The following is a 72,089-nucleotide window of genomic DNA, read 5'->3' as shown; positions in this document are numbered from 1 at the left end:
CCATATCTGAGTCTTCAAAAGGCCATTTCACTGCACTATCAACCTATAACTGTCTCTGGATGATGGGAAACATGGTAAGATCAGAGAATTTCATGAGCATATGCCCATTCCTGCACTTCATTGGGATGTTATCCTTGATCAGAAACAATGCTGTGTGGAATACCATAATGATGGCTACCACATTCCATAAGTCCATAGATGGTTTTGGCAGAAGCATTGAGCACAGGAAGGCAAATCCATATCTGGAGTATTTATCTATTCCAGTTAGAATAAATCACTGCACCTTCCATGATGAGAGTGGTTCAGTATAATAAACCTGCCACCAGATAGAATGATGCCATATCAAGAACTGAGTGTGGGTTTCTGCTGCTGGCAGACTGCACTCTGCTAACCAGCCAGGTCAGCCTTGGTGAGTGGAAGTCCTTGTTCTGAGCCCATGCATAACTTCCATTCCTACCACCATGCCCACTTTGTTCATGAGCCCTTTGGGCAATGACAGGACTGGCTGGGGAAAAATACTGACGGTGTCCACCAAATGGGTCATCTTATGCACTGGATTTTTAAAATCTTCCTCTGCTGAACTCGCCTTTTAGTGAGTATTCATATGAGATGCAACTATCTTCATGTTTATTGCCCATTTGGAATTGTCTATCCATATACCTCTTCATCAGACTTCTTTGTTGCCAAATTTCCAATCACATTCCTTCCAAATGAAGGAAAAAAAATGTAGAAGGGGATTGAGCGTAATAGAGGATTGCCATATTAGATTAGTGGTTAGGCAAGCCTTGCCTGAGGAGATGATAGCTGTGTTGATAAGTAATAATCTATTCTTGTGGGTGTGAACCCATTGTAAATAGGACCATTTAATGAGTATTAGGTTAAGTTATGAATCCTCCACAATGATTTTCATAATTCAAACTACACTCCTGTTACATTGGATATCTTGCTTCCTCTCACTTTCACACATCATCATCAACATTCAGTAAATAATCATTTTGAAAGACTTCTAAAAGAAACACCTGAAACTGTCTCCTCCCTTCCAACTTTTCTAACTGCAATCTTAATTATAATATAATGTTTTCATCCATGATTACAGCAAATCATCCTTACTTACCCGTAGTCTTCTATTTTCTTCCAATCCAGTGCCATTATTCCAAAATAATATTGTGTTGTGAAAAAATAACTTTGGGAAAGGTGTACAGAATTTCGGGGTGCAGTTTATGCAGTGTTTGTAAGGAGACCTCCAGTACCCATTCCACTGACCCAGAAGATGTGCAAGACTAGTGCCCAATAGTCCCACTTTTTTCCCGTCACCAGCTCCTGTCATCTCCCTCCCCCAGATGTAACCGCAATCCTGGATTTTATAGAAATCATTTTCTTGCTTGAGTTCATAGATTTACTGCCTGTTTCTGTATACCTTACAACACAAATTGATTTTCTTTATATATGAATGGATCATATGGTGTACATTTCTTAGGAGTAGGTTTTATTATTTGTCATTATAACATTTTTATAGTTTCTTCATGCTAAAAGTATCATGGGTTTATTCATTTTCTTTTCTGTGTAACATTTCATTGTCTGCTTATCCTATAACTTATTTATGCTCTCTATTGTTGGTTAATATATGTTTTGTCTTGCACTTTTTGTACATGTACCCTGATGGTATGATTTGCATATATTCTAGGATCAATAAATCTTTCCCAGATCATTGAAAAATAAAAGTAAGGTAAGACACATAATTCATATTAAAGTAATATTTTCTTGCTTAGTTTCAACCATAAGAAAAATGTAGAGCATTTTGGCTAATCAGTGTATCTTCACTGTTTTGAGTTTTTACTTTTAGCTCAGATAAAATAGCAGAAATAGTTTTCTGAGCCTTAAGCTATGTTCGTGTACAAATAAGCATTTTTTGTGCTTCTTACACTTCAAATTTAGTAGAGATTTTGCATTGATTTTTGAGAAATGGGCTATGGGGATTTGTATTTAAAAACCTAAGGCACATGTAATTGAAAATGTTGCAAAGCTTCTACTGTATTTCTCATTAGATCTTCCTTTGAACTAAAATTGAGTTTGTAGGATTAGGTCAATATCTCCCATAAGAGTAATTAGAATTATTTGAGGAACAGGTCAGAATTCTAGAGTCTAGCTGATATCATTCATAAAAATTAGGTTTCCAATTCATTTTTATCTTATAAGAAATACTAGAATCAAATTCTTTAATGGTGTTTGCATACATTAAAAATGAACAGAAAAATAACCTGCTCAGAGTTATATTCTCCTGAGACCACTTTCATTCACCATCTTGTCTGATGCTTTCTAAGTACAATATTCAGAAATGAGCAGAAGGAATAACATTCTCCTTAGAAACTAGAAGCCCAATCATATATCTATTGCTTTAACCCAATTACAGAGTGTAAGAGCCCTAACTAATTGGTAATGCTGTGAAGTGAAGACAGATGTGGGTTACAGAGATAACATTAGGAAAAAGGCTCAACAGGATTTGGTAGCTTATAGAGAGGCTGATGTGAGAGAAATGAAACTCTGAGTATCTGATCTTGGGTACCTGGGAGAATGATGGTATCCATTACTGATCTTAAGTGAAGGAAAATTAAATAAATGAAGAAAAATGTAGAAGATACTGAGTATAAATTTACAAAAACTGAAAGCAAATTTACCAATTAAGAATGCAATTTTAATGTTGTTTTGGGGAAGTGAAGGAAACACAAGCGTTAAGAGTGAAGCTAATGGTGTTATACTCTTTTTCTGAGTAGAAAATATAAAGGGACACATCTTGTATATAGTCATAATTTGATTTATATCTTAAACCAAGAATTGTTGAATGGAAGTAAAATTGTTTTCCAATGAAAATTTTGAAAAATGCTAATAGAATCAGGACAGTGTTTTTATTTCATTTTTCTAGTAAATGTCCTATTTATGGCAAACACATTATTTTATAGAATTTTACATCAGTGTGAGGTTATATACTAAAATTTTAGTATACTGATCAATGTCCCCAAATTAAAATTTGAGTAAAGATAAATTATCTCTAAATAAAACATGCAATTTTCTTGATTTAGCAATTTATTATGTGTCTGTTTTAATATATAATTGTTAAAAAAGGTCAGCCGCCAATATTGAGATGTTTGTGTGCCACTGGCTAAGCAGTGCATTTAAAGGAATATTAATCATTCTCCTGCATCTTTTATCAATGTCAATATATTCCATGATATGCTACTCTACAGAAAGTGTTACAATAGTTCTATAAGACACAACCTACAAATCCAGACAAGTGCACTGGATAGAAATACATCATCTTTCAAAAATTTTGAACAAAATCTGGGTTGATTGAAAAAATCTCTGATTTCTTTCTAACAACTGAACATTTTCTAAATTTTTAGACTGTATTGCATTTATAATATATTTTCAGCTAAATAAACAGATATAGTTTACCGATGATATCATAGCACTGAAAGCAATAACATAGGGAAAAATACATCAATTTTTTTTCACATTCCAAGATGCTTGAGGTATATGAATCATTTTGTTAACTTAATTTGAAAAGTTCCTAACATTAAAAAGATAAAAATAAATAGCATTACAATATAGTAAGCTCTCCTATCAAGTTTTCATTGCTTTTATCTGCTCAAATAAATAAGTATTTATTTATTATAATGTATAAATGGGTATGCACTTTATAAAAAGTATGAAGGAAAATCCTTCATGGCCCCTCAGGTCTGTTTTAGCAGATATTTCGATGTTTAAAGTTCCTAAAATATCTATTACTTATAACAGAAATCTGTGTTCTTTACAAAAACTATTAAATTCTAAAAATGAAATGGCCAAATATCTTTTCCTCTTTGTTGATCTTTCTCAACTGAATTGCCTATGAATTCATCAAAAGGATATTCACACCAAGAGGCTGTGATGGTTATATTGAGATTTTGCCTAAATTAACTAAGGTATTATAAGTGCACATGTCTCTCATTAACTCTTTAGTAAGCAACTTTATGTTTTTGATGATCAAAAACCAATAATAACCAGTAACCTGTAACATCATTATGTAGCTCTGTTCTGAGATATAGAACTAGACAACAATGTAACAGATCAAAAACAGTATCATTTCCTGTTTGTAATTGAAGTAGACATCAATTTATAGAAACACGTCATTATTTATTTTTTTAATATTTTAATTTTTCTCTCTTATCTTCCCAAGTTGAACTATTCCTTGCAACATCACATACAATCAGTAGCAACAGCTATTTAATTCATATTTAGAGTATATATATCATGCAAATATATTTAATGTCTTCTTTTGTAAGAGGCAATAACAATGTGTTCTTTGTAAGAGGCAATAGTATTATATTCTAAAATCCAAAAGGTATAAAGGGATTTACAGAAAAAAAATCTTTCTCTAGCTCTTTTCCACAGGCGCTCAGAACCATGTTTTACCAGAGGCAATAACTGTATTGTAGATATTAATAGATATATTCTATGCCTTTTTTTTCATTTACAATTTACAATTTACAAATTGTAGCCCTTTACGCATTGCTTTCTTAAGTGTCTTTAAGAAACATCTATATTAGCACAATGATAGCTACATCACTCATTTTCAGAACTGCATATGTTTCTTGTGTGGAAACATATAACATGATTAATTATCTCTCATGTTGGATTTTATAGGCCTCTCCATCTTTTTTAGAATTATCTTTCAAGTTAAAGCAATTGTTATTTTATTGTACATGATACATTTTCAGTATGTTGCTAAATGCTTCATATATTTTCTTTTTCCTTCTTCAAATATACATATTGGAAAACATTTGTGTTTGATCTTAACTTTTTAGTTATTCTTGATTTATTTTTCACTTGAGATAAATTGGGTCAAAGTATCCTCAAAATATTTCCAGAGTAAAATTTTGAATATTACCATCATTTAACTTTTATTTATTTAATTAACTAATAATTTTAACAGCAAACATAAAGCATTAGTCAATTAATACATGCCATTATTTGATGCAAAAAGCCAAAGATGGGAAATTAAATTTAAATATATATCTAGATGAAAGAAAACAGAGAAACTGAACTAAAGTCAGCTTCTAAATATATTTAATTTTCATGAACAGAAGAATGAGGGAAACACTGAGGGATACTATGTTAGTTGTTAGTTTGCTAAGGATGCTGTGACAAAGTATCACAAACCAGATGGATTAAAACAACAGAAGTGTATTGTCTCAAAGTTCTGGAAGCTAAAAGTCCAAGATCAAGAAGTTCAAAGGGCTAGGCTCCCTACGAAGTCTGTAGGGAAGAATCTGGTCCATACCTCTGTGCTGGTGGTGGCCAGCATTCCTTAGCATTCCTTGAGTTGTGGCGCAATTTAGTCTGCCTCCATCACCACATGGCCATCAACTCTCTGTGTGTCTCCTTTCCCCTTCTTATAAGGACAGGATTACATTTTGTTAAGGGTCTGCACTATTCCTCATTTCACCTCATTTTTACTTGCCTAATTCTATATGCAATGCTCCTATTTCCAAAAATGGTGACATTCTGAGGTACTAAGAATTAGGAATTCAACATATCTTTTGGGAGGAAACAATTCAATCCATAACAAATGACAAGGGTAAAGAAAGGAATAGGAAGGAAGAAAATAAATAAGGAAGGGAGAAGTGGAAGAAAGGAAAGAAGGAAAAAAAAACTATTGAAGAAGTAGAAAAGAGATTTATCTTCAAATAATGATGCAACTTATCAAGCTAGTCAGCTTGCATTATTTTATTTTGCTTTGAAAATTTCCTGAGAAATTGAAGACCTCACAACTAAAAACAAACTTATAGAACAAAGAGTAAACCACACTGTATATAAACTTTTAAAACACCATTTCAGAAGCTGGGAAAACTCAAATAAAATACATGAAACAGCCTCACTGAAGGAGGTGGAGAATGTAAGCTGATAATAACTTTGGGAATCAGTGTAGTCTGAAATATTAAAGGCAAAAGAAACTGTACATTGGCACTATACTCTAGTTGGTAAAGTACTTTCTCATGGGCCAATGGGTTAACAATTCTTATATTGTTATACATGTATACAGGTAAGGAACAATTAAGTAAATGAATGGCAAATGGTGAGAACCAGATTTCTTACTGTCAAAGTGGGAATTTATAGACAAGCAAAGATGGAAGGCTAGACTGATCCATGTGACAATGCATTAGAGTTGGAAATATCCAGATAAATTCTTATTAAGCTTAATATAGATTCAGCTAGATGAAAATAAAAATACAGATATGTGTGTGTGCATATGTGTGTGTGTGTGTGAATATAGATATGTATATATATATGTGCTGGTTTGAAAGAATGTGTGTCCCCTAGAAAAGCCACGTTTTAATCCTAATCCCATTTTGTAAAGGTGACCATTTCTTCTAATCCCTATTCAGCATTGTATGTTTGAAATTGTAATTAGATCATTTCCCTGGAGATGTGATATAATCGAGAGTGGTTGTTAAACTGGAATAGGTGATGACATGTCTCCACCCATTTGGGTGGGTCTTGATTAGTTTCTGAAGTTCTATGAAAGAAGAAGCACTTTGGAGAATGAGATTCAGAGAGAGCAGAGCAGAATGACATAGCCACAAGAAGCAGAGTCCACCAGCTGTGGACTTTGGAGATGAAGAAAGAAGATGCCCGCTGGAGAGATTCATGAAACTGGAAGCCAGGATAAGAAGCTAGTAGATGATGCCACGTTTGCCATGTGCCTTTCCACTTGGGAGAGAACAGATTTTGGTACCGGAGAGTGGGGTGCTGCTGCTGCAGTTTGCAAATACCAAACATGTTGAAACGGCTTTTTAAATGGATAAGGGGAAGAACCTGGAGGAGTTGTGAGAAGCTTGCTAGAGAAGGCCTAGAATGCTTAGAAGAGACTGTTGGTGGAAATGTGGACTCTAAAGATACCTCTGACCAGGCTTTAGATAGAGATGAGGCACATGTTATTGTAGACTGGAAGGAAAACAAGCCTTGTTTTTAAATGGCAGATAATCCGGCAAAATTGACTAGTAGCTTTGGCTGGAAAGCTGACTTTAAAAGCAATGAACTTGGATATTTAGCAAAAGAGATCTCTAAATTAAATGTGGAAAGTGTAGCCTGTTTTCAACTCACAGCGTATAGTGAAATGCGACAGGAGAGAGAGAGAAGCTGAAAACTGAACTCTTGAGTACAAAGAAACCAGAAATTGATGTCCTGGAAAATTCTGGACTTCCAGGAAGGGAGAACCCAGAGAATAGTGCTCCATGTGAAGATTTGGCCAGATGTGGAACCAGTCAGCCATTTCAGAGAAAGCCAGGAGTAGACATGGAGTTATCCAGGAAAGATTTGTGGAAACTCCTTATGTCTGATGGGCATGATCCAGGGCTACTGCATAGAAAGCCAACAAGAGTGTTGTGGGACCTGTATAAAGAGAAACACTGCCAGTTGTACTGAGAGGGATGGAGGAAGGACGTATTGGAGGAAAAATAACTTCAGATGCAAAACCATGGAGGCTGAGGTCTGAAGTCAAGAAGCCTTGGGCCAGGAGAGCGAATCCATCCAAGCCCGTGGAGAGGGTGAGTTTGCCCTGAAGGCAGAGGATGGGCCTTCTACCTCATTGCAGTGAAAGAGTCATGCCAAACATTACTTGGGGTTTGGGGAGAGCCTGGCTGCCACCACATGGAGGGGTTGAACATGTGCCCCAGAGAAGGCAGAGAGCCTGGTTGTGGCACCAATGCTTGGAGAGGGTGGAGCCGAGAAAAAGGTGGTCTCCCCAGTATCCCCCAAGGTTGCATTCAGAGACAGGCAGGCCTCTGCGTAGGCCTTTGGAAAGGATGGGACTGCCGCTTTCAAAAGCCCTGAAGATAAATGATTCTCAGATTTTGAAATCTAATGGACTTTGTCCTGCGGGTTTTCAAAACTGTATGGGTCTAGTGACCCCTGTGTTCTTTCCTCCCTATGGAAATGTGTATATGTATCCTATGAATGTTCATCCTTTGTATGTTGGCAGCAAATAACTTCTTATGAGTTTTCAGAGGTTCAGAGCAAATGGAGAAAATTTTACCTTAAGACTGTCCATGCCTTTAACTAACTTTGTTGAGACTTTGTACTGATTTTAATCTTGTGTTTGAAATGTTACTGAAATGGTTTAAGGTTCTCTGATATTGTTATGAAATTAATGTATTTTGTATATGGTGAAAACATGTCTTTTTTAGGGTCCAGAAGATGGAATGTGCTGGTTTGAAAGGATGTGTGTCCCCTAGAAAAGCCATGTTTTAATACTAATCCCATTTTGTAAAGGTGGCCATTTCTTCTAATCCCTATTCAGCATTGTATGTTAGAGACTGTAATTAGATCATCTCCCTGGAGATGTAATGTAATCAGAGTGATTGTTAAACTGGATTAGGTGATGACATGTTTCCACCCATTTGGGTGGGTCTTAGTTAGTTTCTGAAGTCCTATAAAAGAGGAAACATTTTGGAAAATGAGAGATTCTGAGAGATCAGAGCAGAACGACATAACCACAAGAAGCAGAGTCCACCAGCCAGTGAACTTTGGAGATGAAGAAAGAAAATGCCTCCTGGGGAGATTCATGAAACAGGAAGCCAGGAGAAGAAGCTAGCAGATGATGCCATGTTTGCCATGTGCCCTTCCAGATGAGAGAGGGGCCCTGACCCTGTTCACCATGTGCCCTTCCAGATGAGAGAGAAACTCTGATTGTGCTCGCCATGTGTCCATCCACTTGAGAGAGAAACCCTGAACTTCATCGGCCTTCTTGAACCAAGGTAGCTTTCCCTGGATGCCTTAGACTGTACACTTCTATAGACTTGTTTTGATCGGGACATTTTCTTGGCCTTAGAACTATAAACTAGAAACTTATTAAATTCCCCTTTTTAAAAGCCATTCTGTTTCTGGTATATTGCATTCCAGAAGCTAGCAGACTAGAACAATATACTGATCCATATTTATCTTTACTGTGCTGGTTGAGAGATTCAAGAAGCAATGATACCCAGGAACAACTAGTATATCTAGCACCCATATCTTGGTTTTAAATATCATTCTGCAATAAAAACAGCCAAGTCCCTTGGAGAAATGGTGAGTTCTAGGACTGAGACAGGATATATACAAATGAACCTGGAGGATTTTGTGGTTCCAGAAAGTAGAGTCCAAAACCAAAACAAACAAACAAAAATACAGTTATGGAAATATATCAAAGGGACACAGAGGCCAACTGAAAATGCTCCCCCCAGCTAAAGCTGGAGGAATTTAATAAAGGAATCCAATGTAGCATTGGATTATAATTCAAAGTATAAAAGTACATTGTTCCACACTGATATAAGTGAATGAATAAACAAATAAATGAGTTGAAAAGAAGAGTCTTGCATGCAAAAGAATCCAAAATAATTATAAACATATTCCTTAAGTGTAGGTTGTCCGTTCATAATTCTTTCTAATGAATACAGCCTCAAAGGGGGGAAGGAGTAATGTTTTAGTGGAAAAACCTGACAAACACTCTCTCAGCCAGATTGTGAAGGTCAGCATTGACAGTGATAAGTCTTGTTGATATTAGGTACCCTTGATATATGATTGATAACAGTAGCATTTACCTCTGTGGTTCTTCTCCCCAAAACCCATAATCCCAGTCTAATAACAATAAGAGTATATCAGGTAAATCCCAATTGAGGGACATTTTATAAACTACCTGACCAGAAGTCTTCAAAACTACAAGGTCATTAAAAACAAGGGAAATCTGAGAAACTGTCAAAGCCAAAAGGAACCTTAAGAAACATGACAAATTAATGCAATACCCTAGGACAGAAAAAGGACATTATGTAAAAATTAAGGAATCTGAATACAATATAGGCTTTAGTTAATAATAATGTATCAATACTGTTCATTAACTTTAACATATATACTATAATATAATGTAAGATGTTAATAATACAGTAACTGGGTGTGGAGTATACTGGAATTTGTGTAGTAAGTTCACAAATTTTCTGTAAATCCGTAACTGTTCTAAAATTAAAAGTTTACTTAAATAAGAATAAGTGACTCAGAAAATTTAATTGATTTGCCCCAAATCACAAAAAATCTAATAAAAGAGAGGCATGGCTGGGGATATAGCAATACAAAGGATAAGTATGCTGCATTTTTAAACAATAAGAACAGAAAGAGTTAATTTTTAATTCAAACTGCATGCAGAGCTTTTCCTAAGTGCATTAACTCCTCTCTGTTGAAATAGATTTGAATTAACCAGATTAACCATGAGGAGGTAAAAAAAAAATAAACAAATAAACACATGAACAAATCCGTACTAATGCTGAAAGTAGATACATCTTCTCTCAACAAAAAAGTTTTGGAAGAAATTCTGGAAAATAATTTAATGGAACCGCATCATAACAAACCTGGAGTCAAGAAATACTCCACAAACAGGTAGAGAAGAATGCTCCAAAATAAGGTGGTGGTAGTGGAGTCAATTTAGAGTTGCCATTAAAAAAAAAAATGGCTATCTATCTATTTATATATAGTTATAAATAACTAGACCAGGCACTCTGCCCCTTTCTTCTGTGCTTCATACAAAAAAACTAAGTGATCAATCTCTCACCATGAAGAAAATCTAGGACTGGTGTCAGCATACTGAGACCACTGGGCAAAATCCTATTCACCTCTTTTGTTTTTACTAATGTTTTATTGTAAAACAGCCATGACCATTTGCTTATAGTCTGTGGCTACTTTCCTCCTACATCAACAGCGAATATATGGCCCCCATAGTAAAATGTTTACTATCTAGCCATTATAAAACAAGTTTGGTAAAAGCAATGGCCTTCAAACCCAAGGAGATAATAGACGATGATTTGGGGAGAACGTAAAAGGAAATGCCTCAGGAAGAAAAATAACGATTTAATTAATAGTTACTTTCTCTCAATCTTTTTATTTTTCAAAACATGCTTGTATTTGCAAAATTATATAAGATCTTGAGACATTAGCAAGTATATTTAATTTTAAAACATCTATCTATGTACATTTTCTGTATTGAAACACATGATTAGAAGTGTTTTAGTAAACTATTGCAAACAAACCATATGGTATTTCTAGAAAAAGCTTAATGTCTGCTTTGGTGTCCAAAGAAGAAGCAGAACCAACACTTTAAGCATTCCATTTGTCACGTCCTATTCATTTTCTTGGCTCATTTTCTTACCCTGATAGAAATGATTCCGCAATCAAGTCCACCAGCATCTACAAATTGTTGATCCTGCCTCCGTTCATTCATCTCTATGTCTCTCCGTTCTTCATACTTACTCTTACTCAGATTAGCTACAACAATCCTTTCTACAATTTCTACCTTACATAAAGCCTCACATCCTTTATCCTCCTCTTGCTTCATATTTTTTTGGCAAACTAAATCTGATTAAATCATGGTTTTTTTGCCTAAACTGAATACTTCTGGACAAGGTTAGGAAAAAAAATCACTAACTTCAAGAGAGAGTTTGTTGCCTCTTACCTTAGTGGGAGTAATTATACTGTATCTTTCTAGTTCTCTATCTATTTCTCTCACCCATTTTTCCAAGCAATTTTCCTCCACTTTCTTCAAATCCCCAGTAGTTCATTTACTTTTCCTTACTTATCTGATGTCCTTGTATTTCATTAAGAAAATAGAATCAACATGAAAAATTCTTTCAGAGACTCCTGTGCCTATTTAAAAATTATGATAATCTTCAAACCAGTTACCCTGAATACACTATCCATGATCTTGAATAAAATCATTGCCTCCCTCTGTGTACAAGCTCTCATCACTACAGCTATTGCCTGCCTGTGTCTATGTCCATCTGCTTTCTCCTCGGTTACTATGAGTGTAATTATCACACAACCTCGCTGAATGCACTTCATCTCCTTTCACCTCAGCAATTTTCTCTCTCTACATGACGTATCCAGAAGCATAACAAAAATGCTATTATGTTTCTCATTCTGGCAAAATAAAAATTTACATAATCTAAAAACCTCTTGATTCCACATACCCAACAGGGACCATTACTGTTTGCTCCTTTCCAGTTTAGAAAATTCCTTGAATTCCTTGAAAGAGTTGTATATATTCATCATTTCCTATTTCTCTTATTCCAGTATATTCCAATGGGTCTTTCAAAAAAAAAAAAGAAGTCCTGTCAAAATTAAGAATCTTTTTCACCTTGACTTAATCTGATGGTTACTCCTAATTTCAATCTTGATTGACCAACAGCTGCCTGAGAGGACTTTAAACTTGCATTTCTGTCTTTTCTTTGAGCTCCACATAAGCAGGAGGTAAAAACTAAGGCATGGTTATAAGAGGTTGCTTGCTTAAAATACTTTTATAATTTGGCTTCTAAGGTACTCTTCTTATTTTCCTTTTACCACACTGACTTCATGTTTTGGGTTTTTGTTACTTTTTTCTCCCCATTTACCATAACTCTTTATTTTGTACTGTCTAAAGGCAACTTTTCTTTGGATGTCTTATCCTCATTAAACACATTCACTTCCTTGATGATCTCAACCAATACAACGAATTTCAAAACATTCTTTGTACTGAGGACACTCATATTTATATTTCCAACTAAAACTTTTCATTGAACTCCAAATATACATACACACCTTCCATACTGATACCTTTCCTCACTTTCAACATACCCAAAAATGAGCTCTTGGTCTCTTAGACTCTTCAGTCTTAACACATCTAAAACTGATCTCTTGATTTTCCCTCCAAACATGCTGCTTTCTAGTTTTCCCCATATCATTAATATATACTACATTCTTCCAGTTAAATAGACCAGAGAACTTGGAAACATTCTTGATCTCTATTTCTCCCACTCCACACATATAATCTGTTAGAAAATTCTGCTATGGATACCTTCAAAATTCACCAATATGCAACTACTTCTCACTACTGCATGTGCTGGGATAATGATGTCTTTATTATTCCAGTAAGATCCTAACTGATCACCTTGTTTCAGCAAGACTTTTGGGCACAAAAAAAAATCAGAGAACTACTGATCCATTTTACCTATGTTAGGAATGAGAAAGAGGTCAAAGAAATGTGACCACTGTACTTGTGTACAACCTTGTATTCTAAGAGTTTCTATGTTTACGGTTTAGTATTTTGTGGTTGCTACCTTGTAATTTTCAATTATTTTATCTTTTTATTTGTGTTTTATTGTCTTTATTTGTCATAAGTAAATTAAAAAATAAACAGTATATGAACACAGGGTCTCAGAGCTGCCCCCCACCTTGAGTGGATTCTTAGCCACACCCTTTCCACTTCTTGGGTGTCATTTGGCCTCACACTCCATGTCCCAAACATGTAAACCAAAGAGTGCCACCCTGTTCTTATTGTGAAGGTTAAGTGGCTCTTAGGTGGAAATTGTTCATGTTCTGTTCTAGCTCTCAAACCTGGGCACAGTGTTGTGCATGAATCACACACAGCATTTAAGGGCAGAGCATGCCAATGACTGACTTGCCCCAGCTGATTTCAACTTGGAGTGCTAGGATGGGTGGGATCAACAAATTACAAACTAAATTTGACTACCAGTAGGAAACAAATGAAGGAACCTATACCTTTGCTAACTTGAGTTTGTGGTTCTAGTTGGAGTATGATGTAGTCCAGCAAGCAATTTAGCAGGCATATCCTAGAAATTAAAGGGACATGGAGTATAAGGCAACTCTCCACAAAACACTGGATGAATACAAATCTACAATCAAGTGAAGGGGAGACCCAGGAGAGCCTACTGAAAAGTAAAATTCAACGGAGAATTGAGAGTGGGCTGAAATTTGAATGTGCTTCTCCCCACCTACACATGTACATGTAAATGGGCAGACTGTAGATCTTGACAAACAAATATACAAAGATGTACGTGGCCAGAGGAGGAATTTGCTAAAAGTACAAACTAAAACCACTGACTAGGCATTATGCAGATGTTGGAGTTATACCCAGAAACCCAGGATAAATTATTGTTTAATGTGAAAAAACTTAGCAGGAACATCAGAAGTTGCACATTGCTGAAGAGAAATATTCTGAAGTAAGTTCAGGCAAAATACAAAGAAATAATTTATAAAATAAACCAGAATTTAAAGTTATTACAATGAATTATTTAAAATTTCTCACCTAGAAATTTCAATATATATACTAGGGAACAGGGAGGTGAGAACCATACTCAGGAAATAAAAAACAGTCAATAGAAATTAGCTTTATATGACACTAAATGTTGAATTTAGCCATCAAAGAATTTGAAGCATCTATTATAAATATGTTCAAATAATTAATGGGAACTATTATCACAATGATTTTTAAAGTACATATCGACAGAGAATAACAACTATTAAAAAGTAAGTTCTAGTATTAAAAATGCTATTACTATTAAAATTCACTAGATTGGCTCAATGGAATTGAGATGGCAAAAGAAAGAATCATATACACCATTTTCATGTGATGATAGATGATGTTGTGCATGCATATACTTATGGATAGATGGGTCAGATAATATCCAGCTTATAATTGGAAGCTTAGGTCACATGATTCCCTGATGTACCATGTTTAGGTATTCAGTATGTGGAAGTAGCAAACCAGAAGCTGTTTTTCGAAAGAATAATAGTTATCTAAAGAAGAAGACATAGATTTGCTCCAAAACTGAAAAAGTCAGGGTTGTAATTCTTCTATTAGTGCTTGTCAGTGATTCCAGACAGAGAGTTACTATTTGCCATGGGCACTTCAATTATCATTAGATCTGCTGAATCATAAGTACCAAATGGAAGAGAAGATTTTACTGCAGCCTGAACATGTTGCAGCGCCTCCTCTTGCTCTAGTATACACTTGAAACTGTCAGCTTTATAGATAACACTGTATATGGGTCAGAGTAACACACTCAGAAGCAGTTTCTGCAAATTATTTATCACAGACCAATTCTTTATCAGTCAGGGTACAATTAGGATACAGAATAAATATTGTGTTTTGAACAAGAAGAATTTAATATAGTAATGATTAATTAGATTAGGGCAGTGAATGTAAAAGTAAAAAGAGACCTCTAAACAATAATTTGGGTAGAGGGAGGGAAGAAAAGGAAGAAATAAATCAGAAGGTGTCTCCCTCCCCAAAGCTGATATCTAGACCTTTTTGTAGAAGTACGGTTGTAGTCCACCGGATAGTGGAGTAGTATACTGGGCTGGTGTTTTGGTTTGTTAAAGCTGTCAGAATGCAACATATCAGAAACAGAATGGCTTTTACAAAGGGAATTTATTATGCTACAGTTTACAGTTCTATGGCCATAACTGTCTAAACTAAAGCATCCAGAGAAAGATACCTCAGGTCAAGGCATTCACCTGGGAAGGCATGTGGCTGGCATCTGCTGGTCCTTGTTCCTGGTTTGTTGCTCCCACTTCTGATGCCAGTGGTTTCCTTTCTAAGCATCAGTGGCCTTCACTTAGTTCTTTGAGAACTTTGGGTTCTGGCTTTCTCCAGGGCTGGGTTTCACTTCTTAGCTTCCCTTGGTCCTCTCCAGGTTGTGGCTTGCTTAGCATCTCACGGGAAGTCACTTGGTGACATCTGCTGGGCTGTGCCCATGTCTAGGCATCTGCTTTCTCTCTCGGCACTCCAAGCATCTACAAACTTTTGTGACTCTGTCATCTGGGAAACAACTGTCCTCCAAGCATCTGCAACTGAGTTTTCTCTAAATTGTTTCCCCTTTTAAAGGACTTTAGTAGACTAAACAAGACCACCCTTGAATGGGTGGAGTTACATCTCCATCTAATCAAAAGGCCACATCCACATTGGGGAGTCACATCTCGATGGAAGTAATCAAACCAAAAGATCACACCCACAAATGGGTGTGTCACATCTCTATGGAGATAATCTAATCAAAGGGGTTTCCACCCTAAGATACAGAATGAGGATTAAAGAACATGGCTTTTCTGGGCTATACAACAGTTTCAAACTGAGTAGGTGGTCGGGCAGGAAGTGGTTTTTCCTAAAGGAGGAAAAACTCCTCCAAGAGACAAGTAGTCCAAGGCTTGTGGATGGACACATAGAGTGAGTCAGGGCATTGGCATCTGTCTAGGTTCCTTGACTGCTTAAGCAAATACCATGCAGGGGTTTGGGTAAAAGGGTAAGAGTTTATTAGCTCATTGTTTTGAGGCTTAGGGAAAGTTCAATTCATCAAGGTGATGCTTTCTCCCCAAAGTCAGGCATTCTGGGGCTAGCCAATAGTGATCCTTGGTCCTTGGCTCCTCTGTCACATGGTAATGCACATAGTGGCCTCTCATGGCCTCTCTGTTTCCTTCCAGTTTCCAATGAATTTCAGCTTCTTTCTTCCTGTGGCTTTCGTTTTTTCTGTCTGAATTTCATTCTGCTTATAAAGGACTCCAGTTAACAGTATTAAAGTACATCCTGATTGAAGTGGGCCACACCGTAATTTAAGTAACCTAATCAAAAAGTCCTACTTACAATGGGTTCACACCCACAGGAATTAAGTTTAAGAATCTGGTTTTCTGGGGTACAGACAGCTCCAAACCACCACATAATTCTACTCACTAACAGGACACCATAAGGCTGGGGGATCACTGTATCTGTTAGGAAGGCTGTAAGAAACAAGACTCCAAGACGCAGATGAGCCAAGTTTGAGGGCTACAAAGAGGACGTCAGTACACTGAAAGCCCTCACAGGTAGGATGGCATGCGGCCTGGAATGTACAGTGTCCACATTTTAATGGATCTTTTAAGGACCACTCTGAGGTTGCCAATTAAACTAAATGAGTAAATTTTCTGCACAATGGAACGAGAAGACTCACATACCTTCAACAGAGAATTTTATCAACCCAAGCATTCAAGGTAAAAGTAGTGAGCAATTTACACAACCTTCTCTAAGAAAGTAAAGGGTGAAAACTTTTCAATTCAATTTATGAGTCCAATGTTACCCTGATAAAGCAAGAAGAAACAGTACAATAATAAAGAACAATGACCTTCTATACATCAATGCAAATTCTTAACAAATTATTCTGTAAACTTAATACACAGGAACATATAAAGTATTTAATACACCATGACCTAGGAACAATACCCCAAGAAGGTATGGTTTGTTGAATATCTAAAATTAATTAATAAAATTAATATATTAATTATATAAATTAATTAATATATTAATTAATTATAGTACTATTAATAGAATAATATGGCAAAAAGCACATGATAGTCTCAATGCAGAACTAACACTTGATAAAATAAGCACCCAGTCATGATAACAATATTCAAAAATCATTTGAGAAATAGAAAAATAAATGAATTTCCTGAATCTGTTAAATTCCGAGTTTTCTGGCCATACGCTTTATTTCTACTAAAATGTGTCCATTATACTGAGCCTTTGATCTGTTCCTCAACAATCTGTCCTGAATGTTCTGACATTTCTTCTTTAACTAGTGAGTCAGTATTTTTCCAAGATTTGAAAACCTATACTGGTTCAGTGTTAGTGTTATTACCCTAGGAGTCTTGCCAGAATATTAAATAGTGTATCATTGAAGAACGCTCTGATGTTACAAAATTTTCATTATTCAAATTTCCACCTACCCTCCTGGTGCAGCAACCTCTGGATCAATTCCCGTGCATATTCTCCCAGTTCTTCCTCGGGAATATCTCAATCAGATCCTTCAGTTCCATTAATGTTTTTTCTTTCTTCTCACTTAGCAAGTCCATCCACAGACTCAGAAAACTGGGCTTGACACATTCTACATTTCTGATTGCCAGGAAAGGAGGTGGGGGTAAATGCTGAAAAGCTACCATTATCTTTTTGCTTTGTTTTCTGTCTTTTTTTGAGATTTTATTGAGATATATCCACCTATCGTGTATTCCATCCAAAGTATACAGTCATTATCTCACAGTATCATCACCTAACTGTGCAATCATCACACTCAGTTTTAGACCATTTCCATTGCTCCAAAAATAAAATTATCAGATAAAAACAAAACATAAAAACAAAAACACTCCATATCCCTTATCTCTCCCTACTATTGACCCCTAGTATTGGTGTGGTAAACTAGTTATGTTAAGGAAAGAAATTCAAAGTATTGCTCTTACTTTATAGCCCATAGCTTACAATAGTGGTATTTTTCCCTCTGCTACTAACTCTTTGTACTTGTGTCATGCATTTGTATTAGTTCATTCAAGAACTTATTTAAATTTGTAGTTTAGTGATAGACATGCATGACTCTAAACAACCCCTTTCAACCAAACTCACCTACAATACAGCAGTATTCTTTATATTCACAATAAGGAGCTACCCTCACCTTACATTTATTTCCAAACATTTAAGTTTAAACTTGTTACACATTCTGAATATAATAGGTAAACCATTCCTACTTCTCTAGCATCTATCTATAGGTATCCCATATTCTACATTTTGACTTGAGTTTACATATTCTAGTTATTTCAAACTAGTGAAATCATAAAATATCTGTCCTTTTGTCCATGACTTATTTCACTCAGCATTTTGTTCTCAAGATTCATCCATGTTGTTGCATGTTTCAAGACCTCATTTCTTCTTACAGCTGCATAATATTCCATCACATGTATATAACACATTTTATCTCTTCATCTGTTGACAGACACTTGGATTGCTTCCATCTTTTAGTAATTGTGAATAATGCCACTATGAACAACTGTGTACAAATGTCTATGTGCCTGCTTTCAGATCTTTCGGGTATATACCAAGTAGGAGAATTGCCAGGTCATAGGGCAACTCAATATTTAGTTTTCTGAGGAAGCGCCAAACTGTCTTCCACAGCGGCTATCCCATTTAACACTCCCACCTACAGTGAATGTGTTCCTAGTTTTCCACATTCTCTATGACACTTGTAGTCTCCTGTTTGTTTACTAGCAGACATTCTTATAGATGTGAGATGGTAATTCACTGTGGTTTTGATTTGCATTTCCCTAATAGCTAATGAAAATGGACAACTTTCCATGTGCTTTTTAGCCATTTGTATTTTCACTTTGAGGAAAAGTCTATTCATATCTTTTACCCACTTTATAATGGGGATGTTTGTCCTTTTATTGTTGAGTTGTGGGAATTCTTTTTTTTTTTAAGTTGTAGAAATTCTTTATACATGTATTGGATAGCAAACATTTCTCAGATACAGGTTTACCAAATATTCTCTCTCATTGATTTGGTTCCCTTTTCATCCTTTTCACAAAGTCCTTTGAAGCACTAAAGTCTTGAATCTTGACAATTTCCCATTTATCTATTTTTTCTATCACTGCTTGTGCTTTGGGTGTAAGGTCTAAAAAGGTACCTCCTTTCACTAAGTCTTGAAGATGTTTTCCAATGTTTTCTTCTAGGAGTTTTATGGTACAGGCTTCTATTTTTAGGCCTTCGATCCACTTCGAGTTAATTTTTTTATACAGTGTGAGATAGGAAGTCCTTTTTCATTCTTTTGGATGTGGATATCCAATTCCACCAGCACCATTTATTGAAGAGATTATTCTGTCCCAGTACCCTGGGTTTGGGGGCCTTTTCAAAAATCAAATAGCCATAGATTCAAGGGTCTATTTCTGAACTTATAATTCTATTCCATTTATCATTATTTCTATCTTTGTTTCAGTTCCATGCTGCTTTGATCACTGTGGCTATATAATAAGCTTTAAAGTCAGGAAGTGTAAGTTTTCTCACCTAATTCTTCTTTTTCAGGATGTTTTTCGTTATTTGAGACTCCTTTTCCTTCAAAACAAATTTGGTAACTAACCTTTTCCAGTTCTGCAAAGAAGGTTGATAGAATTTTGATTGGTATTGTATTGAATATGTAGATCAATTTGGCTAGAATTGGCATCTTAAAGACATTTAGCTTTCCGATCTGGTTTAGTTTGCTAAGGCTGCTGGAATGCAATACACCAGAGGTGGACTGGCTTTTATAGAAGGGATTTATTCCATTGCAAATTTATAGTTCTCTAGAGAAAAGGTAGCCACCTTTCCTCCGGCTTTATCTGTCACATGAGAAGGCACACAGCAACGTCTGAAGGTCTTCCTCCTTGCTTCTGGGCTCAATAGGCTTTCCCCAGGATGATTCCTTTCCGTGTCTCCAAAAGTCTGGGTCTGGATTGCTCTGAGCTCTGAGACGAACTGTGCTGAGCTCTGCTGAGCCACCCTTAAACTCTCGTCTGACTTCTCCCTTTAAAGCCTCCAGCTAATTAAATTAAACATCACTCATTGTGGAAGGCATTCCCCTTAGCCAAATGCAGATGTAATCAGCCATAGATGAAATTCATATCTATGTGATTAAAGTCCACAGCAACAGAACAGCTAGGCACCACCACCTGGCCAAGTTGACATCTAGACCTATCTGTGCCAGTTTGAATATGTGGTGGACCCCAGAAAAGCCATGTCCTTTAATCCTCATTCAATACTGCTGGGTGGGAGCATTTTGATTCTCTCTATGCAGATGTGACCCACCCAGTTGTGGGTGGTAACTTTTGATTAGATGATTTCCATGGACATGTGTCTCCACCCATTGAAGGTGGAGTTGCTTACTGGAATCCTTTAAAAGAGGAAACATTTTAGAGTGAGTCTCTTTTTGTAGAGCCACAAGAAAGCCAGCAGATGCCACCATGTTTGCCATGTGCCCTTCCAAATGAGAGAGAAATGCTGAACGTCATCAACTTTCTTGAACCAAGGTATCGATCCCTGGATGCCTTAAATTGGTCATTTCTATAGACTTGTTTTAATTGTGACATTTTCTCAGCCCTAGAACTGTAAACTAGCAACTTATTAGATTCCCCTTTTTAAAAGCCTTTTCATTTCTGGCATATTGCATTTTGATAGCTAGCAAGCTAGAACACTATCCATGAACACAGAACATTTTTCTATCTATTTATGTCTTCTTTAATATCTTTGGGAAAAGTTTTGTAGTTTTCTAAGTATAGGTCCTTTACATCCTTGGTTAAGTTTATTCCTAGGCACTTGATTCTTTTAGTTGCTATTGTGAGTGTAACTTTTTTCTTAACTTCCTCCTTGTTAACTGATTACTCTATCCTATAGAAACACTACTGATTCTCATGTATTAATATTGTATCCTGCCACTTTGCTGAATTTGTATATCAATTCAAGTAGCTCTGTTGAAGTTTTTTCAGAAATTTCCAAATATAAGATCATGTTATTTGCAAATGATGAAATTTTACTTCTTGCTTTCCAATTTGGATTCCTTTTATTTCTTTTTCTTGCATAATTGCTCTTGCTAGAACCTGCAGCACAATGCTGAATAAAAGTGGTGACAGTGGGCATCCTTCCCTTATTCTCAATCTCAGAGGGAATGCGTTCAGTCTCTAAACATTGAATATTATGCTGGCTGTGAGTTTTTCAAATATGCCCTTTATCATACTGATGAAGTTTCTTTCAATTCCTATCATTTGAACTGTTTTTATCAAGAGAGAATGCTGAATTTGGCAAATGTCTCTTCAAGATGATCATGCGATATTTCATTTTTGATTCATGAATACTGTATTACATTAATTGATTTTATTGTGTTAAACCACCCTTGCATGCCTGAAATAAACCCCTTTGCCATAGTGTGTACGTCTTTTAATGTGTTATTGGATTTGATTTGCAAACATTTTGTTAGAATTTTTGCATCCATATTCATTAGAGAGATTGCCTTGTAGTTTTCCTTTCTTGTAGTATGTTTATCAGGTTTTGCTATTAGAGTTATATTAGCTTCATAGAATGATTTAATAGTGTTCCATTTCTTCAATGTTTTAGAAGAGTTTGAGCAGAAATGGTGTTAATTCTTTATGAATTGTTTGATAAAATTCTCCTGTGAACCCATCTGACCCTGGGCTTTTCTTTTTATGGTGGGGGTGAGGGGTGCACCTCTCTGTTAGGGAGGTTTTTGATGACTGAATCTCTATATTAGTGATTGTTTTGTTGAGGTATTCTGTTTCTTTCTGAGTCAGTATGGGAAGCTTGTATGTTTCTAGGAAATGTTCATTCATCTCTGTTGTCTAGTTTATTGACATACAGTTGTACATACTATTATGATCTTTTTTATATCTTCAGGATCCATGGTAATGTTCCCCCTTTCATTTCTGATTTTATTTGCATCTTCTATCTTTTTTACTTTGTCAGTCTAGCTAATGGTTTTTCAATCTTGTTGATCTTCTTAAGGAACCAACTTTTAGTTTTATTGATTCTATTTTTTTCAATTCATTTATTTCCACTTTAATCTTTGTTAATTCTTTCCTTCTACTTGCTTTAGGGTTAGTTTGTTGCTCTTTCCTTAGTTTTATTAATTGTTCAATTAGGCTTTTGGTTTTACCTCTTTCATGCTTTTTAATGTAGGCATTTAGAGCTATAAAATTTTCTCACAGCACTACCTTCACTGGATCCCATAAGTTTTGATATGTTGCATTCTCATTTTCATTCATCTCCACATACTACTGACTTCTTTTGCAATTTCTTCTATGACATACTGATTGATTAAGAGTGTATTGTTTAACCTCCATATGTTTGTCAAACTTCCAGTTCTTTGGGAGTTATTGATTTCCAACTTCATTCCATTATGATTGGAAAATATGCTTTGAATAATTTCAGTCTTTCTAAATTATTAAGACTTGTTTTGTACCTCAACATTTAATCTATCCTGGAGAATGTTCCATAAGCACTTGAGAAGAACGCATATCCTACTGTTTTGGGATGCAATGATCTATATATGTCTGTTAGGTTGAATTCATTTCTCATATTACTTAGGTTCACTATTTCCTCATTTATCCTCTGTCTAGTTGTTCTATCTATTGAAGAGTGTGGTGGGTTGAATTCTATGTAGAAATATCTATTTCTCCCTTCAGTTTTGCCAATATTTACCTCATGTTCTTTGGAGAGCCTTGATTGGATGCAAAAATATTCGTGATTATTGCATCTTCTTTGTGAATTACCCTTTTATTAATATATAGTATCCTTCCTTGTCTCTTATAACATCTACGCATTTAAAGTTTATTTCATCTGGTATTATTACTATAGCTACTCCTGTTTTTTCTTTTTTTTCTTTTTATTGCTTACACAGATTATCTTTTTGCATCCATTCACATTCAACCTATTTGTATGTTTGGATTTAAAATAAGTATCTATATGCTTATAAACATATAGATGGATCAAATTTGTTTTATCCATTTTTCCAATCTATGCCATTTTATTGGGGAGTTTAATTCATTAACATTCAATGCTGCTACTAAAAAAGCTGTCTTACTTCAATCATTTGATCCCTTGGCTTTTATTCATTAGATCGAGTAGTTTTCTCTCTTTTTAACCTCTTCTTTACCAATACTGATAATCGTTATTTCTATACTCTCTTCCAAGTCTTTCTCACCTATTTTTTTTTCTTCTGCTGCTAGAACTCCCTTTAGTATTTCTTGCAGGGAAGGTCTCTTGGTTAACAAGTTCTTTCAGCATTTCTTTATCTGTGAAAATTCTAAACTCTCCTTCAATTTTAAGTACAGCTTTGCTGGATAAAGAATATTTTGCTCTTTCAGAATCTTAAATATGTCATACCACTGCCTTCTTGCCTCCATGGTACATGATAAGTAGTCAGTACTTGGTCTGGTGCAGCTCCCCTTGTATGTGGTAGATTGCTTTTCTCTTGCTGCTTTGAGGATTCTTGCCTCTTTGACATTTGACTAATATTTTTTATTAATATTTTTCCCTGAGTGTGTTTATTTGAATTTATTCTATTTGGAAAGTATCTTAGTCTTTGACTTGAATACTTGTAAGGCTTGGGAAGTTTGCCTTAATTAACTCCTTAAATAATCATCCTAGACTTTTACTATTCCCTTCTCCTTCTAGGAAAATAGCAATTCTTGGATTTGTACACTTCATGTTGTCCATCCTGAGATCCAACTCAAAATTTTCCAGCTTTTTCACCATTTGTTCTTCTGTGCATTCTAATTTGGTTACTCTTTCTCTGATTTGCTTATTCTTTTTTCCGTCTCTTCAAATCTGCTATTGTATGTCTCTAGTGTATTTTTAATTTAATCTACAATATCTTTCTTAAAGATTTCTGTAAGATTTGCTATTTTGCTTTTAAGAAACTTCCAGGAAAATGGCAGAATAAGATTGCAGAACTCACTTCTCCACCATAAAACAACAAGAGAACAGGCAGAAATGACCAAAGCAGCAGTTTTGAGTGGGTGGCCAAAGAAGGACCTCTGTATTACATAAAGAAGACCAGGGTGGAAAAGCAGAGAAACTATGACTGGGAAATTGGAGTGAGTACAGTCAATTACAGTCACCCCTAAGGTCCACCACTGTGTAACAGCCAGAACAGGGAGCCAAAAAGTGGCACATCCTTACTTTGGAGAGGTGGGTGGGGCAATTCTATCAGTCCCACAGTCTAGCATTCCCATCCAGGAACGTGGGAGCCAGTAGACTCATTCTATCCACGCATAAAGATCCTAATGCAATACTCATTGCTTAACCCCTATCTCTTAGGCAGACTGTTGGGGGCGGGGGGGTGTCTTAGACTTGGGGAAATCTGGCAAGCACTCCCCTTGGGAGGAGAGGGGGATGCAGAGCATATCTGGCCTGACAACTGGCCAGCAAGAGAGCCACTTTGGGTCCCACTGGCTCAATTCTTTACTATGCAGGGGTTCAGGGTGCTCACATCCTACACAAGCAGAGAGGTGGGGGAAAGGGAGTTTCATTGCAACACCAAACACCCTTCCCCCGCCACCAAGGTGGTCTTTCTGGCTGGTAAAAAAACAGACCACCCCTGGGTCCATTACTGACTGGTGAAGTTGGAACCTCTCACTTCTGCATCCTGGAGTCTTTCCACACAGGGGTCTGGGAATTACCAGATGCATCATACCTACAAACCACAGTATTCATTGTGCTGCCCAGTGCCCATCCCTCATCCCCAGTCTCTGCAGTTTCCAGTGTGCCTGGGGGCCTATGGCCTTGACTGGATCTTCACCTGGTCTGGACCCTGCCCAGCAGACTGCCAGAGTCAGGGAAAGATGGGATTGTCAGGAAGAAGTGGCCCAAGAGCAGCATCTGCTGGGAAGACTGGGAAAAGCTGCCTTTTTGTCCATCTTCCAACAGATTTCAGAAAAGGGCTGCAGCCCCTGAGTTAGGCCTGGGCTTTGGTTCGGCTGGGAATTACTGACAAACCAAGTAAGAAAGGACACTTTCTACCAAACCCAAGACAAACAAAATATTAGATGAGCAAAGGAAAACAACTTTCAAAGTAACCTTATCAAGGTAATCAAATATCAAAAAAAAAAAAAAAAAATCAGCAAAAAAAATCACAAACCACATGAAGAAACAATAATATATGTCCAAACCAAATGATCGAATTAAAAAGCTGGAGGAGTTAGAATCTGGTAATCAAAGGTGTTCAAACAGACAATGAATTGGCTAAAGAGATAAAGAATATCGAAGATACATTAGAACAACTTAAAGAATAATTTGAAGAAGAATAAGCATTGTCTTTTAAGACATATGTATTATACCAGGCTTCTGCAGGACCATAAAAGAAGGGAGGTCGATGTCTTCTAAGAAGGGATGTGCACACCATGGATTCAGGGGAATATGGGAGGTCAAAATGTGTAGCTGCATCCCACCAGATAACTCCACCTAAGTCTCAGGATCCCACTTCTTATCTAGTAACACCCTGATCTTGGTGTGGAAAGATTCAATCACTTCTGAAGTTCTGATATTCTTAAGATTAAGTTCTCAGCCTGCTTATGAGTTCTTTCTGATCTCTGAGTGCAGGAGGTCAGAATTTTCTTAAATGCTTACAAGGAAGTGATCTAGTTTCATATTTTGCTTGATTTTTGATTGGTAATTTTTCTCAATCATAGTTGATCCATTATTCCTCCTCAATGAAAGATTGCGCTCAGCAATAGCCACCCCCCCCAATTCCGTAGTTCTTATAGTTACTATTTACTTCATCCTTTTCTAGCAGCGTAAGTAATATACTAGCCAGTGCATTTTTTTCCCACTAAAAATATCCTGACCATAAAATTTTGAACAATTTTACAGCTATAAAATGTAGGAACTGGTGAGAGTCCACCTACTTGCCTGTGGTAGGGACCTTACTGCCCTCTGTTTTAGTATCCTAGGCTGCTTAAGGCAGATGCCATGAAATGGGTTGGATTAAATAATGGAAATTTATTGAGACCAGAAAAATGTGCAAATCAAAATATCAACAATAAGATGTTTTCTTCCGAAAGACCATCTGTGAAGATCCTTTCTCCTCTGCCACACATTGTGGCATATGGCAGCATACTGCTGGTCTACCTTCAATTCCAGATTTCATTGCTTTCATCTTCTTGCTTCCATGGCCCTCTATTTCTCTCTGCATTCATTGTGTTTATAATGGACTCCAGTAATAAGATTAAGTCCCATCATGAATGAGGTGGATCACATGTTAACTGAAGTAGCCTGATCAAAAGATCCTACTTACAACTGATTTACACCTACAGGAATGGATTAGATTTAAGAATGAGTGTTTTCTGGGTTACATACAGCTTCAAACCACCAAACCAGCTGACTGGGAATATCTCCTAAAATGCATTTTAGAGGTTTTACCTAGGACTACTACAGAAATCAGTTGTTGGCTTCCTTGAAACAGACAATGTCTCAAAATATTGTGTGAAAAAAAAGGTTTTGGGGAATAAGCTCTTGGGAAATAAACTTGTGAGAAAATGAAACAACGTGATGGGCAGAGGGAAAGTTTGACTCACAAAGTGGTTTCCACTGAGTTCTTAGTCAATCCAATTATAGAATTATCCCAATTGAGGTGAGAGAGACAGGTTTTTAAATTCTTACCTCAACCAGGCATTTGCCATGGACTCTCATGAAGCAGTCACCTCCCGGTGGCAGGGGAAGTCCTTATGGAGATGCAGCTGTGAGCCATCAGCAACTGATAGTCCCAATAACTGGAGATTGAGGAATTGCCTTATAGCAAGAATATGGGCAGAGAAGCTGTTTCCACTACGAAAATCAATCCGTCTAATTGACAAGTATTTATGTACACTAATATGTCACATTCAACTAGAGGCCTCTCAGGCTCAGAGTCATTCTGTCAATCCAAAGCATATCTCTGCTGTTATACAAATTTTATGTTCATTTTTGGTTTAAAAAACACAAGATAAAGTTATCTTGATGTACTATATATTCTAATAATGCCTCATTAACTAAGCTGCCATGAAAACCGACATGTTCCTGAATTTTAAATTTTTTGGTGAGGTGGAGTTGGTGAGGAGGTTTAGGTACGGGAAAATTCTACCTTTTAGCAAAAGCTGCAAGGAAAGTACATATATTTCAAACCCAAAGAAAAAAAAAAGAATGAAAAACCAACTTCGTTGTAAAACAATCTAGCCCTTTCCACTCAGTGCGTGTCCTTCCCTTGGGCATGTTCGTGTTAACCTCTTTAACATGCACTCTCTTCTTTTTGATAAACTTCTCTTTAATAAACTTTACTACGTATTTCTTCTGGTGCTCTCATCTCTAAATTCTTTTAGTTTCAAGGCTATCAAACCTGGATCAGGGCTCAGCTGGCACCGTTGCTGGCAGGGCACCAGTTACAGTAGTAGTTTTACTAAACATATAGAACCTTTCTGTATATGGTCCAAATTCTACAATGACTCTTGATTTAAAATAAAATACAGGTACAGAATGTTAATGAATATCATGTCTGGCTTATATATATATATATGATATTCATATATATATATATATGAACTTTGTGCTTCCTAAAAGAACCCTGCTCTTTTTTCCAGTTAAAATGTTTCCCTTCAACTCAACCCCATTCTTATACAGCTAGTGCTTTAAAGGATGTTAATCTAACTCTGAGATTGAGATGTACAGGGGCCAGGCTGTTCTAAGCATAAACGGCTCTCCATACATGCACATGACAGTGTCTGCTGGTTTCTCCCTTCAACAACTCAAAAGAGATTAGATCCTATTTTCTGAAGATCAAAATGGTGCTACCCTCCATCATAAAATAATATGGGAGAAGATGTGCAAGTTAAACAACAAGTGTTTTTTGTTCCTGTTTTTAATCATCAATATTGAACACTTTCATTCTAGGAAACTGAAACATTTTAATTTTAAATTGTCTGCTATTTCTTTCTAGTCAATGGCAGACCAAAACAATTCATTTTTTCAAAAGAAAAATTTAAAAGCTCTACTCTTTATTTTAAAGTTCCATATTCTTTACGTGCTGGTTTGAAAGGATTTATGTCCCCTAGAAAAGCCATGTTTTAATCTAAATCCCATTTCGTAAAGGCAGAATAATCCCTATTCAATACCGTATGTTTGAAACTGTAATCACATCATCTTCCTGGAGATGTGAATTAATCAAGAATGGTTGTTAAACTGGATTAGGTGACAACATGTCTCCACCCCTCTGGGTGGGTCTTGATAAGTTTCTGCAGTCCTATAAAAGAGGAAACATTTTGGAGAATGAGAGATTCAGAGAGAGCAGAGAAGAACGACATAGCCATGAGAAGGAGAGAGCCCACAAGCCAGTGACTTTTGGAGATGAAGAAGGAAAATGTCTCCCAGGGAACTTCATGAAACAGGAAGCCAGGAGAGAAAGCTCGACAGATAATGCCTTGCTTGCCATGTGCCCTTCCAACTGAGAGAGAAACCGTGACTGTGTTCACCATGTGTCTCCTCACTTGAGAGAGAAACCCTGAACTTCACCGGCCTTCTTGAACCAAGGTATCTTTCCCTGGATGGATGCCTGTGATTGGACATTTCTATTGACTTGTTTCAATTGGGACATTTTCTCAGCCTTAGAACTGTAAAATACCAACTTTATTAAAGTCCCCTTTTAAAAAAAATCATTCCTTTTCTGGTATATTGCATTTTGGCAGCTAGCAAACTAGAACACCTTATTTTTCAGATCTTTTTGAAACCAAAACACAAGATAGCTACTCAGTAATATTATTTGATTTTATAAAAAGCCAGACATGATATTCGTTAACATTCTGTACCTGTATTTTATTTTAAATCAAGACTCATTGCAGAATTTGGACCATATACAGAAAGGTTCTATATGTTTAGTAAAACTACTACTGTAACTGGTGCCCTGCCGGCAATGGTGCCAGCTGAGCCCTGATCCAGGTTTGACAGCCTTGAAACTAAAAGAATTTAGAGATGAGAGTGTCAGGAGGAATAAGTAGTGAAGTTTACTAAAGAGAAGTTTATTAAAAAGAAGACAGTGCACGTTAAAGAAGTTAACACAGATGTGCCCAAGGGAAGGACATGCACTGAGTGGAAAGGGTTAGATTGCTTTACAGGGAAGTTGGTTTTTTGTTCTTTTTTTTTCCTTTGGCTTGGGCAGGCTCCAGGAATCGAACCCGGGTCTCTGGATGGCAAGCGAGAATTCTGGTCTCTGGATGGCAAGCGAGCCACGGTTGCACCGCCCCGAGAAGTTCTTTTGGTAGCAGTTTTCCACAGTAACCGTTGAACACTAGGTATCTTCTTTGTGCAGGTTCCCATGGTGGTCTTTGGGCACCAGGCAGGCACTTTGTTTTAGGAGGAGTTGACTAGCAGAGACAGATGGCTCATGGGTGGCTGTCAAATATCTAAAGTGCATCTTTGGGTAAATGGTTAACAATATTTATGGCCCTCTGCTTCCCATCATTAACTAAGAGTTTGCTTTGGGCCAAGAATTCTACTAGCTTTTGTGGTTTGGGGAGGTTTCAATGGTTTGGGGTTTAGGGAGATTTTTGTCCCAGGAAGTTTGCAGCTGAAGTCTGCAGCTCTGTATTAGTTCCTTTGGAGCTAGATACGAAACATAGAACTTGGAGTTGTCTGTTAATTGTTTCAGAGCTGAGTAGGAAACCAAGGACTTACAGTTGTCCTATTCTATCCTGCTTCACTACTACATTGCAGTGGGAATTATTTCCCATTGCACCTCAGACTCATAAAAATAATTGTTTGTTTTATTTTATCTTACCTTACACCCCCTCCACAAATGCTTGAAGATTACTTACCTTCCAAATTCTTCTCCATAACCATTTAAATTTTCATAATTTTATCAGAATCAGGTCTACTTTGCTACAGTCACTAATTTCCAATCTGGTTATACCTCTCTCCACTGAGTTCCATCTCTTACTTCTCCTTTTACTGATGTCTTTTTTTGGCTTTTCCCTTGTTTATTTTGTTTACTTTCCCCCTAATGTTTCTTTATTTCTTTATATTCACGCTTAAATTAGCTTTTAGTCGTCAAAAATAGGTTACCAAAAAGGACCAACTGCATTTTTCCCCCTTCTATATCCTTTGGAATAATGTTAAGTTCATATTTAAAGTATTTGTACATAAAATATCAGACTGTGAGATAAAGAAAAGATAGGAACTTAAATTATTTATATTACGAATAATAAATTCCAAAATAACATTTTCCTTACAATGATTGACTTCTCCAAATATCTGCTGCACAGGAGAGTTCACCTTAATCATATTAAGAGATTCTGTTTCTATGAGTACCAAAAAGAATATCAAAATATTTTAATGGCATTTTCTATTAGAGTCATTTGAAGAACATTGCATGTTATGAAAACTGGTATGCATTTTTGTCACTATTTATGGAATTTTTCTAAGCTGCATTTCTTTTCACTTATTCAGCAGCTAATAGAAGAAACATTGCAAAAAATAAATTTGTATCTATCATCTATACAGAATATAAGACTCATGAAAAGAATACTATTTAGGATACATTTTTGGTTTGGTCATTGTGTTTCAATTAAAGAAGAACTACAAATCAGAAATAGGCTTCTACTCCAAATACAGGGCATGGGAGACCTCTAATGGAAAAACACAGGTAAAAATACTAAGAAAATGTATTCATTTTTAATAAGTTTTATTGATATTTTTTGAGTTGAATAAAATCCCTTGCCTTTTGATAATGAATTAAAAGTATGTATATACTTGTCATTATATAATTAAACAATTTCATTTTATTCTCTTGTTTCAGAAAAAGAAAAGAATGAACATAGTGTATTAGGCAAAAAGTGATAGAACATTGCCATCAAATATGTCAAAGACCAAAATAATGTGCCTATATTGTTTTAAACAGATTATGCATATAAAATTTCATTTAATCCTGCCAGAGTACCAATAATGTGTCATCAATTCCATTCCTTATAATGAAAAGGAAACTGCAGGTCAGGTGGGCTCCGTGGCTTTTCTGTATGTATATAGCTAAATAGAAAGTGAGAAGCAACACAAAAGCTGCCTGTCTACTATTCTCATGTTTTTTTTTTTTCAATGCACCCCAACCATTCACAATACAGTTATAACTCATGCTAGGAAAAATATGCTAATATCTATTATTTGAAAACAATTTCACTTATTAATCTTTAATTAGAATAGAGAAAAAAAACTAGGCCAATTAAAAAATTAATGTGCTCTGAAGTTCTCAGCCCAGTAAAATTGGAATTTCTTTCTATATCCAAATATCAGTATCCAACATTCCATCATTAAGATATCACTTCATTCAAGAGGGAAGTCTTAAAAGGCATATATATCCTCATATGACAGTATATAAAATCTCTGATATTGGGATGAGGAGCCGCCTACTTGAGAAGGGAAATCAGAAAAGAGAGTGGGTGGCACCAAACATACTCTTTTTCTTCTTCCACCAGAGCACCCTGGGTTCTTTCTGTATAAATGTAAACAGACGATAGTAGATCCCACCACAACTTACAAGCCCTTCTTTTTAATAAAATTCACATGCAGATGTTAAGTATTACTTCAAGTTTGTAACAAAATACTGAAAGGTAATGATGGATGACTTACTTATTTTAGCCTCATTTTATCAGCCTAAAGAATATACTAGTATCCTCTTCCCAGGACTCTCCCTCTCTACCTCTTTGATGACTCAGGATAATTATTCCATCTCCTTAACTTCCTACCGTCTACAGCCCATCTTCATCGAGAACAGGGATGCTACAGAATGCATGGCAATAAGATCCGAAAAGCACAAGCTAAGCATAACATTAGTCACCTGGATAATCATAGAAAATATTACTTGCATAGTCACCATTAAGTATTCCATGTCACCAATTCCACTTGAGGGCTAAATTGATTTTTCCAGAATTAATTTTGATAAAATCATTTTTTCTGATTCTATGTGATAAATCCTCATACTACCTCTGTAACTTCAACTCACTCATTTATTCTCATAAGAAAATTTAAAACAAAAGATACCGCCCTCACAGTTCTGTGGGTCTGAAATTTTAGGGTGGCTTAGCTAGGCCATTCTGACTTACGGTCTCTCATGGGTTTCAGTCAGATCAGCCAATGCTACAGTCTACTGAACCTTGATTGGAGCTGGAAGACCTAGCTCTAAGGTTGCTCATTCATACGCCTGGCAGGTTGATGCTGGTTGTAGCTGGGAGGTTTTAGTTCCTGTCTATATGGGCCTCTCCTCAACAAGGAAGCTGGCTTCCCCCAAAATGAATAATCCAATAGAGACAGAGCCACAGACAGAAGCTCTTCTCTTTGTGATCTAGCTTCCAAAATCACAGCACCACTTTGCACCATACTCATTTACAGGGAGTCACCAACTCCAACCACATTCAAAGGGGTATGGGGGGATCTCAGTTTTTGAAGGGAAGTGGGTCAAAGAGTTTTTAACAAACTTTAAAATCAGCATGACAACTCATTTGACAGTTTGTTCATTTATTCACTCAACAAACAGTAAAATATTTCCTACGATCATAATTTATGCTATTTTTTTTTTTCTAAAATGGAAGTACATCATTGATATCTCCTTCCTTGGTCAATAAGCAATTTACAGTTTGGGGTAGAAATTACATCATTATTCTTCAACTAGTTCCCAAAATGAAAAGTTACCCTAACCAACAAACTACACTTCAACATTTGATTTGAATTCATTGTGTCCCCTTTTTTGATGGAATAATCAACATTTTTTAGTACTTCAGTGTTGATCAAGTTATGACCTAGCATGGAATGTAAATTTGCTGATGAAATTATGAGAAAGATCATTTATAGACTTTTATTTTAAAGTCTATAATAAACTAGAGATTTATATAATGTCCCTTATTTTACACTGAAAGCAATCCCTGGAGTCAGGTTTTAAATGGTAAAAAACCATCATAATCACAGGCATTCATATCTGAACTCTAATCAGGTCTACGTTACTTCACAGTTGATGTTCTTTTCACTTCCCTGTTGACACAGATTGTAAAAAAGAAAAAAAAAACTGTTTTTGTTTTTGATTTTTAATGTGGGAAACGATTGGCCAATAAACAATTACGCAAAATATTTATTTTAAAATTTTGTTTCTGAATAATTGAAGGGAGCTTTTCAAACTAAATCCTACACTCTATCTTATTTTACAGCATTTTATTAATGTCAAATACTATAAAAAAAGAAAAAGATATGTACATATTTTAAGTAAGATAAAACACTGTCATCACAAACTTCTAAAATACCCATGTACTTTCAGTCTCTTACACTTCGGTGGATTTCAACATTTGGTGCAATTTAGCTCCAACTTATTTCTGAATAAGGCCCACAGGAGAGACTGAAATACAATCAAGAAGTAAAATAGCAGTATATATTAAGTAAGGGTTGGTTTGAATGGTAAGGGTATAAAATTGTACCAAATTCTATTAACCATCTCTGATAGATTTTTTAAAAACTCTTTGTGGCCTATTTCAACCATCTTTATCTCCAGTTGTGTGGGTGAACAGATTTTTTTTTAACCAAGAATGAAGATATTTCCATGAAGACGGGTCAATTTGTTATAGAAAAATTAGATTATATTCAAGTTTCTAAGAATTTTGTATAATTGATGATATCTTTTAACTTGGAAAATTCCTACATCACTAAAATATCTTCTTCTTCTGTGACATTTAGTGGAATTTATGGAAGTATAATCCCACTTCCATGTTCTAAAGATGTAATATGACCTAGTTTAGATGACCCAAATGCCACAATCAGGAAAAAATGGGATGTTCATTTCACATTTACATCACTCTACCAGAGTCTGCATGTGTAGGTTTCTATTCAATGCAAATGTATAATAAAGTGTTATACTTTAGTTTATGTTAAAGTGCATACCTAGAAGTTTTAGATATAATGATACAATTAGCAGAAATTATCAGTTGCATTTTCCTTTAAAATTTATCAATTAAGAACCACATTCTTTATTTTTATTCACTGAAAGAAAAAAATAATTATATTCATATGAAATATAGGGGTGTCCTTTTCAATTCCTCAAGATGATTTATAGAATTCTAATCTTGTTTGTGGTTCAAAGAAATAGGCTCAGGGAAGACATCAACTTGTAAAATGTCCTAATTACACTAGGTAATTACTAATATTATGAGATATAACTACATAGGACAAAGCACATTTCTTACTTTAAATATTCACAAAATCATTATTTTTTAGGGATATAAATGTCCCGTCATAATTTAAATTATTATTTGTGTTTAAAATGCCTATATAAATGATTTAATACATGATAATAATTGCCGTTTGGATAATATCTGCAAAATGTAGTTTGTGTTCGCTCTGAAAACAAGTATCTATTTTAATTGGTGTATATTTTTTAAACATAGCAACATACAAACACAAACATTCTTACCATATGATCATTCCATTCTTGGTACATAATCAATAATTCACAATATCATCACAGTTGTATATTCATCACCATGATCATTTCTTGGAACATTTGTAGCAACTCAGAAAAAGAAATAAAAAGAAAAAAGAAAAAAACTCATACATACCAAAATAGACAAGTATTATTTTCATTGGTATAATATTTCAGACACCAGAGAAAATATAGCATTCTGATAATTTTCTCTTCTCTACTATTTCTCCAGAAATTGTAAATATCATTGACGCTATCCATACATTACTATATTTACCTTTTCATTTATCCATTAATTCATCACAAGTGCCAGGCCGTTCAGGTGTGCTCTGGTAACTATAATATGCATGGACTCAGTGTTGTGGAACTTAAAGTTAAGGGAATCTCATCATTTGAAAATTCTTACACTAATGCAAAAACCTTTTTCCTAGAGTTTTTTTGATAAGAAATAAAATAATATTTAAAATTGCTATCCAGAAAAAGGAAAATTACAACAAAGAAAATAAATGAAATAATATAAACTTTGTTTTTACCATGTGATTTTCAAAAACATATTCTGAAGGCTGCACTGATAAAGATATCAGCTCCTGCAGCAGTTTTTGATACATAGTCACAAATTTTTGAAAAATGTGTTCTTACCACTATCTTTAACATTCTGATGTCAAATGACTTCAATTATGAGGTAGTTTGAAATAACCCATCATTATAAATAGATATCTTGCTTCTTAACCCTGTCCATATGACAATTTTGTGAACTAGAAATTCAGCTAAAGCAAATGTACCAAAGACAAATGGAAGGGTTCACAAAATTGACAAGAAGATTAGAAAGCACGTTTGAAAAATGATATGACTTAAGGCAACTACAGATACCAGAAGTAATAGCAGTAATGATAGTCTCTTGGCCTCAAATACTTACTCCTGATGTAGTCAAGAATGGAAATTGAGCACTTTTTGGTCCCAATATCTTTGTTCCTCTAGCGATGATTCAAAATCCCAGAATGGAATATACATTTGCCATCTTGTGTCATATGCCTGCCTATTAGCTTATTTTCCTGATTATAGTCCCACCAAACTGTCTCCCATGGAGAAGAGGAAATTCATCTAAATGAAATCACAATGCTTTAAACAAGGAAGAAACTACCCTGCATAGTGAGAATAAAACAACACATCTGTCCAAAATACATTCTGCAAATAATACAATTCTTTAAAATATATTTGTTTAATTAAAAACAAATTTCAAAAGAAGGGCAACCTAATGAACAAGTGAAATGAGTCCAGATTCTTTAGAACTTTAAGCAATTAAGGAATCGCCATCTTGGTGAAATGTACAATTGTATTAAAGTAATTTCATATTGTACTTTCACATACCTCTACCACATACCTATTAATACATGAGTTGTGAAGTCAAGTGTGATCATTAATACGCATTTTATTTCACTGATGATAAATCAGAAGCACAGTGCAGGATGTTCTGAGGGTGTTTTTATTTTTTATACTGTGCATTCCCTTCTAAAGGACCAAACCTCCTACCACTCAGGAGGAGGTTGCTATTGTCTCTAGTTTTATTCAGGTTACCATTTTATTTCAAACATAAGTACTAGAAAATCATATCAGAATCACATGATTGTCACTAACTGACTTATTGTATAAATCAATGAACATTCAAGTTATAATTTAAGTCTGCCTGTACTGAAAGTATTAATTAATCTGATGGTAGCAGAAGAAAACTGTTGATTAAAAAAGTACACGCTTTCAGAAATCTTTTATCTTTATAAATGAGAAGTATCACCAATAAATTCCAATTGGGAAAATATGGCAATTTATAGCTCTTCTTCTATCTCTATTCTTCTTCACCTTCTGACTTAATTTTTGTTACACAAGAAATCATAGTCAGCAATATTTTAAACATTATGCAAAATAGTATAGATACATCATTTGTGTGGGTGTTCTACATTGATTGCAATCAATATGTAACAAATAGGCTTTATATATCACAGCGGCAATTCCTCTAAAATTACCCCTTCAACCCATGTCTATATGATATGGTCAACTTATTGCCATGAAATAAAAAATATCTGAAGTTAGCTTTTTAAAAGCAACACACAATTTAGGCAGTAAAAGAAATTTGTCAAGAACGGCATACAATTTGTTCCATATCTAATTTTTCTGTATCAGTAAATGACCCTATATTATTCTTTAACTCTCTGTCAGTATCTTGAATTACATCATTACTTTTCTAATGATTAATGAAACCTTATTTGGTCATGATTTGTTATCTGTTTGTGCTATTGCTGGATTTGATTCACCAGTGTTGGAGATTTTTGTGTCTATGTCTCATAAGGGTACTACTTTTAGGATTCTTTTTCTGTAATATTTTGTTCAAATTTTGGTATCAGAGTAATATTGCCCCTATAAAATTAATGTTAAAGTGCTTCTTCCTAATTTTTATAGGCTGTGTGTATAAAATTGCTTTTATTACTTTGCTATATGTTTGGTAGATTTTTACCACTGAAACTAACTTGTCCTGTGGATTTTAAGGAAAGAAATTTAGGTATGAATTCAATTTCATTAATCCATAGTGGATCCTTCAAGTTACCCATATTTGTTTTAAATGTAAATATAGAAGTTTTGCTGTGCACCAAAGCTGGGGAAAAGAAAATCAGGAGATATTGTGGAAGAAAAGGATGGCTTGTTCCTTTAAACCTGGAGGTAATTGAAAGAAGTTGATGAAGGCCGGGGAAGCAGTTGTTGAGGTACTTTTTGTCCTTTCCTTTCCTCTCCAGACAAAATTCTTACGTATCAGAAAATATTAAAAGAAACTCTGAGAGCTGGGAGGATTTGCTTCATTTATTGTTAATATTATACAGTTGAAACCTCCTCAAACTTGACCCTGAAATGATCTCGTGATGTCCAGAAATTAATCAGAGAGAGAGCCCATATTACTTATACAAAAATGCTTCTACCAAAGAGGTATTTTGTTGGAATTAAGAGCACATAAGAGACATCTAGACTCTTGCTCTCCTTCCTAATAAGTACATTAATAACCACAAGTTCACATTATTTCCCAGGAGAATATTATAAAAGCCAATGCATCTCTCTTAGCCTACAAAACGCTTGATTAATTTTGGGACTTATATCCATGGTCCTATTAAAGTATCTAGTAAAATAATTAGCCCAAAAGGTATAAATGATAGTTTCAATGGGGGAAATTATACTTCCTTCTGCTGTTATTGAAGGAAATGTTTGCAACTGGGTAAGGCGAAGTACACTTCAATTGTCACAGGCCGATTAGAAATGTTATTTTTTTCATGAAACTTAATATTGATTAACTACCCTTATGTAATAGACTAAACTTTTACAGCAAAATAATATGTTTTTATAATATTATTTAGCTAAAACAAAATATTTTAATTTGGGGAATCACAATTTGTATCTTAAAGGTGGTTAATTATTGTAATCAATGAGATACACAAAAAATGTAAATTTAAACAGAATTTAACTCTATATGTGTATTTGTATACAACATAATAACAAAGCAAGGGAAGAAATCCCATCTATATCCATAATGTCTTCTTTAAACGATAGGATATAAGGTTGCTAAGGAAACGTAGAGCTGATCCTGTTCAGTTTAGGCTTACAAGTTTCATAGTTCTGAAATCATATAAACAAGCCATTCTTTGAAGTTGAAAAAATTTGTCACCAACATTTTCTTTCAGTCTTCTATTTTCAAGTATTAACCTCCAAAATATTTTTAGCACTGAACCAAAACTCTCTTTGTAAACTGGTATGCGTTTTATCTTATATGTTATGAATAACAACTTTGGAGAGTGCCTTTATGAATAATAGTTAGATTTTATCTTGTATCCTCTACCTGATTCTCAAGACAGATTTTAGTCCATATGATTTTCTTTTGTACATATTCTCATGACCTTCCATGCACATATTTTGAAGTCCCCAAAGCAATTCCTGATAATATTTTTGAGATCTTCAAATGTGTTTACTATGTAATCTAATAGGATGTTTTTGGTCATTCTTTATAAGTATCACAATATTTTTCTCTAATTTCTTAACAGCATTCATATTTACTTTTACTTCCATTTCTTATGCAGACATTAACCAGAATATTCATTATGCTTTTTTATATGTCATTTATTTAATTATTTATCATATTAATTGTATTTTAAAAGAGTTTGGGAATTCTATAGAGTATTTTAAATATTAAATATTTAACATACAATATTAACATTTTAACTCCAAATTATTGAGCGCTTCTGTTAGTCAATTCATTTCTTCTAACAGTTTACCCAAAAAGGTTGATTAATTTAAAAATGAAATCAAATTTATATCAGTATTTCATATAAAGATGTAAAGGTAATACATAGCATGTATTCCACTTTCAACAAATCGGCAAATTCTTATTGATACATCTCATCCGTTCTTTTTATCAACTCATTCAGATGTAGGCAGAAGTTCACTATTTTTCATGTTAATGTTTCCAAAAATAAGACCCATTTTATAACCAATGTGCATAATAGTGGGGTGTTTCTTTGTTATCTGAACATATATTATTGAACAATACCATGTCTTATGGTTAATATTATTTTTGAATCAAGATAATTTGGACCTAACATATCCAATATGATCAACAGTTATATTTTCAAATCTTAGCAACTGTCATCCCATATTAAGTGGATGTTCTCATTTTGCTTCAGGGCTCTCATATGATCACATTTTCCAGGTTGTTAATAGAGAGAAAGTATAGGCTATCATATTGATTTAGCATGGCAGTGTGGAGTCAGATTGGAATAAGAACTAAGCTTTGCACCTTGTTTGCTGTGATATCTTAAGTTATTTAGCCTCTCTGGCCTGATTTCATTATCTGTAGAAATGAAGAGAGCATTGATATCTCAATGTCCTTATGAGGATGAAATTATTCAATTCATGGAGAATCCTTTGAACAGTAGAAAACTCTGTAAATTGTGTGCTCTTTGTAAAATGGAAGATGTGTTTTTTTTCTGTTTTCTTCTATTATGACTTTATACTTGACAATGTACTTTATATGTAAAATTCCTTGGAAGCTTTGCAAGTGTACTGAATTCAAATGTCAATACTGATTTTCTAATCCAAAATTCATCATCAAAGAGATCCTGCTTTGATTGGCTATACCTTAGAAGCAGCTTCATGTAAATAAAAGTCAACATAATAGTTATGCAAAAAAAAAAAAAACAAGGCTACTGTATAAACCAGAGAACATATAAACAATGTGGCAGAAAATCAAAATGTGTCTCCTTTTTCTTATTCTTGATTCTAAAGAGAAGTAGCAAATGCTTGTTTTACACGTTTGATTTTTGCCAGTGTATTACGGAGTGAGTTTCTACAGTAGTGCTTTGTGAGAACACAGGGTCTGGGAACAATAGAAACATTTAGCAAATGATCTCGTTATTACTTGCACAGCATAAATAGTCCAGAAGAGCAAATAACCTATTTGCTAATTACGCAACTCATAGAGTCCTAAAGAGCAGGGGAAGAATCCCAGCATGACCAGCTTCCCAGTGTGGCCCAAACTGCTTAGACTGGGGTTAGTAGATGGCAGCTCCACACGCCCCACTTCACCTTGGAGAAGAGAGACAAATCTACATTGTGTGAGTTTGGTTTTCATCACACCAGGAAGAGGGAGCCTGTCACTGAGAAGTCCTGCCTTGATTAATGTCTGGGGCTTCTTGTTGCCCGAATTTGGGTTGAAGTCTGGCAGGAACGTCTCACTAGATTTAACATTTCTCCTGGCTACAGAAAGCACACGATTGGAAAGGAGGTGGAGGTAGCTGCTTAAGTGTGTTTCTAATTTTACCAGAGAAGGAGATGGGATTAGGCAAGCTCTGGACGATGGTGCTTACAGGTGTCTATGACTTCCCTAACTAATGTATGTTACATAATATTTTTATATATAACCACAAGTGACTAATTATTCACACTAACATACACATACACAAATATATATCTGTTGTTGAAAATTAACACCAATTCATACATCAGATAAACGATATTGTAAAAGATTCTGAGTATTTATCTCCCCTTTCACATGTGCATACCATCTTCAAAGACTGTCCCCTTTATTTCAAGAACAGAAATGAGCCACCTCTATGAATGAACATTCCTCAAATGTCCTAATTAACGTAAATCAAAGGAATATTTACAATAGATACTGTAAAAGACAAGTGGCCTCCTTGTAATTGTTTTATTCTTCATGCCAATCTAAAATTATCTTAGCAGTACAATTTTGAGACATTAGAGATCATTTATATCTTCATCCAAAACACAGGCATGACTCGACACCTTAAGGGAAAATGAAGGAGAAAATACTACTTTTAATTCTGGGATATTTAGAATTAGAGCACAATAAATTGGATATTTCAAATTCTATCAAATTCCCATTTTGTTGAACTGAATACTTCAAGCCATATTACATTTTTTGATGACAGGAATAACAAAACCATTAAGTCACCAAAATGGATTAATCAGCAAATATTGTGTGTGTAATACTGTGCACAAGGTGTTATGTACACACAAATCATGCACACATTGTACCTTTAGAGAATACTATGTGGCTATATATATATATATATAATTAAATATATATAAATCAAAGGTGAATAGCAGTTCTAGATATTGGTTACATTGAAAAAATCAAAAACTATAATTAAAATATTTTATCACTTTTTTCATGAAGATATTACCTATTATAATACTTATGAGTACGAAGATATGCATGTCAAAAATAAAATAAAATTTTCAGAATGACAATAAATGCTGATGCAAGATTTTTTATATAAACCAATGTTTAAATGAATTATTAAGTTTTACTTCTAGAGAAGGAAAGGAATCATTGGCTATTTATTATATTTTCATGAAACATGTCTGATAAATGAACTAAAATAATATCATCTTGTATACTTTTTACTTAATTTTCAAATAGAGAAATGAAGTCTGCATATTTCAATGGAAAGTAAAATAGACTAGATATCAAGGAGTATAGATTTCTTTTGCCCCTGCTCTCTAGTTTTTACAAAAAAATCACTATTTTCGATGGACCTCATTAGAAGGACTAACAAATATAGTTATTTTTTGTAATACAAATAGTTATATTTGTAAATTAGATTATCTCAGAAAGCTTTTTTAAAAAACTATAGATTCAAACAATATATTACAAAAAATGGTTTGTTTTAGATTAACAAAGCAGTTGGAAAGTAAAAGAAAAACTAAATGTACTATTTAGAATAGCATCAAAGAAATCAAATACCTAGTTTAATTCTAACAGAAGATGTGCAGTACTCTGTAAAAAAACATATATTCTTTCTTACATGCACACAGACATGCAGATGCACACACACAAAAAAACACTGACATCAGAAATTGAATAATGTATAAATAAATGGAGGAAAACAACATTTGTATGGATTAGAAGACAATTTTTAAAATGTGACAATTCTTCTCAATTGTATCTATAGTCTAAATTCTATTTCTATCATAGTTCCAGAATAATTTTAATTGAAATTAGTAAATTCATTCTAAAATATGTGTGGAAAGCCATAGTCAAAATCCAATCCAATCTTATAAAAGAGCAAATCTGGAAGATTTACATTACCAGATTATAGAAATCGATAGTGGTATAAGTGTAAGGATATGCAAATAGCCCAAAGGAAAATAATTAAGAGCTTAGAAACAGATCCACATACAAATGATACTTACAAAAGTGACATTGTACTGTATAAGGTGAGGGAGAATTCTGAGTTAATTAAATGTACATTTAACTCATTTGTCTTTAGCCTTATCTGCCAATGTAGACATGAATTAGTGCTCTAAAGGTGAAAGTTAAGATAAAGAACACACTAAGAGAGATAAAATGCAGACCACCAAGTGGGAAAAGTTATTCACAAAGTATTTGTGTCTATAATATATAAAGTGCTCTTACAAATCAACAGTGCAGGAAACATGGCAGATAAGTCGAGAGAAAAATGGTTCAATTTGAACTGACATTTCACAAGAGGATTGCCAATAGCCAATACACACATAAAAAAGTGTGTGTATTCGTAACATTATTGGTAATAAGAAAAATGCAAATTAAAATTATAATAATATAATCAACATGGCTGTGATAGTTAAGTTCAGGTGTCAACTTGGCCAGGTGATGGTGCCTAGATTTGTTGCTGTGGACTTGAACCATTAGGATGTGAAATTCTTCTATGGCTGATTACACCTGCAGTCAGCTAAGGGGAGTTCCTTCCACGATGAGTGACACAATTTAACTAGCTGGAGGCTTAAAAGAGAGGTCAAAACAAAAATTAAAAAACAAAAAGAGAGAGGTCAGAAGAAAGCTCAACACAGCACAGCCCAAGCAGCTCAGCATACTTCATTTCAGCACTTGCAGCTCAGCACAGATGTTTGGATATGCAGAAAGGAATCACCCTGGGGAAAATTGTTGAAACCCAAAAGCCATGAGAGGAGTCCAGCAGGTATCACAGTGTGCCTTCCCATGTAATAGAGAACCTCAGATGAAAGCTAGCTGCCTTTCTTCTAAAGAACTATATATGTTTAACTAAATAAATCCCATTATTAAAAGCTGATCCATCTCTGGTGTGTTGCATTTTGACAGCTTTTGCAAACAAAACAATGGCAAACACAAATCATATAATTACAAGGGGGTTTTTGTTTTTTTGCAAGACTGTAGAACAATTTGAGCACCCATATACTTCTGGTGAGACTACGAATGGGAAACAATCTTTTGAAAAACTGTTTGGAATAATCTACTATGAACAAGGAATTCCAATTACTGATATATGCAATATTTATGAATACTGATAAAATACAGATAAAAAGCTAGGTACAAAATAATATTACATAGTGTTTGTTTTCATTTAAAGAGAGTTAAAAAGCAGGCAAAACTGACCTCTGATGATAGCAGTAAAGATTAGTGGTTAGTTTTGTGGGGCGTCGTAACTGGAAAAGACAACAAAGGTTACTTTTGGAATACCGGTAATGTTCTGATTCATTTTCATTTGTTTTTATTCTTTGCATGCCAGTGGTGGGTGATAGGAATATCCATTTTTGAAATTCATCATACTACAGTTTGATCAAACTACTTTATGATTTATATGCTTTTCTATATACGTTTTATAATTTTCAAGACTGATATCTGAGTAAGGAAAATGATTCAACCTAAAATTGATGACCCATTCAAGAACAGAGATTGAGATGAAAGTAAAGAATTATTTGAAAAGCAAGTAAACAATTATAATGGGTTTTGTGCTGAGCATATTTTTTTTGGCATGGGCAGGCACCGGGAATCAGGTGTCCAGCATGGCAGGTGAGAATACTCCCACTAAGCCACCATTGTATCACCCAACTCATGAGTTTTTAAAACCAAAAAATATAAAATGAATTTCCCAGACTAAAAATCAAATTGCTGATATTTGAGTATATATTGCGACTCCCCCAATTATAATTAAAATTAACCAACCTTAGCAAATGCAAAGCATATCAAACCATATAATTATTTTAATAATGATTAACATTTATTTTTAGTTTTTAATGATGTTGTTCCATATAAAAATGTTATATAGTTATAACAGAAACTTGGATATGACTTAGGATTGTTATTTTTGTAAATACTCTGCTATTTTGTAGTCTCCAAAACTGAGCATCTCAAGATCCCTGAATTTTGATGAATCAAATGATTTATATCCCTTAAATTAGACCATGCTTACATAATACTACCTTTAGATAGAAACACAACAAATATTAATTCAATGAAAGTATGTTGCGTCTTTTCTACTGTAAAATTACAAAAATGTTGTGTAACAATAGGTAAAAGAACTGATTGGATTTTTGTACAATATTCATGTATCTATTTAATCTGTAATGTCTTGGGAAATAAGGGTGGAAGTTATCCGCTTTCATAACTACACAGTATTTTGAATCATCAAGTTACAGAACAATCACAAACAGTAGTTTTAGCAAATTCTAAAACCCAGAATTCAATTTTCATACTCAACCTACTTCAAAATATCCATTCAAATACTAAATTTTTTTTGTAACTAAGTTAAATTTCTTCCCAGTATTCATGTAATGAGCTTTAGCAGCATACACTGGAATGCATAAATTAGTTTGTGCTTTATGCAAACTACAGAATAGCAAATGTATTCTAAATTGGGCCACTAGTCTTTAATGTTAACATATTAAAACGCTGGAAGAGAATTTTATTCTGTAGAATGAAAAGAACGCAGTTACTATATTTTGTGTATAATTCCTACCATTTTAAAGAATAAATAATTGCTTAGAAAGAAATGCCATCTGAAAATATAGTAAATTATGTTTCATATATTTTCCAAATGCTCTGTAAAATATGAGCATGATCAAAAGTACCTGTTTAGTCACAACAAAGTAAAAACTACACAATAAACTAAAAGTATATGTTTAGTTAAGAGTGTTTTTTTTTTTTTCTGTTTACTTTGCACGAATAAATAAGATGGGTGATACTCTCTAGTACAGAGTAGCTCATCTTCTTTTTTTCTATTAAAACATCTGTAACAGAAGATGAAAGGAACTAAAATTTATGAAGTGCTTTCTATTGATCAGGCACTTGGAATACTCTTTATAAAATTAAATGTCATTTATTTTCATAAAAATTTTACAATAAGAACCTGATATGACAAGATAATATACAATCCAAACATCACACAACCAAAAATTGGTAGACCTGTGATCATAAACCATATTCTGTCTGATGGCAAATTTCATATTTTTTCCAAAATTCCATGCTAACTTTTCACATGAAATTCCCACTAAGATAAGTCTTGTTCATATTAAAGTGTCGGTATAAGGTCTAAGGATAAACATATGGACCAAAAGGAACAGAAGTGGGATTCAGAAACAGATTCACAAATAAATGGTCAATTAACTTAAAGATGTCAGTTTGAGAAGAAAGGCTTGTCTTTCAAAAAAACAGTGCTGAAAAAGATTGGATATCCATATGCAAGAAAATTAACCTTTAACTAATACCAAGCAAATTACTTCAGGTGGATCAGAGAAATAAATATAGGACTGAAAATTTTAAAAGGAAATGTAGGAAAAAAATCTTTGGGATCTTGGGTTAGGAGAACATTTCTTAGATTATTATGAAACATAAAAGATTGGATGCATGGGTAGTTCAGTGGCTACAATGCCCACATTTCATGCTGGAGACCCGGGTTCAATTCCCAGACCATGCACCTGCGCCCCCCCCCACCCCAAGGAAAAAACAAATGGCAAATGAGATTTCACCAAATTTAAAAATGTTTCCTTCATAAGAGGTAGAGTTAAGAAAATGAAAATAAAAACCACAAAATTGGGGAAATACTTGAAAAATCCTTGCAAAAATGATGACTTTTATCCAGATGTATAAAGAGCAATTTATTAAGAATAGACTCTTCACCTTAGATATGAAAATAACCAATAAGCCCATTCAAAGATGCTCAACAGGCATTCTTCATTAGGAACATGCAAATAAATTAAGTATAATGAGTTACTACTTTATGCCTATGATAGTGACCAAAAAAATTAAAATAAGAATAAAACACAGAACAATACTAAATATTACTCAGGATGTCGAACTACTAGAACTCATACATTTCTGATGAGAATTCAAAATAGGTCAACCACTTTGGAAGACATATGCTATGATCCAGCAATCTCTAAAATTCTTTCAATAGAAAGGAAACATGATAACAAAAAGATTGATATTTATTGTTCACAGCAGTTTTATTCATAATAAAATTGGATTCAACCAAATGTCCACCAACTTGTGAATAGAAAATTGCATGCAATTGAATGTTACTCATAAATAAAATGAACAAACTACTGATATGTATATCATGTGAAATAATCTCAGGAGCAGAACAAATGAGATTACATAATGTATGATTAATCTTATATGAAATTCTAAAAAACTTAAAACTATAGTAACAGAATGCAGAAATTATATTGCTGGAGATGAAGATGTGGAAAGGGGATTGACTGTAAATAAGCCTGAGGAAACATTATGGGGTGCAGAAAAAGATCTACATCATGAGTTTGGTGGTGTTTGCCCAATTGTATACATTTGTCAAAATTCATTGAATTATATACTTAAAATTGGTTTCTTTTATTTCATGTAAAGTTATACTTCTATAATGCTCATTTAAAAATAAGAGTGAGGATGCACGGGTGGTTCAGTGGTAGAATGCTCACCTTCCATGCGGAGACCCAGGTTCGATTCCCGGACCATGCATCCCCCCAAAAAATAAATAAAATATAAAAATGATAAAGATTGTTGCTCAGAGTTAAAATCTGGATTATATGGCTGGATAAGATCAATTTCCTACAGAGACTTAAATTTTCTGCAAGGTCCAATTGCAGGGAGCAAGGGACAAAATGCAAGAGCATCTTTCTTCTATAATGAATCAGACACTTACACATTAATTACACATATATATATATAATGCCTATGCACAAAAATCCAGAATAATAACAATGATTTTAAGTGTGGTATAAAGAGAATATTTTTAAACATATATTTTTCAGTTTGAAATATAAATAGATGGTGTTCATAAAATGGCTGAGACACGGATGCTTCTAATCTAAGAAACTGTTCCTATGGAGTTGGTTTCCATACACAAACAACTTATAAAACTTCAGAGGATATCACCACAATTTGAGTTTCTTCCTGTAATTATTTAACTATATATTTTACTCTATGCTAAGGACTAAAAGCTGCACATTTCAATTTACACTACTGTCAGGATGCCACAATAGATAGTATAAAAGGATCTCATACTACGTTGGAATTAAAAAGTGGGTAAATTCCAAAACACACTTGTAAATGTATTGCTGTAACACACGAAGTCACACAAATTCCTCAAGTGTAAGAATGACTAGGATGAGAGGAAGAGTAAAGCAGAGGAGAAATAGAAAAAGAAGTAGTTGCAGAAGGAGGAGGAGGAGGAGGGGAGGGAGAAGAAGGAGGAGAAGAAGAAAAAGAAGAAAGAGAAGCAGAAGGAGAAGAAACAGCAGCAACAGCACTGGCAGAAGAGGCTGTGGTGGTGGTGACAGAGGAGGAAGACGAGGAGGTAGAGGAGCAAAAGACAGAAGAAGAGGAAAAGGAGGAGGAGAAAAGAGGGGGAGGAGAAAAAGTGACTTCAAAGAAGAGTGAAGTGAGCAAAAGGCAATCGCTCAATTTGAAACTGCACTTAGGTGGAAATCCTGCAATCCATAACATAGAACTTCAGGACATTACAAGTGCCCTGGAATTAGCCTGGAATTATAAAACTAGGTATCTAAAGTAATATCACTACCAACTATCTAGCAACATACTTTTGCATACCTGATGCAGCAAAAATGTGACAGAAACTTAAGTATTCAGTCCTCCCTCACAGCTCCTGATCTCATTCATATGACCTAGGCAGAAATTGGATAGTCTTGGTAAAGGACAGTGGATTATGATAAACAGGTGCTGACACCAATCACAGCTGCTCTTCCAGATTTTGTCTCTTTTATGGAACAAATCATCATGGCCCCAGCACATGGTATTCAAATAATGAGACACCAATGTTTTTTCTCTATATCATTTAGCAAAGGCGGCCAGAAGCAAATTGGGTAGAGAATAGAAGCATACTGCAGTCTTACTCAGGGTCATGACCATTTTTCCTCCATCACCATATAGACTTTCCCCATTCTTATTTTGTTACCTTGCAGGATATCTTGACTGCATGGGTGATATGATGCAGAATGAATCTACATGGAAGGAAGTAGCAAAAAGTCTTCATATAACACATGCATGCCAGTAACTGAGAATTACAGCTCACCAAATTAGTACTCTCACCTCAGTAGAATTTCTAAGGATCCAGTGGCCTAGGATCTATTGAGTTACGCCTACATGGGATGAAAATTATGGTGATGGTTGCAGAACTTACTAAAAATAATTGAATTGTACACTTTAAAGTGATGAATTTTACGACATATAAATTAAAACATAATAATGTATATAAAAAAAGCTTGTTTCCTAAGAGTGAAAGACACATATTATAACACCTATCGCTAAGAAATGGTCACTACCCTTATGAGTCCACATGATGATTTCAGGCAAATATATAGTGTCATTTCAATAAGCTGTGCTGAACCATTTTCTAAGTAGCACATATGTTTACAAGTTTGAGGTGGGGATTAGAGTTAGAGAATGCTTTTAAACTGGTCCAAGACACATTGCAAGATGTTCTGTCATTAAGACCCATAACCCTGAGGAATCAAGTAGTCTGTGGCAAATATTGATATAATAAGGAGCATCTGATATTCTCAATAGGGGAATCACAGCACAGAACCTTAGGGCATTGGAGCACAGCCATGCTCTCTCCTGCAGAAAATTATTTTTTTTGCATAAAAATTTTGCAAAGTGGTCCAAGACATGACAATGGTACTCTTGTGGAAACTAAATACCTGAGCATAGGATCCAAAATGACATTGCTGAATGAGGTGTCCTCATGAACTAGGCAACAACCTTTCCATCAAGCTGCACAGCTAGGCATGCACATGAGTTCTTCTTGATCGAGTATTAATTACATAAGTGACTGATGCTCATTAACTCTTGAAGACAAGTAAGTTCCATGAACAGATCTCTCAGATTCTCTTAGCACTCAGGCTCGCTGTATTGCCAACTCTTCCTTCATACACTTGTATGCTGGTAAGAATATCTAGACTACCGCTGTAACACTGAACAAACAAAAAATGATAATAATCCCAATGGCTTATAATAATAAAGGTAAATACCAAAATATAAAATGATAGAAATAAGATGAAATACATCATCAATAAAAATATATGTATTTGCTCTAGATTAATTATCAATGGAATCCAGATTTTCATATGGATATAAAAATAAATCTAACCTATATACTTTCCAAAAACTGCACACTTCAATTTAAAAACACTGCAAGTACAAGAAACAGAAAGAAATTTTACTGATGATAGACGTCTAAGTTTTCCAGGAAAATTTAAACATTCTAAACTATTACACTGTAATAATAAAACCTAAAAATAAATAAAGTATTTCAATTTGTAAATGCTGCTGGAATGCAACATATCAGAAGTGGATTGGCTTTTATAAAGGGGATTTATTAGATTACAAATTTACAGTTCTAAGGTTATGAAATGTATGAATGTAAGGCATCAAGAAGATGATTCCTGGACTCTGCAGAAAGGCCGTCAGCATCTGGAACACTTCTGTCAGCTGGGGAGAGGTGACTGGCTTCTACTGGTCCTTGCTAATGGTTCATTACTTTCAGCTTCTAATTCCTGTGGCTTTCTCTCTGTGTCCTGTGGCTCTTCTCCTGGTGTCTCCATGGCATTTTTCTCTCTCTAAGTATCCCTGGGTCCTCTTTTTAGATTCTCTAGTGCAAAATCTGGATTTCATCTCTTAGCTTCTCTCGGCTTTATTCAGGTTATGGGTCCTTCAGGTTCTGTGGTCCTTGCTTAGCATCTCCCCAAGCTTTTTCTTTCTTTCTCCAAAATAGGACTCCAGTAAGTGGATTAAGATCCACCTTGAATGGGGGTGGTGGTAACATCTCCATGAAACAACCTAATCAACAGGCCCCACCCAACAATACATCTGCTCCCACAAGATCGGATGAAAAGAGCATATATTTTTCTGGGATATATCACAGATTCAAACCACTGCTAAAACAATATTTTATTGGAAAGCTATGGAAACGCAAGGAGAAATGACAATTCCCCTATCCTGCTTTGAGATTGGATACTACAGCTCTTGAGATTGGATACTACAGCTCTTGCTTAAATTATATAAATAATATATACTACATGAAGGCATGATTTTTCATTCCTTCAGTTCACTTCAGTTCACTTCATTTCACTGAAGGAATCACTACTATTACATTTAGTAATGGTTGCCTAGTAAATACTCAATAAACTTTTGCAGAATGAATGAATTATTTATTATCACATAGACAAAAGTTATTTAAACTGTGCAACTATGGAAAATAAGCTTAATTTAAAGGATCTATAAAGACTCCTACATTCAATGATAAGAAAGTCAACCAACTTTGTAAGTAAAATGAGATATTTCCAAAAGTTGATCATTAGGCAAAATTCTGAGACACTTTCAAAATTAGTGGCACACAGGGCTTGTGTACTTAAAAAAAAGAATGCAGCAAATTTAAAATTAAAAAAACAAAGTTTTAAAAGAAATTTGCACTTTGAAATAATTCAATACTCAATAATATTGAACCTTTAAAAATATTTGCATAATATTAAACATTGCAAAAAATGTAAACTACATAGTACTCAAAGCAATTAACAAAAAGAACAATAGAATTAATGTCAGAAAAGTATAAAGAAGAATCTTTTAGAAGTATAGAAATTAATTAGAAACATATAAAATTTATACTGAATTATAAAAGAAACAATATTTGACTCTTTGAGAATGCTAGTTAAGAGAGTAACATAAAAGAGAAAGTGCAAATAAGGATAATTAGCAAGATTAAGAAAGAATATTTAGAGGAGAATCCCTTGAATTTTACTAATACACATTTGAAAATAGAAATGATATAGAAAGTTCTAAAGAAATATGACTGATAAGACTGATTTGAGAAGTAACTGTCAAAATATTTGCCATATTTAAAAATAGAGAACTGATAGTTAAAAATTCACTTCAAAAAACAAACAAAAAGAAATGACTGCCTCAAGTTTTTTTACAGAATGTTAAATTTTCAAAAAATATCTCATTCCATTCACAAACAAAATTTTAGAGAAATAGGAAAAACTCTAGTTTTTTTGAGGTCAATATGAACTTGATATTAAACCTAGATTTAGAATGTAATTAGAGAGCACAACTATAAAATTCTAACCAAACGTTAGCAAACAGCATGCTACCGTATATAAAATGCATTATACATCATGACCAAGTTTGATTTATTTCCAGAGCTCAGAGTTATTCTAACATTAAAAGAACACATTAATATAATTCACTAAATTAATGGATTAAAAAAGAAAAAAACGTTAGCTAAAAATTTTCTGCTAAAGTATTTGATAAAATCAGCACGTCCTCATGATTTGAAACAACAACAAAACAACTAAAATAAGAAGACATTCTAAACCTGATAAAGTGTATCTACAAAGAACCCTTACTTGTTCTTACACATGATGGTGAGGTATTAGAAATATATCTCTTAGAATCAGCAACAAGACAAGGATGTTCACAATCCTATCGTACTTCTACTCAATATTTTATTTGAGATCCTACTTAATACTGTGGGACAGATAAAACCAATAAAAGAAACAAAAATTAAAAAAGGAATATATAGGATGTCATTATTTTCAGATATCATTGTCTTCTTGGGAAAAGTAGAGAATCTCCAGGCAATCACTCCAATTTATAATACAATTAAGTTGAATAACTCAATATGACAGCAATATACAAAATAACTTACAGTACTCTAGTCATAAACAAATAGAAAATATAATGGAAAAACATAGTATTAGCAAGAAATATATAGACGCATATATATATATATACATACATATACAGTATAGTATATAAATTGTCCTTTGCATTTACTATATATATACGTGTGTGTGTGTCTTAAGAAAATCACAAGATATGCAAAATCTTTTTGTAAAACTTTTGACCTAATTGAATGAACAGAAAAAGAGTATTCATGAAACTTGACAGTATGATCCTAAAAGGGCCAAGATATTGCTGAAGTACAAGGCATAGTGAGCTTGCTCTCTCCCAACACTTAAGACAAGATGGTTTTGACATTGTGGAAAACAAATAATCCAACAAAAAAGAATAGAGAGCCCAGAAGAAGATGCATGAATATGTGGAATCCTGACAATTTAAAAATCCCATATTATAGGGCAATGGGGAAAGGGGATACTATAAAATACATGCTGTAATGATATATATTATCAATATTTTAAGTGAAAATGAATCCTACCTGCTATTGTTACCTACTCTTTTGGCATGCAGCCACTAAAAGGGTCTCCTGTCCAGTGCCACTCATACAAATATTAGAAATCCAGATTCTATAAAGTAAAGCAGATCTTTATTCTTCGGCCAAAGAGTGAACAAAGGTGAACACATTTCCTAAAGATACCTTTTCCCTGAAGGGAGGTGAGCATGGTTCTTTTTTTCTTCTTTCCTTTTTAGGTACTGCTGTAGTGGTGGGTAGGTTCAGGTGTCAAATTGGCCAGGTGAAGGTGCCTAGTTCTGTTGCTGTGGACGTGAGCCAATGACATGTGAAGCTCATCTGTTGCTGATTACATCTGCTGTTGACTAGAGGGAGTGCCTGCTGCAATGAATGGTGTTTGGATTGGCTAGATGCTAATAAGAGGGCTCAAAAACGCAGCACAGTCTAAGCAGCTCAGCATATGTCATCTCAGCACTCTTGGCTCAGCTCAGGCCTTTGGAACTGCAGAAAGGAGTCACCCTGGGGAAAGCTGTTGGAAACTGGAAACCTGGAGAGAAGTCCAGCAGGTATCACTCTGTGCCTTCCCTTGTAAGAGAGAACCTCATATGAAAGTTAGCTGCCTTTCCTTTGAAGAACTATACATTTTTAACTAAATACATCCCCTTTTAGTAAAAGCCAGTCCATCTCTGGTGTGTTGCATTCTGGCAGCTTTGGCAGACTAGAAGGTACCTTATGTATTTCTTTAACTTTTTTATTGTATAGTATAACATGTATATACAAAGCAAAGGAATAAAAAAGCAATGGTTTTCAAACACTCTTCAACAAGTAGTTACAGGACAGATCCCAGAGTTTGTCATGGGCTACCATATGATTCTCTCAAATTTTTCCCTCTAGGTGCTCCAGAATATAGGAGGCTAGCTAGAAGGCTTAAATATTTTTGCCTCATCACAATCGATGTTTTCCCTTCTTTTTTTTGTGAAAAATTACATATATACAAAAAAGCAATAAATTTCAAAGCACCGCATAGGTTACAATTCCACAATTTTAAGTTTTTATTTCTAGCTGTTCTAAGATACTGGAGATATCAATTTAATGACTCAGCATTCAGCATTCACATATTCATTTGTTAAATCATATCTTCTCTATATAACTCCACCATCACCTTTGGTCTTTCTGTCCCTCTCTTTAAGGGTGTTTGGGAGATAAAACCCGGCCCCATGCCCTTCCCAAACCAAAAAGCAAGCAAACAAATGAGCATGGTTCTTTTATAGGGGGTCTGGGGGTGCCCATACAGGGGTTGGTGCAAGTGAGCAAGGGGATTTCCAAAGCATTCAAGAGGGATTTCTTAAGAATTGGTTTTGAGCAATTGCAGTTCTTTGTGATGCTAGTATATACTTCTACATACATCACATGTTCAAAAAATAGTGTCTAAATCCCTTCCAGAGGCAGACAATTTACATTATAATGAGCAAAGGTAAGGTAAGATCAGCATTGGGGGCTTAGTGTGTGTGCTCTGGGAAGGGTACTTCCCTGGCTATGGCAAGGCAGGAACTTTGCCAAGGAGGTTAGCATCAAAATTGGTTCTTGCCTTTTCATGGGCTGGGGATATTGTGGTTCACTGCAGGGTGAGGGAGGTGATGGCTGCAGAAACTAAAGTTTTTAACAGCTTAGCTTCTTTGCAGATGTTTGCAATTTTATGTTTCCGAAAACAAGCACAACTTAAGCATAGACTGAAGTTAGATGTAAGTTTTTATGTGCAACCTTCTGGATAGACTTCACCCTGGTGACATTATCATACATAAACATTAAATTTTGTTGGTATGAAAATTTACACATGAAAGCAAAAACCTCACAGTTTTAAAATAAATTATAAAAGAATAGACTATGATTTCTTAAATAAGAGTTTTTTTTAAAACTTTCCTATGACGAATGATAAAAAAAGACAAACTTGACAAACCTATAAATACATACATATATACATGAATACATACATATATGAACTTCTGTTCAACCCACCAGATTGGCGTGGCATCTGTGGTTCCATATTGTAGTTGACCTAAATATTGTTGGTATCCCAAATAGCAATATAGCTCAGAAAGGCAGCAGAGTTATAGTCTTCACAGAACGAGAATGTATTACAGCCTTTAGGATGACTACTTGGATTGAGAGAAAGATGATGGCTGCATTATTCGTTTTCTTTATGTGATTTATATAATCAGAGAAGAGAAGATGAAAGTGTAAAAAGGCATGGTAGAGACACTGCCTCATGAAATGTGGCTTCCAGAGCAATGTAAGAGTGAAACCAGCTCAAATTTGGAACTACAGCTGACTCACACATCCTTGGTTGCTCACAGGGGTTTTAGAAGATGTTCGTCCTTTAGATGTTAACATGGTGTTTGTCCATTATATGTTGCATCTCAAGAAACAGAACAGTACAAATATTTTACTGTCAAATTTGCAGTAAATTATGACTACTCAGGTTTAATAAAAATTAACGTCAGATCTGAAATCTTTTGTTCTAAGTTATACTTCTTACACGGGATACATCTCTTAGAAAATATCTTTTGCTCTCTAATACACATTTGATGTATAATACATATTTTCTACACTGTAATAGAAAGAGAAGAATCTCATTATCTGAAAACAGTCCCCATATTAAAAAGAATATGGGATTTCAATTTTTATTTTAATTTTTCTGGCTCTTGGTCTTCTTTTTAGAAGTTTTTAAAATATGAAAAAAAATTTAAAATACATATTGTATTAAATGGGTGCCAATGCATATTTTTAATGCATTGCCTTTAAGTATTGTAAATCTGAAATTTAAGCTCTGTTGCTGAAAGCATGCATGGCAGGCAGCAATTAAATAAGAAATTCTTCTCACAGCATGATAGATTTTAATGGTGGCACACTTGATTATGTTATTCCTAGATCTCTAAAATCTAAAACCAAAGTAGAGAATATCTCGAAAAAAATGCAAAATTAAATATGAGTAAAGGACAACATATTCCTTATCCCACTTCTCCAGCCCAAAGTGAACTAATATAAAAATTCTTTGAATCTATAGTGACACTTTCCAATTACCCTAGCTTAGGAAGATGATAATTTTACTGGAGATACCTAAATGATGTGGTTCTAAAACCATTTCAACTATTGTATATGTTTCAAATAAGGTATTTGCAAACTACAAAATTTATAGCTAAAATATTAACCATATATTTTGAAGTTATTATTCAAATAAAAAATATATAATGGATCACATATCTCAGCTAGACTTCCAAGAATGCTAGTAACTTTACTGATATATGATGATTGAATATACAATTGATAATTTATAAATATATGAATAAAAACATATATACAAATTTCGATTATTTTATTATTTTGTATTACACTATAATCCATTAAACATCCATGTGGAGTGGCAAAATAATTAGAACCACCTATGTTTTCTGATACATGCACATGTACATGTCTGTGTATTTCTTGGTTATGAGATAATGGTAGCCCATTTTTTAAAAGAAAAAGACAAGACCAACTAAGATGAAATTTGAATAACCAATTCTGCTGGAAGTCTGTCATGGGCCTATTTTAAACATCTCTCAAGGTAAATGATATAATGATCTAACCATAATGTCATAATCATAGTAATGATATACTGTATGTGTTTGTAAATTTGATTTGGGAAACTGAAAATAATAGGAAATTTCTTTAAACAGAAACAGAAGGAAACGGAATTGGATTGGATAAATATAAGCAAATTGTTGCCCTGCTGTTAGGTTAGTGTCTTGTACATGAATTTTACTATCACCATGTTGTCTCACTAATATGAAGATTTTCCGTAGAGGCTGCACACTGGTTTCCCTCAGGAGCATGCATATGGGTCAGGCAGGAAAGTGGGTGGGGTATTCTGATGGGAACCTAGAACTTTAAATTAGCAAGTGAGAGAGGAAATTTCTGTATTTCTCTTTTTACCCACCCCTTAGACCCAAATTCTCAGGAACATATGAATTATAGCACAGGTTTTGGGGCACCAAGTAATAAGAAGTCACACCCAAAGAGGAACAACGAAAACATGCATGGAACAAGGCCAATAAATATTAGGAAATAAGTCATGCTTTGTAGGACAGAATTTTAACTCTTATATTGCTTTCTACTCTACAGTGTTTTATAGAACTTAGTGTTTATAGTATGGGATAAGGGAAAAAATTTAGGTCTCAGTACAAAAGAGTAGCAGGTTATTACCTGTGAGGCCATTAATGTTTTGTCGGCCAAAAACTAAAGAAAAGAGAGCTCTCTAAAATAAAGGGAAATCACAGAGTCAAGAGTCCAATAGGTTAAGGTAGAGCTGCCTCTTATGACTTTGTGAGCTCCCTAAAGAAGCAATTGTAGGACTTCCGGAGAAGATGGCGGCTTAGTAAGACGCGCGGGTCTTAGTTCCTCCTCCAGAAAAGCAACTAAAGAAACAGAAACAATACGAAACAGCTCCCGGAGTCACGACAGAGACCAAAAAGACAGCGTACCCCATTCTGGAACAGCTGAACGGGCAGGGAGAATCTGCTGCGGTGAGCTACCCAGGGGCGCGCGTTTTCCCGGCCGGGGCGGCTGGCGACTGGGGTCCCCTCCACGCACGTGGCTCCCCGGTCTGACTGGGAACGTTGGATAGCGGGCCCTCCTGTCACACTTGGCGTTTCGGGCCAGCTGGGCAATTAGGACTGGCACTCTCCCAAGCCGCGGCGGCCAGCGACCCCCACCTCCACGCGCGGTTTCCCAGGCGACTGCCGTGCAGACAGACGAGCGCCAGGAGCGCCACCTACTGGGCAGGAAAAGAAAAACAGAGCCCAGAGATTTCACAGAAAAAGCTTTCAACCAGCCAGGTCCCACACACAGGGAAATCTGATCAAATGCCCAGACACCAGCAGAAAATAATGGATGACGCTCGGAAAATTGAAGATATGGCCCAGTCAAAGGAACAAACCAATAGTTCAAATGAGATACAGGAGCTGAGACAGCTAATGCTGAATATACGAACAGAAATGGAAAAATTCTTCAAAAACCAAATCAATAAATTGAGGGAGGACATGAAGAAGACATGGGCTGAACAAAAAGAAGAAATAGAAAATCTGAAAAAACAAATCACAGAATTTATGGGAGTGAAGGACAAAGAAGAAAAAATGGAAAAAACAATGGATACCTACAATGGTAGATCTAAAGAGACAGAAGCTACAATTAGTGAACTGGAGGATGGAACATCTGAATTCCAAAAAGAAACAGAAACTATAGGGAAAAGAATGGAAAAACTTGAGCAGGGGATCAGGGAACTGAATGACAATATGAAGCGCACAAATATACGTGTTGTGGGTGTCCCAGAAGGAGAAGAGAAGGGAAAAGGAGGAGAAAAACTAATGGAAGAAATTATCACTGAAAATTTCCCAACTCTTATGAAAGACCTAAATTTACAGATCCAAGAAGTGCAGCGCACCCCAAAGAGAATAGACCCAAATAGGCGTTCTCCAAGACACTTACTAGTTAGAATGTCAGAGGTCAAAGAGAAAGAGAGGATCTTGAAAGCAGCAAGAGAAAAACAATCTGTCACATACAAGGGAAACCCAATAAGACTATGTGTAGATTTCTCAGCAGAAACCATGGAAGCTAGAAGACAGTGGGATGATATATTTAAATTACTAAAAGAGAAAAACTGCCAACCAAGACTCCTATATCCAGCAAAATTGTCCTTCAAAAATGAAGGAGAAATTAAAACATTTATAGACAAAAAGTCACTGAGAGAATTTGTGACCAAGAGACCAGCTCTGCAAGAAATACTAAAGGGAGCACTAGAGTCAGATACGAAAAGACAGAAGAGAGAGGTATGGAGTAAAGTGTAGAAAGAAGGAAAATCAGATATGATATATATAATACAAAAGCCAAAATGGTAGAGGAAAATATTATCCAAACAGTAATAATACTAAAAGTTAATGGACTGAATTTCCCAATCAAAAGACATAGAATGGCAGAATGGATTACGACCCAGCAATACCACTGCTAGGTATCTACTCAAGGGACTTAAGGGCAAAGACACAGACGGACATTTGCACACCAGTGTTTATAGCAGCATTATCTACAATTGCAAAGAGATGGAAACAGCCAAAATGTTCATCAACAGACGAGTGGCTAAACAAACTGTGGTGTATACCTACGATAGAATATTATGCAGCTTTAAGACAGACTAAACTTATGAAGCATGTAATAACATGGATGGACCTAGAGAACATTATGCTGAGTGAGTCTAGCCCAAAACTAAAGGACAAATACTGTATGGTCCCACTGATGTGAACCGACATTTGAGAATCAGCTTGGAATATATCATTGGTAACAGAGACCAGCAGGAGTTAGAAACAGGGTAAGATAATGGGTAATTGGAGCTGAAGGGATACAGACTGTGCAACAGGACTAGATACAAAAACTCAAAAATGGACAGCACAATAATACCTAAGTGTAATGTAACTATGTTGGAACACTGAATGAAGCTGCACCTGAAATATGGTTTTTTGTTTGTTTGTTTGTGTGTTTGTATCTTTTGTTTTTGTTTTTTTTCTTTTTCCTTTTTATATATATATATATTATTAGTATTATTATTTTAATTCTCTTCTCTATATTAACATTCTATATTTTTTTCTGCTGTTTTGCTAGTTCTTTTCCTAAATCGATGCAAATGTACTAAGAAATGATGATCATACATCTATGTGATGATACTAAGAATTACTGAGTGCATTTGTAGAATGGAATGATTTCTAAATGTTGTGTTAATTTCTTTTCTTTTTTTTGATTAATAAAAAAATTAAAAAAAAAAGATAAAATCTACAACGAAGCTCTAAAAAAAAAAAAAAAGCAATTGTAGAAAACAATATTCGTTTTGTTTTACTTGATTATGATGATTTTATAAGTGGTTATTTTCCCATGTGGCACATTTTCCAGAGCTTGAATTAGAAACTAGTTTCTAATCACAAAGTTACAAAAAAGTGACTCTGACACCCACAACAATTTATATATAAAAGAAACTGTAACTTGTAGTAACAAGGCTTGCTTTATAATGAAGTCCACATACAAATATCCTATTTTCTATTTTCCAAAGTTTCTATTTTTCTTCGTTGTCTTCTACTAGACCAGATCCTATAATCGTGTCAGAACTCTTTTCTAGTGTCATGGGGGAAATTTTAGAGAATACATTGAGAGTATTTTTCCTTCATATTGGAATTTACAGACTGAGATATCTGTACATTTTGAAGCTGTCACTCAAACCAATTGATCTCAATGTGTCTTCACAGCAACAGCCATTATTAATGTGTGGGTGGATGTGCATGTGCTTTCTCGACAATACTGATGTCCAATTTTATTATATATACTATTTATAGTACCATATTCCTAGACAAATATTTACAGACATCTGCCCAGGGTCTGAAATTTTTGAAATACCAAATATTTCAGGCTATATGGAGTGTAAGACATAGAAAGAGTAATCTGTATATGCATATACACTTAGAATTAAAATGCATCATGATATCTAGGTAATATATAGAACTGCAAATGATTATTTTAAAATGTCTTTTCCTCTTTTCAAAGCACAAGAGTCATATTTCTAATATTACTGTTGAATTATTATCATTAAAATGGCTTTATGGGTTTTTCTGATGGGAAATAAGAACTCCAAATTAGTAAGAGAAAATTTTTGTGTTTCTTTTGAACTCATCTCTTGGACTCAGGTTCCTAGGAAAATATATACTATACCCACTTCCCCCAAATTATAGGTACATGCAATTTAAATACCCAGATACATTTTTCTTTCCTCAAGCAAAATATCATGCCAAATGATTTTGAAAAGGAATGGACAAATCTGATTTCAATAACCATACATTTGAGAGATATCTCAATATCCATTAAAGCATCATTTATTGAGCATTTACTTTGACTTTTTCACTCTTTTGTGTGTGTGGGAGGGGCAGGGTGGGGGTGGGGAGTGATGCGTGATCCGGGAATCCAACCCAGGTCTCCCACATGGAAGACAAGCATTCTACCACTGAACCACCTGTGCACCCTACTTTGACTTTTAGAAAGTTCCTGGGAATGTAAAGATGAATGAAGCACATTCCATGCTCTGGAGGAAAGGAATGTCTAATGGCAGAGAGAGCAATGTTGAAAAATTAGGCTTAATGAATAACATACTGCTCTTATGTTAAAATAATTATGACGGGTGCGCAGTCCGGGCAGGCCGGCTGGATGATTGTGACCTTTGATGGTGTCTTCCGGCTGGGGTCCCCGTTCTCCACCCCTCCCTCCAGGGAGGAAGGGATGTCCCTTCAAGAGCATGGGGCAAGCTAAAGTCCCTGGAGTCTACGTTCCACAGGAACCATGAGTGATTTCTCATAGTCCGCCCTCCCCTGCAACATCAGGAATCCTTTCCATCTTCTTCACCAATATGGTTTGTGGATTCCAATCACCCACATCTGACATCAGTGCTGAAACATCTAGAAGATACTAAAAATGATCTGCTTCATCAGTAATTGACATGGTTGATATGGGAACTCCTTAGATTATATAAACTTCCTAACACCTGGATGTTGAGATGTTACATCAGCCACTACCCGTGGGTCAGAATGGGACTACAGGAGTGACTTCTGGGAGGAGGAAGAGAGGGCTGAAGATATTGGTGACTTGTATCACTAGGAGATAAAGGAAGAAGAATCTGTTAGTGGAAGAAAGTAAAACGATGAAGGAATTGAGAAAGAAAATTTGGCAATATTAGAAAAAATTAGGAAGTCTCAAAGGCAAGGCCATTTAAATGGTGCAATGCCCGGGTCACTGCAGGCTTCAGATAGACATATGGAAGAATTCAGACCTATACAGAACACAGAGTTATAAACAAAGATTCTTTCAGTGGGACTCATGTATGACAGATTATATGAGTGGCATAGTAAACTGCAGAAGATTGAATCTGATAGTCCTTTGCACAATGATCTTCAAATTTGAATAGAAAAAGAGGGCATAGAATATATTTTTGCTTAATTTTTCCTTTAAGGATAACTCTCCATTTGATCCTCCATTTGTCTGAGTATTACCTGTTCTCTCAGGAGGGTGTGTGTTGGGTGGAAGAGCATTACGTATGGGATTTCTCACAAAACAGAGCTAGAGCAGTACCTACCCAATAGAATGCATCATCATGCAAACCAGTGCCACCTTAGTTAAAAGCACAAATAAGTATCCGTATGATCTAGCAAGAGTCCAGCAGTCCTATAATTCCACTGTACAGGTACCTGAGGAAACGGCTGGTACGCCCCGAGGAAACGGCTGGTACGCCCCGAGGAAACGGCTGGTACGCCCCGAGGAAACGGCTGGTACGCCCCGAGGAAATGGCTGGTACGCCCTTTCAAAGGAAATTGACTAAATGTGTTGACTGTTCTATGTTTGGACCAATGTTGCTTTGAAGAAAATATTTCCAATATGCAGACAAAACCTTTGAATGCCCCTATGGTAGCAATTACTGAAGTCATTAGCTAATAGATATTTTAGTGGATGATTGGTCAAATTATATCCAATAAGTTACAGCCTTTTCATTATCCAATATAAGTTACAACCATTGCATTTTGCTTATGTTAGGTATCTTGGACTTGGAAGTAGGGACTTGACTGCATTTTTCCTGATATGCACACATACTAGCCACTCCTTACTGTCTCTTTCTTGAAAAGTGAAACTTTCTAAGCAGAGAAATCAGCATCAAATTAGTAAAGTTGCAAATTACCATTATGGGTAATTTTTTGTGTATTGAGCCTGTGGATTAAGGACTTGCAGTAGATTTTTTTCATGTCAAGCCAATACAATTTCAATCATTGTTTAATAAAATATGTGTATATAGCCATGGAGTCTCCTAAGAGATTGACCGTACCTCGGAAAATCCTTCACCAACAAGATGACATTTACATTATTTTGTGGTGAAGAGAGCCTTGAGAGAAGAGAATATCATTCAGAGAAAAGAACAGATACTATGTACTAATACCTGGCTTCATGGTCAAGCTCAACTAGTTCTTCCAAGATAATGCAATTCTGCATTCTATAAGGGTCTCATCTCAAAAATAAAGGTAATTATTATACCTACCTAATGTAGTTAAAGTGGAAATACAAGTTCTTTGTAAATAGTTAGATTTCAATAAATGTTTCCAGTGCTTTTGCTATTATTATTACTAATTTACTATTATTATTATTATTATCATTAAGTTATAACTGGTACCATGTTGCTCAAGATTACATTTCCAGATCTTCTTTAGTTCAGGTAAGCTTCCATCTTTCTGCTAGTCTTATTATGTCCTTTTGTTCCTTTTCTTATATGAGGAATACCATTCTATACCTATATCTAAAAGTTCATCTTGCACTCCTGTTCCATTAAATCTTATTTGAATTATTTACTTTTCTTGAGTCCTTGTCCTAATGACCTAACCACATGTGCTATGCATTATATGAGGTTCTTAATACACCATGGTAAGTAAGAAGACACTATGTCTCTCTCTTTATGGAAGAGATACTATCTCTAGTAAAGGTGATATCAGATAAGGATGTCAGTGACAGAAATATAGATTGGCAATACTACATATCAATGTGAGTAATGCAATTAGTAATAATTCGTTATTATTAAATAATGTTAAATATGTTGTCATTGGTGGATATGACTTTTTTTTAGGGCTTTCTTCTTTCAGGAAGCTTCAGCTGCAATTCAAAATATAGTTGAGAATTTACAAGGTAAGTGGAGAGGGAGTATGGAGAATTCAAGGATTTTAATGAAGTTTTTCCTGGCTGGAATAAATGAACTAGAGGGAGACTATTATGGGATAGGGCTGAAGAGGTCAGTCAAGTCTAGATCATGCAAAGCCTTGTTGGCTATGCTGAGAATTTTAGATTTTGTTTGCTGCTGTCATTTTTGTTTGATTGTTTGTGTTCTAAGAATCTTGGAAAGCCATCAAAATGATGCGTGTTGTGTGTGTGTGTGTGTGTGTGTGTGTGTGTGTGTGCCTGTCCACCCGTTGTCTCTGGGGGTGTAATGGGATGACAAAATCAAGTGAGTTTTGCAAGCTCAGTATCTAATTCCTATATAAATTAAGGCCCTCCGACCTTCTTGCCAGGTCTCTTCGGGATCATAAAGGCTTCAGGCTGCTCTCTGTCTCTCTGACATCTTTAACTCCTCTGACTCACTAGAGCTCACACAAGCCCTTAGTGTATTGCCCACCCACCTGCAGACATGACTTCCTGTGCGGAGCCCCCATGATGGCAACGATCGTCAAAAGTGCATCACTTCCGGAATGCCGTCATTCATTCTGAACGCTCATCTCTACTTGTCTTCCCATACTTCCTCTCATCATTTGCTTTGTTTCTTGGCCCAAGTAAACTGGTCTCACTTTTCAAGTGGAGATTTCTTCTCCTTTTCCTGCTGTTTCCAACAGTTGTAGATGTCTTTTGGCATCTCAAAGAACCAACTAAATCTGAGCCAGAATTTTTAGTATGCATGCTACAATTATGAAGGATTTTTTCATTTTAACCTACTTTGCTGTGTCTTTTATACTCACTTGCAAGTAGGAATTGGAACAAGAATAACTACTGGGAATTAGCCTAAATTCATGGAAACACTTAATTTTTCTGGATCTGATTTTAACATAAGGGGAATGTGTTTGACAGCATATGGTTTAGATTTGGCAGAATGTGGAAATATGCTGAAATAACTGCCTAGGGAGTCAGAGTCCTTTAATTCAGAAGTGTTCAGTTATATACAGTCAGAGATCACAGAAGTATATTTCCAGAGAATACTACAAGGTATGAAATGTACCAAAGAATACAGCAATAAAACACCAGGACCACATTCAGCAACCATTATTAGGCAACCTACCACATTTTAAGTAATATGTTACATATTGGGGACATAAAGGCTTTGAGGATTTGGTCCCCCATTACAAATGCAACTTTGACCTATTGCTTTACTCAGTCAGCTCATATTGTAAACTTATAAGTATTACCTAATGACAGAATGTGAAAATGCCAGCTGAGCAATTTGACTAAATAGATTATAGGAATCTAAGGAAATAAACCATTTTCTCAGTCAGAGAGGGACATGGAAGGCATTACAGGGTTGGTGGCCTATAATCTGGGAAGTGAAAAAAAAAAAAAAAAAGCCCAATGCTTCTAGGAGTAGGGCATGACCAACTCAGGCAAAGGGAAAGGCAGTGGGAAAGCAAAGAGATGTGAAATTGCATGGTGAGGCAACATCATACAAGAAAGCAAGAAACTATGTGCAGGTGTTCAATAAAAAAATTGCAATTAAATTGATAGATTTGAGTCAGTTCACAAATAATGCCTCATGAGGTCTGCTGTCCGGCTTCAAAACATTCCAAGCCCTAGTCAGACAGACAAAGGTGACTTGGGTTGCTAGTGATCCTAGCTACATTAAAATCACAAAAGTACATTCTCTTTAGAAGAAGATAATAGTATCTTAGCCATCAGATTATCTCTCTAATGTGCATTTTTGGCACACAATCAAAAACAAATAGTCATGAAAAAGACAATTCATCATGATTGATAAGGAGAAGAGAATTAGACAGCTGATGAAATTTTCTGATATGGATTTTTAAAAATAGTTGCCAAATATGTTAGTAACACTAAATGACAAGATAGAGAATCTCTACACTTAACTATATAAAAGTTAATGGAAATTCTAGATCTGAAAAATTTATAAGCAGAAATTATGCACTTATAGCAGAGTTTAACCCTGATTAGACACACAGAAATGACAATTTTAAGACTGAAAAATGGGTAAGAACTAAATAAGCAAAAGAAAACACCATTAGATGAAAGTTTGAAAGACAGGAAATTGAGAAAGAGATACAGGAGATAAAATTAATGGAATGACATGCTGATATTCTGAGCCCTAGAAGTACAAGGAAGGAAGAATGAGGTGAGGGGGCAGTAATATTTGAAGAGATAATGGTTCAGAATTTTCCAAAAAAAAAAAAAAAAACCCAGTAAATTATAAATCTAAAATTATTACTAACCCAAGCTGTAGCAATAGAAAGAAAACATTATTTAGACATGTTATACTAAAAGCACTAAAATGAAAAGGCAGAAAAAAAAATCTGTAAAAAACTGTCAGAAAAAAAGACATATAAAAAATAAGACTGAAAGGTAACTTTCTAAGAAATAATGTAATTTTAGAAAATAAAAATAGATATTTCAAAAAGCAGAAAGAAAATACGTGTCATGTGGAATTCAATACCCAGGAAAAAAATATCCTTAGACAATGAAAATCTGGCTTCTGGTTCCAGTTAAAATAGAATAACACAACTAAGATTTCTCTCCCAAGGGAAACAAGCATTTTAAAAACAGGTCAAATATATGAAACAACATTTTTCACAGCACTGAAGATCAGGCCACAAAGGAGAGTGATCTCTGAGATAGGAATGTATAAAGCAAGCCCTATGATTTCTCTAGCTTATTGCCTTGGGAGAATTTCCAGGCTGTAGTATAGAAGGACACACATGCCAATTTGCCAGTCTCCCTGAGTTTAACAGACAGTTTCAGCAAAACTGAAGTGACTAGCCTTTGCTGAGCAGACTACCAGAGAAATGAGAGCCCAAAGAATGAGAGCACCAAAATCTGCTGAGGATCCTCCTGACATATTCATTAGAGAGCTGATTAAAGAATGCATGGAAGGAAATTACCCAAGGTCAAAATTAAAAAAACATACCTGATACATGCCTGGGTCGGGAATAGTACCTGTTTTCAGACTGGAAAACTTCATAAGTTTTCAGGTATTGGATTGAATACATAGAAAGTTCTTATCTCAGTAATGGGAAATAAATAGGCCAAGAATAATACTGTGTTTCTTCTGCTGAAGAAATCTTAAAAGCAAGACCTAAATAGATCAAACTGACTCCAAGTAAATTAACTGCATCCCAGCAAACAGTATCTTTCAAAATGAAAGTAAAATGAAAACTTTTTCAAGACTACAGAACTCAAATAATTTGTCCCCAAAATACCCATACTACAGGAAATCTTAAAGGAAGTCCTTAAGAAAGAAAGAGAGAGAGAGAGCAAAAGAAAGAGAAAGAAGGAAGAAAGGAAGGAAGAAAATGATACCAGATGAAAATATGAGTCATATCAGAAATAGTAACTACTAATAACTATGGATTCTATGTAGCTAAACACATAAATACATGATAAGAAAATATCATTTAAATATCTCTAATGGATAATTACCTACTTAAACAAAAGCAATATACTGGGTTACTTTACATTTAAGGAAGTAAAATGTTTGAATCCCTTGGTATAAAGCTGAGAATGGAAGAAATGGAAGTATATTGTTTTGTGCTTTTAATACCAAAGTGAAAATATATCACTTGAAGTGAAGTGATTCATTAACACTAAAAAATAAAAAGCAAAGCAACCACCAAAACAACAAGACAAAATGTTTATCATTTATAAATTAAAAAAAAAATGGCCATAAAGAGGAATCATAGAAAAACATCCATTTAGTCTAAGAAACGCAGAAAAAGAAGAAAAAGGAACAAAGAATGGGACAAAATAAAGTAAATAAAATGATAGATTATTAACATAATCAGATTTTAGATAAATGGTCTAACTATCCCTATGCAAGTCAGATTGGATAAAAATGCAAAAACCGAACATATACTGCCTATACTAGATATAAAGCCACTATTGATTAAAAGTAAAAGGATACCCTCCTCCTGTGACTTACACACTGATAAAAAAAAAAGTAAAAGGATAAATGATACATGATTCTGCACTAATCAAAAGAAAACTCAATGACTATATGAATATAAGAAAAAGTAGATTTTAAATCAAAGATTACTGCTTGAGTAAAAGAGGGTTATTATATAATGATAAAGGGACCATTTAATCATTTCTATAATAGCTACAAGTATCTGAGTATTCTATTATAATAAGCACACTTGTACACTGACATGCTGCTTTACATGTGATAGTTCTTTATATAAATTTCTTTTATCTTATTTTTTAATTAAGAATATGTGTGTGGATTTTATTGTTAAGAAGAATTATGTCATAAGGTTAAAAACTGATTTGTTTGCTCCCCAATGTCATAAAAGAATTTATAAAAGTTAATAACCATTTATTTAAGAAACTATGTTGGACTCTATTTTCTATATGTATATAGAGCTATGCAAATATGCCTATTTACATCTGTTTATAGATGAAGGTGATGATAGACCACCAATAAAGCACAAGATTTTAGGAATTTTCTGTCTTAAGAACATTAGAAACTGACATCTATTCCTTTTCTCATTGTGATCAGCAGAACTGGTTTTCAAAATAGTTATCAGAATAAGAAAGATTGCATGTTCAGAAAGCTGTATGTGTGTTTAATAGAGATTTTTTATTCACTCACAAGCACTTTCAGCACAGCAGTGGTCCTTTCTAGATTGAACATCTCAAGGAGATGATTATCAAATCAGAGAACAATGTCCCAGGTTTACAGTATGGCATTTACAAGAACTGTCTGAATATCTATGATTGAAAATAATTGCAAAATATATCAGAATGATTGCTAAGTCAAACTGCGCTGTAGCTGTCACCAAGTTATGACACATTCAAGATTAGTTTATACTTAGCCTTGAATCAAACTGTGCATGTGGGGAATTGATTAATATATATTTGATTAATGTTATCATGAGTGAAAATTCTGACACTCAATCCTAATGCAAATGCTAGTGATAAAAGTTTAAATATTAGCTGCCATTCTTTGCAAAGAGTTGATAGTTCTAAGTGAATAAACTGATTGCAAGCTAACCTAATTTTAGCTGTGTAAGCCATTTGGATGAACTCTCAGTGGGGGCTAATATTGTTTTGAAAAATACCATGTGTTTAGATGAAAATCATCTCCATGGTTTTCAATTTAAATGAATTACTAATTCTCAGTAAAGCTCCTGAGAATGAAGCTGTAATGTTTAAAGAAATTGAGATATTCCTATTTTAATTTTTTGTAGCAAAAACATTGAGCAATGGATGGAGGTGGTCCAAACAAATTCTGACTACTGAAAACAGGCCCCCAGCACAGATAAACCTGGAATAAACACTAAAGGAACTAGAACTTTTTGCCCAGAAGAAAGGGGGCAGAGCTAATGGAAAAACAAAACAAAACAAAAAGGTAAAGACTATTTGAGTTGGATAGCACAAAATACTGGAAAAGGACTGGACCCACCAAAAAGAGGGCACATGGAGCCTAGAGATACATAGAGCTACATACCAACTCAAGCTCTTGATTGACAAACCACAGGAGCAGGGGTCCAGCTCTGAAAAGGCATTCTTGCTTTTTTTTCCCCCCTCTTAACAGCTCATTCGATACAACTGGAAGCACTGCCCCAGGCATGGGTGGAACTAAAGCATGTCTGAGAGACAAAGCAGCCAGTCAGTAAAAAGGGTTCATTCCCTAAAGGGCATATCTTCCCCAAGAAAAGGGGGGATGGGGTCCACTTCAAGTGGAATCCCTCCTTCAAGGAATTCAGGCCTCAGGGGCCGGAAAACAAAAACAGTCAAAGCCCACCTATTGCCTTGCCTCTGTCTCAGCTTCCACCCTGGCAGGGAAAGTCTGCTGAAATTAAAGGCACCACATCACTTTAAGATTGTGGGAAGCCACAGGCAGACAATTGGAACATGCTGGGCAGGATAGGAAATGGACAGATTCTAGAGGTTTCATAGTAAAGTCTGATAGCCTGCTGGGTCTCACCCACAGGGAAAACTGATGTTGGCTACTCTCTCCTCCTGAGACGTGGACCTGTCTGGTCTGGGAAAATTTGACTGGGGTCTAAAATATCTGAGGATACCCTCCTCAATAAAGAAGGCTCCATATAAGCAAGGCAAAAAACAGAAAAATAAGAGCTGAAAAATTCAGGTCAGTTAAAGAGAATGTATGCTAGAGGTCTAGAAAAGTTGAAATAGATGTCAAAGAACAGATAGAGAACAAAGCCATCCACAAGAAAAACCTAGATAAAAGAGTGAAAACAACCTCCAGAATAAACTTATTAAGGAAATCAAATGACTAGATTCCAGCCAAAAAATGAGTCATTCTGGGGAAAATCGATAATATGTCCCAGTCAAAGGAACACACCAACACCTCAAATAAGATACAGGAGTTGAAACAACTAATTCAGGATGTTTGAACAGACATGCACAATCTCATTAAAATTCATATCAACAAGTTGAAGGAGCATACAAAGAAAACATTTGGTGAACATAAAGAAGTAGTTGAAAATTTGAAAAAAAAACAAATTGCACAACTTATGGGAATGAAAGACAATAGAAGACATGAAAAAAAATAATGGAAACCTACAGCAATAGAAATGGAGAGTCAGAAGAAAGGATTGGTGAACTAGAGAACTGTACCTTTGAAATCTGACACTTGCAAAAAATATATAGGGAAAAGAATGGAAAAATATGAACAGAGTCTCAGGAATGCAGTACATGAATATCCATGTAGTGTGTGTCTCAGAAGGAGAAGAAAGGGAAAAGGAGGAAAAAGACTAGTGGAGGAAATAGTCATTGAAAATTTCCCATCTCTTAAGAAAGACATAAAATTACAGATACAAGAAGTGCAGCATACCCCAGACAGAATAAATCCAAATAGACATGTTCCAAGACACTTACTAATCAGATTGCCAAATGTCAAAGACAGAGAATTGTGGAAGCAGCAAGAGAAAAGCAATCCATCACACACAAGGGAAACTCAATAAGACTATGTGTGTATTTCTCAGGAGAAACCATGGAATGAGAGGGCAGTTGTATGATATATTTAAGATTCTGAGAGAAAAACTGCCAACCGAGAATTTTATGCCCAGTAAAACAGTCCTTCAAAAATGAGGGGTAGGTTAAAGTATTTTCAGACAAACAATCAACAGGAGAATTTGTGACTAAGAGAACAACTCTACAATAAATACTAAGCAGAGTACTACAGGCAAATAGGAAAAGGCAAGAGAGAGGGGTCTGGAGAAGAGTGTAGTAGTGAAGAATTTCAGTAAAGGTAAAAAGAGAAAAGAAAATTAGATATGACATATAAATTCCAAAGGACAAAATTGCAGAAGAAATTACTGTCTTTATACTAATAACATAAAATGTTCATGGATTAAATACCCTAATCAAAAGACAAGCTGGTAGAATGAATTAAAAAAAACAGTACCCATCTATATGCTGTCTACAGGAGACTCATTTTAGATCTAAGGACAGCCTAAAATTGAAAGTGAAAGCTTGGGGAAAAAAAATATTTCTTTCAAACAAGAATCAGAAAAAGAGCAGCTATACTAATATCCAAATAATTAGATTTCACATGTAAAACAATTAAAAGAGATGAAGAAGGACACTATGTATTGATAAAAGGTACTATTCAACAAGAAGACATAATAACCATAAATATTTTTGCACTGTGTCAAAGCACTTCAAATTGGCCAGCAATAGTAAGAAGACTTCCAGGGAAGATGGCAGAGAAGGGAGATCCAGAGCTTAGGTCTACCAGCACAATAACAATTAAACCGTCAGAAAGTGTGTGAAACTATTTTGAAATTCCAGAGGACAGAAGAACAGCATCCAGGGAATATCAGGAAGAAGAGGCTGATAAATTACTGTAAAGAAATAGTAAATTGATCTCTCTGCACAATACCTACTGGCCCCTCCTACAGTCTCACAAAGGCTGCCATGGGGTTCCTGTCCCTAGCTAACTGTTGTGACAGAAAAGGATGCAAAAATTCTTTTCTCCAAGAAAAGGGCCATGCTTTGCTGGTAGAACTAGCTCTGGATTGCCCTTCTCTGCCATCTTCCCTGGAAGTCTCCTTACTATTACTGACTGATTTTTTTTTTTTTTGGGGGGGGGGGGGATTGCATGGTCCAGGAATCAAACCCAGGTGTCCTGCATGAAAGGGGAACATTCTATCAGTGAATCACCTGTGCACCCTGACTGATTTTTTTTTTAATGTTTTTATTGAGAAATGTTCACATAAATACAGTCCAACCATATCATCCAACTGATGGCTCACAATATCATCACAGTGGTATATTCTTGTTAAGTGAATTCTGATTGCTGGGCCCCACTTTGCTGTCTGCTATTATAATAAATACATCCTGGACAAAGTTGGCAGCAGCCATTGTTCAACCTTCCCCAGACAAGTCCAGGCAGTGGAGATTTAAAGATGCAGCACTTCCTCAGGCTAGGTGGGAACAGTTAGCTGAAGGGCTGCATGAGCTGGGCAGACCAGGAAAGCTCAGCTTTGGACAGCTATCCAAGAAATTTTGGTGCCCTTCCAGATCTACTCCTCAAGGCACTTTGGAGCCAGTCTATGCTTCCTTCGTGGGTCCCTGCTCCTGTTATGGTCTGGAAAGACTGCCATGGGAAAGTACTTTGTGGGTTAACATTTCT

General features: G+C 35.1%; 1 long non-coding RNA gene and 1 pseudogene across 1 annotated transcript; one reads left to right on the top strand and one right to left on the bottom strand.

Annotated features, from left to right (window-relative positions):
- Positions 1-40,732: 40,732 nt before the first annotated feature.
- On the bottom strand, positions 40,733-55,042 carry LOC143663643 (uncharacterized). The gene is made up of 5 exons (XR_013166089.1): positions 54,641-55,042; positions 49,137-49,409; positions 48,392-48,437; positions 48,028-48,101; positions 40,733-40,967 (listed from the first exon to the last, which is right to left on the bottom strand). It is a non-coding gene; the product is annotated as an uncharacterized LOC143663643 (long non-coding RNA).
- Positions 55,043-60,862: 5,820 nt separating this feature from the next.
- On the top strand, positions 60,863-61,976 carry LOC143663408 (ubiquitin-conjugating enzyme E2 Q2 pseudogene; annotated as a pseudogene).
- Positions 61,977-72,089: the final 10,113 nt, after the last annotated feature.

This window comes from Tamandua tetradactyla, chromosome 19, assembly GCF_023851605.1.
Source record: "Tamandua tetradactyla isolate mTamTet1 chromosome 19, mTamTet1.pri, whole genome shotgun sequence".
Lineage (NCBI taxonomy): Eukaryota > Metazoa > Chordata > Mammalia > Pilosa > Myrmecophagidae > Tamandua > Tamandua tetradactyla.
Note: the sequence above shows the minus strand (reverse complement) of the source record. Positions and strands in the feature narration are given on the sequence as shown.